Raw genomic sequence first — 72089 nt, 5'->3', positions numbered from 1 at the left:
GTGTGCCATCACACCTGATTGAAGGCCCTTACATGATGTATGTAATTCTTAGTATATGGGGTGGTTCCATAGCAAAATGGTGGAACTGTTATTTTAGGTAATTCTTGTCATCAGAGATCTTTTACTCCTTTTATAGGGTGCGTTGATGGCAAAATGCTGACCCTTGCATACTGTAGGGAATTGTTAGAGGTACACATGACTATGGCTGAAGTATCCATGGCAAATTTCTGACAGTGGCATATTGTATGTACTCCTTGGCATTATGGACACACCCATGCAAAAAAGGCTGACCTAGGTATAGTAGCTTGTATTTCAGACTTATGACATTTGAAAATATGATCTACTCTTAGGAAAGATCGGACTTCCCTTGTGTACCATGATAGTACTGGAATATTTCATGAATGCTCTTTAAGGGTCTGTGGCATTTTAGCAAGTTTGAACCAAAGCTTCAAAACATTCCTAGGCGAGACGCCCACTCTCCCTTAAACCACCACAAGCAATCGGTTTACTAGTTTTGCTTGCTAGAATTTGGGGGAAGTATCACACCACACCACTTAAATAGATCAGTAGCCTGCACTACTGAGCAGAATTTGCAGGGTATGGAGGGGACAGTTGAAGGGTAGAGTGTGCACTGTCTCTGCAGAAAGGACAGGAGCAGAGATTTTGCAATGAAATAACAGTTTTGTCTAATCGCAGAATGGATATAATTGCTAATATTTAAAAAGTGTCTATGCCTGTCGCTCTCTTAACCTACCTGTATTTTTCCAAACGTATAACCTTGTAATTTGGTCTACCCAATAACTGTGAATCTGGCTCCCATAGCTTGGGAGACGTGCATGTATGTGGGCAGCTGCAGTTGGAGAGATCAAACTGAGACATTGCATTGATGCAGCAGGAAGGATCAGCATGTTGCATGTTGGGGCGGAAGCAACAGGCATGTCTGTCGTCATACTGGGATGGAAAGGTATAACCAATTGCTTATTCGTCAGACCATAAACATAATTGGGGAAGAAAAAACTTGCACAGATGCCTATGCAGCATTAATGTGGATGACAGCCATTTTGAATGAGACAACATCCTTATTGAAAACCTCTTTGTGTCAATAGGATTAACCTATCAATAAAAACATGGCCACAGTGCAGCTAATGCACACAGTGAGCATGGCATTACTCTTAAGAAATATTATTAGCCAATACTATTACCACCTGGTAAAGGAATCTTCCCATTGCAAAGTGCCACTTCATCATGTTTTTTAGGTGCCTGAACTCCCCTCAGGATCCAACAGGAGTACGACAAGCACCGTTTCTCAATGGCAGCACACTCCTCCTGCTCAGTCAAACATTGTACTCAAGGTTACCAAAGTATGGGTGGAAACAAAGCCCCTCTCTTAGTTGTGCTTCTTTAAGATCTTTTTCTGTTGTTCACATATGGCCAGGTGACTGCTGCGATGTACAGCCAGACCTAAAATGTAAAACTCTGAATCTTAGAAGTTCTGAAACACACCCATTAACTACGGTGCTTTAAAAGGTCCAACACTATTCAAGTATGTTAACATTTCTAGACTGATGCATGGAATTATGTCAATGGTTGCAGAATATCAGTCATTATCCAGAAGCAATGCAGTGGTTTTATAACAGTTTGCTTTTTTCAAAATCACATTGTTTTTATTTATTGCTAATAATCTTCTACAGTTCCTGTCTGCACCCATTGTGCCTTTGACTCTTTGAATCTTTGTTAAGTGGATGATAGTGACTACAAGGAGCTAGGTAGTGCACAGCTGTCCTGTTGGAATTTATATTCTTTCTAGGATTAAATGTTTCCTAAATAATATGGGCTCTCTTATGGTTTGTTGATTCCGTACATGTTTAGTGGACTCCGTTAAATGTGTCACTGCATCGATACTAAGCTGAAGCGTATTTGTGTCTCAGTGTGTAATCGTTTAACTAAATATATATTCTTTCCACTAATTACCCATGTCTGTATAGCACACACCTAAAGGAATAGCCACTGCTCAACCTTTAATTGGTGAGCAGCATGGATGTTTAATTGTTTTCCTTCTGAAGGACAACCCAGGAGTATGTAGCAGGAAAACCTGACTGAAGCCAGGAAGGGTATGAGACCTGATGCCTGACTTGCTTCAGAGTAACCTGCTCTATGTCTTGGAAAGATGATCTGCAGCCTGAAGAGTAGAAAGTGGTGAAGAGACCATAACATGAGTCCTGCTAGAAAAATTCCCAGGAAAAAGAATCCTTCAAACACAGACCCTGAAGTGACAGTACCTTAGGAAATCCTGATGCCTTGGCAGCATAGTTGAAGGCCTCACCATTTTCCCTTGCTCTGTGTGTGGCACACTTGCATTCCATTCAACCCTCCAAATAATTTTTGACCCCCTGCTTCCCGTTCCATTGGTCAATCATTGCTCAATCACAACTCCGACACTGCTGTGCAGTTTATCAGAAAACAAATCAAGAAAATAACCACAGTCTCAGCTTTAGCCTTGAGAGCACAAAGGACTGCTTTCCTTCCTGAGTCAAAGGGATTTGGGCCTGCACCTGCACCAAGGACTCCCAGAGTAACTCCAACGGCTAGTCTGCTTGCCTTCTGTTCAGAGCCACACAGCCCCTGATCCCCAAGTGCTGCCTCTCAAGGTCTGGACTCTTGACGTGGCCTTATAGAGACTGAATTGAAGTTTTTGGTCTCTTTACAACCATAAATGATCTATCAGCGATGAAGCATTGCCACTTGCACAGCTCACCAATGTGAAGTTCCATCAACATGACTCTTCGTGCTACAGCATCGATGCTCGCAGGCGACGCCACCACGAAGCTCTGGCCCGCCCACTTGCGACAACAGGATCTTTGTGCTACTGCAATGCCAACTGCGACACCAGACCTGCTCTTCGTGATACATCATTGACTGTCTGCAATGCTTCCCTGCTTCTTGCAACCACCTCCACGTGAACCAGACTCTATGCGCTGAACTGTGAAGGTAACTTTTCAGTGGGACTTACATGGTCCCTGTATCTGACCCATGTTCAATCGCAGTCGGCCTGAACTAGTGGCTTTCTCCCGCTCTCGCGTGACCAGATAGCCACAGCTGCATGACAGAACCACGCTTGCCAGAACTACGCATCCCAGAACAACGCAGTCGGAACCATGACTGTGTGATTCTTCCACCAGAAAATCACCACCATCCACGACAGCTTCATCACCGGTCCACCGCCAGACCCCACCCCCGACGTCTCCTCCCGCGACTGCCGCCTCACCGCCTGGACCCACGTGGACGAGGCAGAAACCATAGCAACCATGAACACCATCCACTCAGGCTCCCCCACGGACCCCTGCCCCCATCATGTTTTCAACTCAGCAAACGCCACCATCGCCCCCGAACTCCGCAAGATCATCAACCTCTCCTTCACTTCTGCCACCTTCCCGGACAGCTGGAAACACGCAGAAATCCAACCCCTCCTCAAAAAACCCAAGGCTGACCCCAACGACCTCAAAAACTTCCGTCCGATCTCTCTCCTCCCTTTTCCAGCGAAAGTCATCGAGAAGATCGTCAACACTCAGCTCACCCACTTCCTCGAAGACAATTCCATCCTGGACCCCTCACAATCCGGATTCAGACGAAACCACAGCACTGAGACCGCCCTCCTCGCCGCCACAGATGACATCAGACATCAAATGGACAACGGCGAAACCTCAGCCCTCATCCTCCTCGACCTATCAGCCGCTTTTGACACCGTCTGCCACCGCACCCTACTGACCCGCCTCCAGGAAGCCGGCATCCAAGATAAAGCCCTCCACTGGATCTCATCCTTCCTCTCCGACAGAACGCAGAGAGTCCGTCTCTCCCCTTTCCGCTCCAAAGCCACCAACCTCATCTGCGGCGTCCCCCAAGGATCCTCCCTCAGCCCCACGTTGTTCAACATCTACATGGCCCCCCTCGCTCAACTGGCCCGCCAACATCATCTCAGCATCATCTCCTACGCCGACGATACCCAGCTCGTCCTCTCCCTGACCAAAGACCCGCTCACCGCCAAAACAAACCTCCACGAGGGACTAAAATCCATCGCCGATTGGATGAACAACAGTCGCCTGAAACTCAACTCCGACAAGACGGAAGTCCTCATCCTCGGACGCACTCCCTCGGCCTGGAACGACTCATGGTGGCCCTCCGTCCTCGGACCCCCACCCACCCCTGCCAGCCACGCAAGAAACCTCGGCTTCATCCTGGACTCCGCCCTCACCATGTCCAAACAGGTCAGCGCCGTCTCCTCCTCCTGTTTCAACACCCTCCGAATGCTCCGCAGAATTTTCAAGTGGATTCCGACAGAAACCAGAAAGACGGTGACCCAGGCCCTCGTCAGCAGCAGACTTGACTACGGCAACGCACTCTACACAGGCATCCCAACCAAAGACATCAAACGCCTCCAACGTATCCAAAATGCCTCCGCCCGACTGATCCTCAACATACCCCGCCGAAGTCACATCTCCCCTCACCTAAAGGAACTCCACTGGCTCCCGGTAGACAAGAGGATCACCTTCAAACTCCTGACCCACGCTCACAAGGCACTTCACAACACCGGACCCTCCTACCTCAACACCAGACTTCACTTCTACACCCCAACACGTCAACTCCGATCCGCCAACCTCGCCCTCGCCATCGTACCCCGAATCCAGCGCAAGACATCCGGCGGCAGATCCTTCTCCTTCCTCGCCGCCAAGACCTGGAACTCTCTCCCCACATCCCTTCGCCAGACCCAGGACCTCCTCGCATTCAGAAGGCTCCTCAAGACCTGGCTCTTCGACCGATAAACCAGCAGCGCTCCTCTCCCCCCCCCCCTCAGCGCCTCGAAACCCTGACGGGTACATAGCGCGCTTTATAAATACTATGATTGATTGATTGATTGATTGGTTGATTCCCAGGCATGCCTTTACAACAAATTTCATTGTAAAACCATGCCTAGTAAATGCATATGTGAAAATGGCATACGAAACAGCATGCTTGTTCTGTCATACAAATCCCCCCCACCTGCCCTGAGGCCCAAATAAACCCTCACCCCTAATAGCTAAACTACCCCGGACACTCCACCTGCCCTGAGCCCTAAAAAAAAACCTATCCCAATGACCCCACCCAGCCCCTAAAAACTAGACTACCTCACCCCCCATCTGCCCTGAACTCTAAAAAAAAAACTACCCTGACCCCCCTAGCCCTGCCCCATAAAAGTAAACTACCCCAAGGCATCCCCCACCCCCCTGAACCCTAAAAAAAATCTATCCTTTCCCCCCACCTCCTCCCATAAAAACTAAACTACCTCAACACCCTTCACCCGCCTTGAACCCAAAAACCTTCCCCCATGATAATTAAATTACCCTGAAATACCCCCACCCACCCTAAGCCCTAACAAAAAAAATCTAACCCGCCCTGAGCCTCGAAAAAAAACTACCCTCACTTCCCCACCCCTGCCTCTAAAAACTAAACTAGCCCAATACCCCCCACCCACCCTAAGCCCTATATTGGCTAAATTGGGGTGATAGGGAAGCAGGAGGGAAGGGGCATATAGAGTGAACTTATTAGCCTGGACGCCAAGTGCTCTCCAGGCTCCAGTGGTGCAATCAATGGCATTAAACTCCGCACACAGGTATTGCAGCCATTTGTGGGTGAGGATTGCAGCCAATGGGATTGGCTATGTGTTGTCACTTTCTATTGCCAGGTGCGGTATGTACTTGGGAGGGTGGAACCAATAGTGTGCAAAGTGGGTCTGTGCACCCAAGTAATACAGTTACAGGTCCAGGGCTTCAAACTCCCGCTGGCAGTAGGGAAATGTAAGCGTTTCCCAGCTAATTTGTGGTTGCTTGCACACCCATACTAGGGTAATCAAATATGATTTTAGAGTTTTAAAGAATTGGTGTGTCATTGCAACAGAGCTATTGGAAAAGAGGCAACGAAATTTGGACAATATCACCATTTTCACTAACGCCATTCTATCGGCCAGCGAAAGTGGCATGTGTGCCCATCTGGCAACTTGTTCCTCACGTTTGGAGATTGCCACTCCGTAATTGTGGCCAATCACTACGTCCAGGTCTCTACGCACCCATATCCCAAGATATTTAACGTGGTCGGTGCTCCACTTCAGTGGGAAGTCCAACCTATAGAGCAGGGTGGCTACCGTTATGGAAAGTTCAATGGATTCCGAGAAATTTATATTTAAGCCAGAGTAGTGTTCATATTGGATATATTCTTTTATGACTGTAGCCAGGTGTGTGCACGGGTCACGGACATAAAGCACGATATGGCAAGCGAAAGCGCAATGCAACTGCAACATGCTGCCGTCAGATGATGCACACCAGAGGCTCCAATGCCAACACAAACAATATGGGGGAGAGTGAGCAGCCCTGCCGCGTGCCTCTGTAGACGAGCACTGGACTAGATTTGTGATCGTTAATTCACACTCTTGCCACAGGGTCTGAATAGAGCACTCACTGAAGTATTAGGGTATTCCCATACATTGCAACACTGTGAACATATAAGTCCACTCTATAGAGTCAAAGGCTTTAGCAGCATCCAAAAAGACTGGCGCAGCCTCCAGAGATGGATCCAATTAGTGCAGACTGGTAAACAGGGTGCACAAATTGTGTGACGTTGATCGAGTGGGTATGAATACGGATTGATCTGGAAGGACCATGTTAGGGAGCAATGGCTGGAGGCTAGTGGCCAGAATTTTGGCCAATATCTTAGCATCAGTGTTTACTAAAGAGAGCGGCCCTTAGGATTCACATTTATCGGGCTATTTATCTGGTTTAAGCAGGGTAATAATGAGGGTCTCCCTAAGAGATGGGGGCAGCATCTGCCCTGCATATGCATTCTCTTACAAGGCATGCAGGGCTGGTACAAGAAGCTCTGCAAATTCTTTGTAGAATTCACCTACAAGACCATACACACCGGGGGCCTTCCCATTAGGCAGAGTCCAAATAGCTTCCTTAACTTCCTCAACTGTAATAAGGCACACTATGTACTCCTGTTAGTATGACAGAGCATACAGTCAGAGGTTGTGATTGCTGCTATGTGCGTACGCGTTCAGGGTTTCACCAGCTTGGCCGCCTGAGTGCGTACTGGTAGGCCTCCTTCCCCATAGGAGCGCGCCACATTATGCTTCAAGAGAAAACGCACTTCACATGTTGCTTCCTGTATTCAGTCACCTCTTCTTTAATAGCGGGTAAGATATGTGAATCAAGTGCAGCGTCATATTCAACTGCTAGGTCTTAATGTTGTGCTCTATAAGCTGTAACTGTGTGCGCATGGCCTTCAGCATGCCTGCCTGGGCTCCAATACAGAATCCCCAAATGGTAACCTTGAAGGCTTCCCAGAGAGTACGAGCTCCCTCCACCGAACCCTTGCTGTGCTTGAAGTATTTTATTATGGCGGTACGCAGGTCGTCCCTAAAGACGGGGTTGAGCAGAGCTGTGGGTTGGAACTTCAAGGTGATCGGGGCCGGGACATGAGCAGGCATTTCCACCACCAATTTTACTGTAGCATGGTCTTATAGTGTTTGAGGCATTTAACATATCTCCACCACGCAATTACTAGCCTCCCATGTGCCATGCACTGAGGAGATAAACGTGCCCTCCCTGTCAGCTGGGTCTCTCAGGCGCCACAAGTCTACTACCCTCCCAGAGAAGGACCGCTGGTTGGGCTATATGTATGCAACAGCACACACATGTGTAGAATTTGGGATCATCGACATTCGGCCTATATGTATTCGCAACATTCATGGGTGTGCCACAAAGACTGCCCGGCACCACCACCCAGTGCCCCTGATCGTCCATGTCTGAATGACAGTAAATGGCACCCCTCTCCAAACCAAAAGTAACAATCCTCAGGAGTATTTTGAGTAATAGGAGGCTATCCGAGTGGCCGCCCAGTGCATCCCAATGACTCCCTCAGTGTGTCTAGTGAGGTGTCTCTGCAGTAGGGTGATCTGACCCTGATGCCTATCTAAGTATGTCAGTACCTGCATCGTTTTGCGAAGACTGTTAAGCCCTCCTTCAGTCTATGTCAAGAGTGTAATGTGCCCCATATTAGAAGCCATGGTGGATGAGAAGGACATGGTAGGAAACTGCTAGTCCCAAATATCCTGCCACACAATGCAAATAAGCTGTAAACAAAGTACATGATATAACCACGACAAACAGACACCTCCATACCCCAATCATGCCAAAGACATCTGCAACACCAAACATCAACAGTGGACATATGTCCATGAAAACAACAATGCAGTGCATAATGAATCGCATGACACAGTAAAGAAATAGTAATTGTGGTGCTCCCATGTGGGGTACAGCTCAAGGCACGGACAACCTCTAGGTGAATGCAGGTGGCTGGGAATCACCAGTTATGAAGTCCCATTGCACCGGAAGACACACCCCACCCCGCCCACCAGCAGATCTATACCTCAGTTGGGTCTTCATGTGTTACTCACCAACTCCCATTTGCAAATGGGAGAATGAACCAATGCTTGCACACAGAGGCCCCACATTTATTTACTAACATATAGTAAGTGGCTAGGACAACCAAGGCAGTAGATCGCTAAGCTAGTCATCAGGTTCATCAAGCTCCAACTTGGGTTGCTACCGCCGTTTCAGTGTGAGTGTTTTCACATAATCTAGTGCTGCCTGCTGGGTAGCCAGGATTTTGTGTGATCTTCCGTATTCGATGCACAGTTGTGCCGGGTAGAGCATGGCATATGGGATCTCCATTTGTTTCAATTTCTTTTTGACAGGGAGGTATTCCTTATGTGCCATCTGCACTGCCGCCATGAAGTTCAGAAAGAAAGAAACCTTGTTGCCTTGATATTGGATTGTCTTCCTGTCCCTGCAAGGTGTAGTATTATGGTCATTCTTGGTAGTTAAGTGGCCTCACTATAATGGGATGCGGTGGTACCCCAAGAGGGGGTCGAGCCATCAGCAATCTATGTGCCCCCTCTGCCACCAGCATAGTTGACAGATTTTCCATACCGAACACATCCCAGATCAAGGTTTCCACAAAGAGTTCCATTTTACTGGTGTTGGTGGTCTCAGGCATCCCTGTAATCCTCAGGTCGTTCTGCCAGGACTGCGTTTCCAGGTCCTCATTCTTGGCCTGGATCACTGCCAGGACTTTTTCCATGTTAAGGCACTTCAAGGTTACCGCTTGCAGCTCGTCTTCGGCAGTGACAATACAGTGCTCTGCCTCAGTTATCCTTGTGCTCTGCTTATCCAGCTTAGCTGAAATATGGTCCGTGAGAATGTTGAGGGTATCTATTATCCCAACTATGGATTAAAGACTTTGCTGCATAGCCAGCAGCATGGTCTCCAGCGCTGTCGTCCCCCAGGAAGTCGGATCTGGTTCAGGGTCAGACACAGGGTCAGGTTGAGGTCTGTGGAGATGCCAGGCCTCAAAGGTGAGGCGTGACTGTTCCTTATCAATCTTTCCTATTGCGGTTAGAAGGCACAGGCCAAGTTCAACTAGGAGTAGGTCTGGTACTCCAGCACATATGTGGCACAACAGCGATGGGAGGCCAGCGGCAAGGACGGGCACACGGCCCTCACATTGTGTCCAACACACCACCCAATCGTCTTCACACGACTGCCCACCACCAGGATTTGCAGAAAAGAGGGCCCAGGTGAGGTCAATGCACTTTGCCTACACAGACCTTACTTATGGTTGCTCCCTGGGGGTGCCCCATCTCCACCAAGCACAGGTCCCCCTTATATTGTAGATGTCTCACAGTTCCAACCCATTGAAAATGCCCCCCTGTCGGCAAGTTTGTTTCAGCATGGGGGCTACAGCGCAATTACCCAGGAAGTGGATCCACTCGCAGTCACACCACCAGTCTCACACAGCGTTTCAAGCTGCAGCCCTGCAGGGTTGGATATGAGTACAGCATTTACCTCCTGCCATAAGCGCTACTGGCATCGCAGGCCCAAGTGAGAGATCAGGGCAGGAGGCACTTGGTAATCTTAGAAGTGCAGGCAGCCGACGGAGCCCAGCAAGAGACCGCTTCTGCCCGTCAGGCCCAACACAGCGCAGCATAGATTTCGGCCTCTGTATGCCCTCGTAGTTTGCTGCTCCTCTCCCCCTCGTAGCCGCCATTCAGTTCAGCTCTCAGGTATGGCATGCAGCAGGCACACACTTCCAGGTCAGGGTGTGCACCAGTCTTTCAAGCTGCAGTCAGCGGAGGCCACAGATGTGCAGTGGCATCCAGTACTCTGCACCATGGGGTGTGTCCTGCAGTATCCACCTTCCCGCCATGACCACCGCACGTAGCCCAGCTAAATGCCACCCAGCAGCAGTCCCGAGGGCAGCAGGCCACCGCTTCTCAGTCAGTCTCCGATGCTGCAGCAGGCAGGGCCAAACCAGCTCAGCTGCGTCTCCTGCTGTTCACATGGCTGCCATCTTAGGCCCAGTTCAGCAGAACTGCATGGATCGATTCAGGCACAGCTGCAGCACCCCACACCTCCAATTTTTGGACATAGTTAGGGGTGATCAGGGTCACAGGACCCACCGTGCACCAGGCCAGCAGTTTACAGAGCGGATGTTTACCATTTTTCAGGATATTGGGCAGATTTTGGGTCCCAGCTGGCGGAGCTGCACTAGTGTTGCCAGTTTGCTGTGGGCTCACTAGAGCCCCCCCCAAGAACTAAGAAGTTAGAGCTACACAAAGATCCGAGGGTCTGGTGGGATGTTTACCAGTCATTCCCAGAGGAGCAGGATGATATGGATGAGCAGGATTAGGACCTGGATATCAGCCCTGAAACACAACCTTCAGTGAAGGAGGGTGACCCATCTCCTGATTTGGAATACCCTTAACTGAGCAAGAAGCAGTGTATCCTCCCACGGCATGTCCCCAGATGAGCTAGTGGACAGGAAGTCAGAGAGAGAGAATTCAGGCTACAGATGGCTAAGCTTTAAGTGAAGGAGAAGCTGACCCAGGAGGAGAGAAGGTTGGCTCTTGAGAGGTGCCTCAGAGAGCTGGACCTTAAAGGTAGACAAGCATAGTCCAAAGGCCATGGTGACAGCATACATTCACTGTCTGAAGGAGACAAGGATGTCTGAATACCTAAAGATCTTGTGCCCAATTATGTGGAGGGAGATGATATAGACAAATGGTTTTCTGCTTACTAGGTGACCCTGAGTGTGCACAAGACCCCAGAGGAGCACTAGGGGGTGCTTGTGGAAATGTATGCCTCCAGTAGGGGCTTGGGTGTGCCAGGATGGACCATAACTGGAAGAATGGAAGGGCGGACTGGGCACAGCCATACTTACACTTGAATAGGCTGTGTCTCGTCTCCACACAAAGGGCTGCATAACCCCCTGTAGTTAATCTGTAGCTAGGGCAGGGAAGACATGAAGTTGTGGGCCTCAAAGAGAAACCTCTAGAAACTTCTCCCATTTCTTAGGAAGGACCAGGTATAAATATTAGACCTCAGCCACCAACTCTTCAGAACACTTCTGGACCTGTGGAAACTCTGCCAGGAAGGACTGCTGTGCTGTTGAAAGGAATGCCAATCTGCTGGACTGCTGCCTTCGTCAGTGGGATTTGGACCGGCAATTGAACGCAGGACTCCCACAATGACTCCAAGAGCTAATTTGCTAGCCTCATGTTCAGAGCCACGGGGACATAACAGGCTTCCAATCATCAGAACTAGCACCCAGATCCAGCTGGAGCAAGCCCCTGACCCCAAAGTGGTGCCCTTAGGACGTAGACCCTTAGTGTGGTCTCAGAGAGGCTGAATTGAATTTTTGGGGCCAAAACTTTGCCACATGCACAGCCTGCTAATGAGAAGTTCTGTCAACCCAATTCTTCGTTCTACAGCATTGCCTGTTTGAAGCGAGTGCCGTGGCAAAGATATGGCCCGCCCAATCACAAAACTAGTATCTTCGTGCTGCAGCAATGCCCATCCGCAACACCAGGCCTGCCCTCTGCGCTACATCATCGACAGTATGCAACGCTTCCTTGATCCTCACTGACCTCCTCCACCTTGAACAGGACTCTTTGTGCTGAACTCGGAAAGTAACTTTTCAAAGGAACCAATCTGATCCCTGTATCTGACTCACTCCCCAATCACAGTTGGCATGAACTTGTGGCTTTCTGCCACTCTTACAACCAAATAGCTGCAAGCTCGCTTTAGGCATTTTTTTGGTGCTATTGTCACTTAAATGTTTAAAATTGTATATCTTCAGTTCTACTGATTGGATTTTTGTCATTTTGGACTTGTTTTATTTATTAAAACTACTCTTGTTTTCTAATTTGGTGGGGATTCTTTTTCTGTAGTGTTTTCATGCTATTACTGTTTGAAGTGTTGCACAAATACTTAACATTGCCTCCGAGTTAAGACAGACATCTCTGTGCCAACCTACCAGTGGGTTGAGCACAGGTTAATTTGGGGTTTGCTTGTGACTTCACCCTGACAAGAATTGTGGTTACTACTTGAGTTAGGTTTCACCCCTCTCAAACAGTAGCCAAATGTCTTACACAGTGTACATGGTAACTTTCAATTTGTTGTTCATAGAACATGTTCTTGTTAGCACAATTAATTTAGCTACTAGTGCTGAAGTTACATGACTCAAGTAGGATGTTTCAACAATACCAAATGTGATGTAGACTGCATATGTTGCTCTCAAAGTTTCACAAGGGTCTCTTAAACAAGACCCATACATACATAAAATCATTTTGCCCGATTCAAGTGGCACATCCAGCATGTCTGGTCTTGGCTTTGTACACAATTCTGTTAACAGTCATGCTCGAAATCACATCCTCATCATCTGAAATTGGCAACAGTACTGCATTTGTAACGTTTTAGCCACTAGCATTATTTGCTCATATATGGTTAGTTGGCTGTTTTTCATGTGCTGAGGTCGAGTACGGGTCAGCAAACTTTCAACAGAATGAGGGGCAATCACAATAAGGCCCCTCACCCTGCTGGATTCCAATGCTAAGGGCAGCAAAAGATTTTAGACATTCTGGAAGTGCCATGCCACTGGATCCAATGTGGCTGCAAATTTAGACACTATCCATTTGACCTCGTTACAACATAGACAATGCACACACATCACGTTTGTGACCCAAGAGGAAGAAGTCCCTGTTACAGTAGGGCACCCCTACATCTGGTGTACTGCAGAGGTTGTTTCTCAGGTCTTGGAAGGCACTCATGCATTCTTCATCCCAGGGTACCAGATCACTCACCTTATTGAGTAAGCCTCTGAAGAGGCTTGGCCACTAGGGAAAAGTTTGGAATCCACGGACAACAGTATCCAACGATTCCCAGGAACATCCTGACTTTTCTTTGTGTAATGGGTCGGTCCATTCTCAGGATCCCAACAATGTGTGCTTTGGACACCTTTCTCACTCCCTTCTAAATGTGGTGTCCTAGGTACAGGACTTCCTTCTGATAGTACTGGAGTTTACTTGGAAATACTTTGTGCCCATTTTCTGCTAGGTGATTTAACAGGGCAACTGTGCCTAGTTTGCAGCTGTTTTGTCTATCTAGTGCATGAGCTCTAAGGTACAAGGAAACTGTAAGGCTATTTTAAGGATCATGTCTTCCAGCACAGAGACCGCTTTTTCTATACAGTTTCAATACTTGTGTTATTGAAAATGTAACAAGTGATGAATTGCTATCTCATCAAATGCAAGTTTCTGGCAGGTGCTTCTATTCTGTAAGTGTATAATGAATAGCTGTGCAGCATGGCTGAAAGTAAAGGGAAAAAAGTGCTATGACGCAGCCAGCACTAACCACATCATAGCACTTTTTCTTTACTTTCAGCCATGCTGCACGTGTACAACAAGGCTAAAAAATATGACAAAGCAAATAGCTCTCCCATCGGGGTTCCAGCGTCTGCAAGTCAACACCAAGCGCAGATATGGCATAATTTCACAAACATTAGTGTTGAGTGCCAAAGAGCTTCACATGAAAATGTCAGACAGTCATTTCCAGTTATAAGCAGAGCCCCCAGGCCACTGCAGCTCAGATAAAAAAAAAAAATATGTGGCACACATTTACATTTGTTACATGTTATTTTATTGATTGGTATTACTTATTGCATAGTTGTGTTCTTTCAGTTGCATTATTTTTCTTTCTGTGACAGTTTGGTTTGACACCTGGCCTGTTTTATACCAGCCTCCCCAGTATTTTAATGTCCCAGCCAGGAAAAAAAATAGGAAAATCTCCCAAAGCTGATATTTTTAGATCTCTTCAAGACCATTTCTTTCCTAGCAGCCGGCTTAGAGACCGCCCATTGCTTACCATTGATTGGCTTCAATGTTACCTTCGTTTGCTTCCTTCTTAGTGGTCAGCTACCATAGGTTTCTTTTCTTTTTGAATGTTTATCCCTCCCCTGGAGCATGAATGCATTACTTGTTTCCTTCACCTGCTCATTTGCGCTACTTTTAACTGTGTTTAAACACTTTACTAGAGTGTATTTTTTCAGCTGGTTCCCTCGTGTATTTCTCTCCCGCCTGTCCATCTTGCATCCACCCGCGCTCTCTCACTCCATTGTCTGTGTTACTTGTAAACAGCTGTTGTCCATGGTGCTTTCTCTCACCCTAACTCTCTCCGTTATTGTCCGTACGATTGCAACCTGCCCTCCTTCCTTCTGTTGCTGCCAGTGTTGTTCGCCGACACCTTCTTTCTGCTTTTGCTGCCCAAGTTGCATACGCAAACGTAATTTTTACCTGTCTTTCTTTCCCTACTTCTTTTGATGTCCATGTTGCTTGCACACCCATTGATCCACCTTCCCTCTTAAGTTCATGTTGCTCACCCCACCTGCCATAACAAAAATAAAAGCACTATAATGCAGTCACCTCGCTGCATCATAACTTTTTTTCTCACCCGCTTTTCATGTTGCCTTCACACCGCCCTCCGTGTTGCCTCTAACTCCATCCTCCGTCCCTCCGACAATAACAAAAAATAGTTATGATGTTGCCAGCCATGTGGCAGTGTCATAGTGCTTTTTTAGGTCCTGCCTGAGACAGCAGAGGATGACACTTGAGAGACATTTTGTTGGCTTACAACCCACCCATTGCTTAACATTGGTTGGTTTTATCATAACTAATGTCCTTGCTTCTCTTGGCTCGGCGCATGCAGGCTTCACTTACTCTTCTCTTCATGTGTTTGTCCCTCTCATGGGGCACAGCCCAAGTACTTCTTCCTTGCCCATTGCGTGGTCTTCTGCTGCCTGCGCTTTCAGTCATGGGCAACTTTTTTTGTTTTAACTGCAGCACTTCATTCAATAACAGTGCATGTGCTTGCTGGCCATCTCCCTCCTATCATTTGAGCCCCTCCCACTCCGTGTTGTTGGTTCCCCTCCCACCCACCTCTACCACCAGAAAAAAATAAAGCATTGACAAAGCCAATATTTCTTGCCAATGTGAGAGCTATTGGGTTTGTCAATGATGTATTTAGCCATGTTGTACAGCAAGCAGCTCAGCAGTTGGTTAGCATGGCTGAAAGTAAAGGGGGAAAAAAAGTTCTGACACAGCCAGCATTGACTACTTTTTTTTTTTAATTCAGCCATGCTGCACATTTACAGCATGGCTAAAAATATTGGCAAAGCCAATAGCTCTATCGAAGTGGAGGCCTATTGGCTTTGCCAATGCTTTTCTTTTAAGTGACTGCACGGTTAAGCAGGGGAGCCATATTAAAACTGGCCTGATAACCCATGTCCCTCCACGACTGAGTTCTATTGTGAAGCTTGCTGGCATCTTTGGGTAATGTCCGATGTATATAAAAATGCATAAATAAACAAATAAATATAATTGCACTGTGCACCAGCCACTCTTCATTAAGCCCCAACAGCAGGGCCCTTTCAGGCCTATTTCAATTTTTGTGAACTTTCATAGGAAAACACGTGATTTTTTTAGAAAGTTCTATTTATTCCTTATTGTCCAGGCAGAATCCTAAATCGTGATAAAATATCCTTCATTTTTCTATGGTACAGTTGGCAACTTTAGTGGCAGTCATCTCATTTCACATGGGGATGGTTCACATCAGGGTACTTGTGCATTGCAGAAGAAAAAAGTAAATATTCTCCCGGTGGCGTTTGTTTTCAGGCGTTTTTGATTTCTTCTTCTTGAAAATATGCAGAGTCAAAGCAGAATTTCCAATAAAAGAAAGCAAAAAAAATGGGAGACAGTCTATTTTATTGCGGTAGTTTTACTGGAAATTGCGGGCATCGCAAGCCTTTGCCAGTTTGGCGCTCATTTGGTGATTCGCGAAATCGCTAAGAGCTGGAGGGTCGGTATTATAGAGCTAGTAGCATGATAAACCATAGCTGCAACAGACTATAGTAGTACATGCATAGCAGTTACAGCAAAACGTTGCACTTATGGGTTACAGTAAACAAGCAATAATTTTACTACACAGCATAACTTTCCCAGAGTGAGCAGTATCGCTGTGAGCACAGGAAAGGTGAGTTTGAGTGTAGGGTGAGTTTGACTTGGTGAGTGGAGGCTGCAGCTATTTGGAACGAGACCTATTGGCATTGCCAATGCTTGTATGGCTTCAGTGCTACGGTCAGGGTAGCACTTTCCGTATTGCAAAATTACTACTTTTCAACTCTTAAAATTCATCAGGAGTTTTTGGCTTTTTCCAAGTATTCTAGAACTAGAGTACAAATAGGAAAGTTGACCTCCCAAGTACAAAAAAGTGAACTTCCTGAAGGTGAAGTAAACGCAGCAAAGTAAAACACCGCAATAACCAAACGCAGGTCTGCCTTGGCAATTTTAAATTCGGCATTTTAAGTAAAATGCATGTTTCAGTGCAACTATGTTGCAATGCCACTTCAAACTAGCATATTGCTGATAAAATAAGCATTAGCAAAGGCAGTAAGTATTGCATTTTAGACTTTGGCCCGATTTAGAGTTTTGGCAGACAGATTACTCCGTCACAAACATGACATATCCCATCCGCCGTCTTACGATTTCCATAGGATATAATGGAATCATAGCACACCGGACTGTCTTTGCAGAGCTTTTTGCTGATCCAAAAAATGTGTGATGATGTATGCACATGCATGCGTGCGCCATGGTGCTATGGGGGCCCAGTGTGATGACATTCCTTCGCATGTGTCACATTCATGCATGTACACAGCATGCAGCTGTAACTGTTTTTTTCAATTTACTGTTTCAAGGAGACAGACTCCACTTAGAGCAGTCGATTAATAAAAAAATAAAAAATAAAAATATGAAAAAAGTGTTTAAAAATAAAAAAGTAAAAACTGAGTGGCCCGCTAGCAAGTGGCAGTTGGAGTGGCGGCCTGCAACTTGAGAAAGCAGTGGGGAGGAAACAAAGTTTTTGATTTTGACTGAGCTCGAAAGAGAATGAGCTATGTAGTTAGGTCAAATAAAGGGCGGGCATTACAATAGGTTTCCCTTTCAGTTCACTAATTGCATTGACGGAAGACAGGGAGAGTATATGTTTCCAAGTTGAAGGCTATGATGCCTAGTGGATACAGCTGCCAACCATGCAACGTGAGGAAGCAGTTTTGAACCTCTGCAGATCTCCCTGTGGCAAAAAATTGAATGAGGCCTATGTCTTTGGTGAAGCGCTCTTATGCCTTTGAGCAAGGTTCGCTCTAAGTAAAACTGTTGTTGCATAAGTGCCATATCTACTGGTCTATAATCAGTCGAATGGCCACCGAAAAGCGCGTGGTAGATTAGTGTACTAAAATGAGTAAGGCACAAGCGACAAGATGGTTGATGGCACTAGAGCTGGTGCTATGCTCAAGTGAGTTATGGCAAGAGTGACCTGCTGGTGTATGGTGAGAGGTATCACGTGATGCTATTGACCATGTGCAGTGTTGAGTCATGTGGCAAGGTTTGATGGAGGGTAGTGTTCTAGATGTGGAGTTTGTATATGCTAATAGTCATATGGCATGGAATACATTGGTACTGTAAGACGAGAAGACAAAGTAGAGACCATGGATGAAGGAACTGATGAGTTTTATTTGGTGATTTTTCAGTGGTGATGCGTTGAGTAAGTGGTGGTCAGAAGCAGGTGTGGACAGTGAGCAGAAGGGGTAGAGGCGGGAGAGAACAAGAAAGGTATACACTGTAGAGAGTCTATTATTATTCAAATGCATAAGTATCATATTGTTGTGTGAGGTGAGATTAGAAGAAATGGAATGCTGTAGGGCGTACTGTTGTGTAGAAAGTTGTGATGAGGACCCATTATTTTCAGGACCTCAGATGTGTGGGACTAGATGAGCTGTGAGACTGCGTTAAAGAGCCGAAAAGTACGTCAGGAGCAAATTTAGGGGATAAGGCCAACAAGGAGATAGGATGAGAAAGGTGAAACTACAAAGAGGCGAGAAAGTGGTAGGCATTGTAAGAGGTGGAAGAATTGAGGGTATCTGTTATGTGCAGCTATCAAGTATGCTGTGTGTGGTATGGCTCAGGAATTATGATTTGCTTTCAAACAGCCAGAAGAAAGGAAGAGTAGAAGATTATGCAATCACCAAAGGGAAATGGTAAGCAATTGGTGGCAAAAGCAAGAGTGGAGAACAAAAAAATACAGAAAGAGGAAAAAGCAAGAAAAGAGTGGGGAAATTAATAAATGAGGTGACTGAAGGAGGTAAGACAGCAATGGAGAATATCAGCAAGGAGAAAAGGGGGTCAAGTTGTATAGGCCAGTTGAGGGGAGAGGAGAAAAGGAGAGGGAAAACCGGGAGAGGGGAATTTGTGAGACTGAATAAAAGAATAAGAAAGAAGACAGAAAGAAAGGTAGCAGCACAAGGTTTTCATAGATGAGTGAAAGAAAAGAGAAATGAGGGACAGGATCATTAAAAGTGATGGACTAAATGCGAGAGAGCAGAAAGAGAATGTGAGACTAAGGAAATGGGAAAAGGAAGAAGAGGAAAGAAAAGACTAAGTGCAAGAGAGTAAAGGAAACTAAGAAAAAATGAGGGAAAGCAAATTAGGAAAAGAGACAAAATAGAGAGAAGAGATGAAAAAGAAAGAGGAAGAGAGGAGGAAGAAAGAAAGGTAGACAGCAAAATGAAACCAGTGGGATAGAAGAGGATGGGATGAAAAAGCGAGGTATGGTGAAGAGAGCACAGGAAAGGAGAGGCGAGAAAATTTGAGAAGTATGAGTAGAGATTAACAAAATGTGAATGGTAATGTAATGGGAGAGGGGAAGGCAACAACAAGAGAGCAAACAATCGAAGAAAATAATGTAAGGGGAATACCGAAAGAAAGAAAAGAAAGAGGATGGGGACGAGGTCAAGCAAAAGCAAGGAGGGTATGGAAACATGAGGGGAGAGAAAGAAAGAGGAAACGAGGTGAGGAGAGAAAAAAGTGAAAGGGGGAAGAAAAGAAATCAAGTGTCATGGGAAGGTGAGATGTAAGAAGACAAGAAGAAAGAAGAAAAAAGTAAAGGGGGAGGAAAGCAAGAAAGGGAACAGAAGAACAAAAAGAGCAAGAAAGAAAAAAAGGAAAGGGGGGCACAATGGCACAACAAGGAATATGAAAGAAGAGAACACAAAAAGGGCTAAAACAACATGATGGGGAGAAACGGACTAAGTGGAGAGGGAGCAACAAAGGGAAGGAAAGTTCTGATCAGAGGACATGTGTACAGTTTTTTTGGGATGCCTGAGGCTTTGCAAATATTGTTTAGGACAGGGGTCTCCAACCCTTTCTCTAATAATAGCTACTTGCGTTCATTGAAAATTATCTTGTGCTACCAATATTATTCGTGTTGTAATCCTTTCCACATCAGAAAAGAGTACATTACATTAGTGATCACCGTAGGCGCGTTTATCAGCACTAACCACATCAGTGAACCAGGCAGTATTGCCAGCAGTAATATAAAAAAGGCTTTGTCGGTCTGGAATGCCTTTAAAGGGTAATACATAACAGCTATTGTTGCACTGCATCTGGCATCAAGGCAATAATGTAAATATGTCTCCCCAAAGCCGCATGATTTAGCACTTAAATATCTGCTTCAAATATATTTTGGAATTTCAACCATATTACCCCCAAAAATCCGCTTAGGAGTTCTGAAAAAAACACATTTTCATTGCAAATACAGTTTCAAATTATTTATACATTTATTATTTGGGCAAGAAAATCTAATTTATTAGGCTGGACAGCACACAGAGAGCTACTTGCAGGTGGCTGGAGAGCTACCATTAGCTCAGGAGGTACTTGTTGAGAAGCCTGGTTCAGGAGATGCATTACGTTTCTGAATGAAATAAGAACGTGTGAGCAGCACACTACCCCTAGCATGTCATTCCACTGAAGCCTCCACACCCCATTCCGCTGAGGCCCCTTATCTATGGTACTGTCTGTTCTCTGTTGAGCATTGTCTGAAAAGTTTTGTGGAAGGTTTGAGGAAGGCTTGAAATGTCTTCTGTAGCTTCCTGTGAAGTTCTGATCATTTGGACCTAGACTACACACACCAACGGGGGTAGTGTTGCTGGCAGCGACAGGTAGCATGGCCACAAGGACATTATTTAAATATATATTGATACATTTCAGTACAATTTCACACATGCACACCATTACATATACATACACAGTTGCAGGCTCACTGACAAACAATGTAGACATGCTTTCACTCATACACACAAGGTGATACTTACGTGGGGTAGTCCACAACATGCACTTCACGATTCTCAAGTGGCAATTGCCAATATTCAAGAAACAGGGTGCCAGAGCGAAGCACCCACCCTTATGCCCAATCAGAAGCTCAGTTAGGACGGGAGACTGTCCTTTTCCATTATCGTGACTTCTGATGGATCATAAGGGCGCACGACTGACCTTCCCTAAATTGCCATTATCTGACATGCTGCACTGCCTGACGCTAGTGCTGCATGTCACATATGTATTGTGTCTCTGTAAGAACGGTCTGTACCAGCTCAGATCTGGATCACAATAAAGCCAGGGGAGACATCTTGTGGCACAAGGTGATATTACAGCTTTTGTATGTATGGCTAAGAGCCCATCGCCATTTGCTCCACCGTAGAGGGGGTTGAGGAGGCCTGAATGGGTTTGTGATCAGAAGTGGTCACGGAGTATGAGATGGAGGGGGTAAAGTATGATCCTTAAAAGTGGGCGAGAGTCAGATTGCCCCCTCTTTGTCCCCTGAATTGCTGCTGGTTCACGGAGGTCGCTTACTGAGTCTTGCGGTCTACCAGGTAAGTGAGCAGCACAGGAAGGTGGGGGGGCTTGGCGTAGCACTAGGATTTGCGTTATAATTAACTCATGGGGATTTGGTTTAAAGTTGGGGCGGATTTGCGCTTCATGAGGCCGGTAATTGCTTCAACATATTAGGTTCTCTGGGGTATGGCACGGCACTGTTACAGTTGCTCATGTTCCTATTCCTGCGCAGTTACGGTGTGGGAGCAAACATAAACAAGAGAAGAGTGTTCATATGAAGAACATTCTTTGTTCAAGGTGCTGTATATACAAGAATAATTCAAAATTATTAGCAATGGTGACCAGTTTCTTTAGTTTAAGTGGCGGCGAGTGCCATAACAACTTTTTAGGCTTGTCATCAGCCATCGATTATCTAGCATCGATATTTATTCAAGTGCTGGTATCTTGTATGCTGGTTATATGGTATCTGACTTCGACATTTAAAATTTTGGGTTGAAGGGGCACAGAGAAATGGTATGTTGGCGCCATCTAGTGGCCACAAGCAATGGCCATCTATATTATAGTTAATGGTGGCTTGCTGCTGGCTGTTAATTAGGGTCAGGTTATTACAAAAGACATGCAAAGGGCGAAGCAGGTTATCTTGCTGGAGACAGAGGAGGTGAGGTAGTTTATTTTTACGGGTCCGTGATGATTTTATACAACCTATTAACTGTTCATTGTTGTATTCTAGAAACACCTATAGCATCTAATCTATCTGAAAGATAACATTCTTGAGGGGCCAGGACCATTTTTCTAAGGTAAGGTGTCTAGCTCACTAAGGCTAGGAAAAACGTGCAGCCATGGCTAGGGGTCCAGGTTGGCTGAGTTCAGATTGCATGTGAGTGCCTTTGGAGTTATCGGGGGCCTGGGGGCAATTTAGTGGCACAGATCTGAGGATGGATTTAGATGGATTTCATCTTGGCTTGGACAGGGGGAGTCAGACAGAAGGCCATTAATCATGTTCAGGGTGAGTAGCTATGGGGTAAGATGAGATGTAATGGAACCCACCTCTTTCTCCAAATGCCTTGTACCATCACTCCTAAGGACTCTTTTGCTTGCCCATACTCTCCACCAGGATTAATAAGGGGTTGGTACCTTGTACACACTCTCTGTACCATCAGTAATAATGGTTTTGTTACCTTGTAGGATGGTACAGCGAAACGTCTGACCGAGGCAGCTCAAGGTTTCCAGGATGGGGTCGACTCTACAGCACAGAGGCAGTTCATGCAATTATGGGCAGCAGCACAACATCATGGAATGGACTTGGCTCTCAGGAGAGTCGAAGATGGTCCAGGATCAGCCGAAGGGGCCAACAGTTCCAAGAAGCCACCAAAGAGGGAAAGGCGGGCATCAGCTAGGTTCAGAGAGGCCACTGCAGGCTCAGGAGAGACCATCTTAACAACAACATCCCCAAGTGTAGCAGTAACAAGCGCAGAGGGTGAGTTGCCAGCATCCAGTTTAGGTGGGGGGGGGGGGGGGGGGGGGGTGCAATGTGGGTACACAAGCTTTGATTCCCCAGGGGGTGGGGGAGTAGCAGAATTGGCAACACCAACATAGGGGTGGTAGGACAGCAAACAATGGTTATTTCACCTATTGAACATGCCAAAGCAACTAAGGGGAAGGCGGGGCAACCATCTCAAACGCTTGACCCCAGGGGACAGCTTGCACCACCACCGGTGGGGCAGATTCAGGGGGTAACTAACCTGCAGACAGTTCCCAGGCCAGTACCCTCCCTGCCAGCGGGTTCCCTCGGGCCTCAGCAGCCTATGCTCAGAATTACAAATCCTGCTGATATAGTGAAGGGCCATGACAATCCAGCAGCTATAGTATGGTAGGGGACTACAGTACCCAGTGTGCCAATCCAACCAGGCACACCCAGTGCTTCGCAGGACAGTTGTCTCGGTGGTGGCCAAGATGTTCAGGGGCGGGTCATAGCTCCAGGGAATCCTTCCACCAATTAAGTGCCAGCGCCGTCGAGCACTCAGCGGGTGCTGACATTTGGGCAGGGAAGGGCTTAACAGTCCCGCACGCTGCCCAGATTTCCCATTTGCCAACATTAGTTTTCAGAAGTATTAACCCAACAGTCTGCCCACCTGGGTTCATAGCATGGCATGTATCAGCTGAAATGACAAAAAGAATATGTAAGGGAGAGTGTTGTGACGTTTTTGACCTCATCAATGCAGGGGTGCTGCCAGAGAAGGGGAGTAAGTAGGGATGGAGATTTTCGTCCCAAGAAAATGTGGGTGGAGAGATCACTGAGGAACTGGGTGACAGGCTTTGACACTTATGCAGCTTTCCTTACTGAAAGGTTTCCCTCCATGGCTCCTCATATCATGGGTTAGATTTCCCTCATTAATAGTGCGGCATCAGAGTTCCCTGGGACAGCCAGGATGCAGTACAACATGAAGTTTAGGCAGATGAGGGCTTTCCGCCCCGAAATTGCATGGGATCAGAGGGAAATTAATCTGTGGCATGCCAAATTCAAAGTGGTGCACAATGCAGCTAAGGTGAACCACTCCTTTCAGGCTAGTAGACAAGGGGGTGTAAAGAGAAACGCTTGTTGGCAATTCAATGCAAAAGAATGTGCAAAGGAGGTTGCTTGTAAATTCAAGCACATCTGCTCCTTCCGTGGTGGGCAAAGGCACCCCGAAGCAAAATGCTTCAAAAATTTTGGAAAACCCAGGGACCAGGCAACTAAACCTCATTAGTCTGACTTAAGCAACACAGAAAACCTTGCTTCCCCGTCATGATCACACACAGAACAGCCAGATAAAGTCTTCAGGAGATAGGCCTGTCCCCGAAAATAATCTCCAGAAACCAGATTTTGGTGCAACATTCATTAAACAAAGCAGCATCCCCTATATATTTGCATGTCCTGGCTCACCTACTGGGGAGATAATAGACGGTGGAGGCACGTATTCTTTACGATGGTTTCAGAGATGGGTTCCGCATGCCAACCAGCGTAATTCACAACCCTCTTCCCCCTAAAAAAGTCTATTTTAGAGCAGCCTGATATTGCCAAAGAAAAGATTTGGAAAGAGCTGCAGGAAGGTAGGGTACCTAGCCCTTTCCTCAAGCCACCAATAGAGAATCTAGTCTGCTCCCCACTGGGTCGGGTACATAAGAAAGAATTTGGCAAATACAGACTCATCCACAACCTTTCCCCTCCCACAGGACATTCAGTTAATGATGGGCTAAACGCCAGCATGTGTGCGGGCCGGTACACATCTATTGATGAGGCTCTTAACAAGTCGCGAGCTCTGGGTAGAGGGGCCCTTATGGCCAAGTCAGACATCCAGTCAGCATTGAGGCTGTTGCCAGTGCATCCACAAGATTTTCACCTCTTAGGTTTTACATTTGAGGGTAAGTACTACGTGGACAAGTGCATGCCCATGGGCTGTGCAGTTGCATGTGTACATTTTGAGACCTTTAGTCATTTTCTGGAATGGGCAGGTCAAGATCTGGTAGTATCAGAGAACATTGTTCATTAACTGGATGGGTCCCATGACTAGGCTGACTTTTCTAGGCATTGAGATTGATTCAGAGGAGGGAGTATGCAGGCTCCCACCTAATAAAGTTCAGGAATTTCTGACAATGTTATTCGATAGCCTAAGCAGGCATGATGCATGCATGCCATGGACAAATCTGGACAAGCGATATGAGAGCAACGATGGAACAAGCAAATGGTAAGCTTATGAGCTGGCTGAAGCTCACAGATTGAAATCAACACATCTCTTCTGGACACCGCATGTGCTGCCTAGCCAAGACCTAAAAAGAGCCAGATTGGGAGAAGCAATGTACGAGCTGTGGGTGGGGGCTCATTTGATGGGGGGAAGCAGGACAAGAAGGAGAGAGCAAGAAAATACACACCATCTCATGTGTGCCAAAAGAAAAAGAAAACTTAAATCCCTGAATGGGAGCAGAGAAAGCATACAATCATCTAGTCAAAAAGAGGGTAATGAAGCTAACCTTCAGATTAGGGACAATCACAAGAAAAAGGAGAAAAAAACAATGATAAAGAAGGAAGCAAATGACATGAAAGTAAACCAACACTATGCAATGGTTAATAAAGGCCTGCTCCAAGTTCTGGTAACACCAACACTAGGTTTTTCTACAACAGCTGTAGGTGAAGTGTTAAAAGTGCTATGCATAAACGTCACACAGGATTGAGCTATAGTTTTGCAGGGTTAGGCCTAGAAATGATCAAATCTGGGGGTCAGAGAAAGCGAAAAAACAGACACTGCAAAAGGTTAGATGTCCTGCAATTCATTTATATAATCAAGACCTAACGGCTGAACCAGGTCTTCATTTGGTTTTATCAACACCTGCAATGTTTCATACATTTATCCATGTGCTTTCAGTCAAATGCTGAGGATACAAGGTTGCCCAAGTTACCAATAGGTTACCCATAGCCCATAGTGCAAAGTACAAGGGGCCAGATGTACATAGGTAATCATTTGCGATTACCAAATAGCAGATTTTTGTGCTTGGCTATCTGGTAATCACAAACACCAATGTACAAAGGTGTCTTTGACACATTTTGTGATTCCCGGCGGGTTGCTAATAAACCTAACTCATGAATATTAATGAGGTAGGTCTCAGTTTGCGAACCACTGGGAATCGCAAAAACATTACAAGGATGGAGGCCTGCAGGGGTCAGCAGACCGCCATGTCTGTGACTGGTTTTAAATAAAGCATTTTTGTAAATGCAGCCTATTTTCCTTAAAAGAAAACGAGATGTATTTAAAAAAATGCAAAGTTTTCTTTTCATTTCTGTTTAGGAGTAGGCAGTGGTCTGTGAAACCACTGCCTGCTATTAAAAAACATGTTTTTACAAACATTCACAATGGGGAAGGGTCCCTTGGGGACCCGTTCTCATTTGCCAATGGGTTACCACCAACTTGAAGTGGAATGAATCACAATTTGGCCACTGTACATTTAAAAATGCCTTTTTCGTTTGCAAACTGCCCGATTCTGCAAATTGGGTCATTTGCAATCATAAAAAGAATTTGTACATCTTGCTCAGGATGTAACAGCAAGTTCAATAAATGTAAAGAAACCCATGTGGTGGTGAGGTACGAGACTATGTATAATGAAAAAGGCTGGTAAAATATCTATTGTTCATGCCATTATCAAATAATGTTCTCCTCCATTAACATTTTGAAAGAAGGCAGATAGATTGGTTATACAGGACCATACGTACAATGGTATGCGTTCACCCTCAAGTGCAATGCACTCCTGTGTAAACAAAAAATCTTATGCATATAAATGTTTAAAGTAAATTCAACAAAAAGTTTTTTTTTCTTTTTAAGTTCGAACCACATAGTTTATTTGTACAAACGTTCTGATCACAGAACAATATATTTGTTATTGAACATACTTCGGACATGATCATTTGATATTACTGTCCAAATAAATAAGTGTACAAATAAACAAAAAGATTGAGCAATGCGCCTTGTACCTTAAGCATAAACATGTACAAAAATAAAAAATACACTAAACATCAAACACACTGAATAGGAAATATTTAGCTAGTCACATTAGAAAAAAAGATTAAGTTTCAAATTCTACTTTCAATTAAATTTCCATCGGTCAGTGCATTTATACTGTGGCCAAACCACTTTTACTGCTGTCCAAGTTACTTGATGCCTTCCATTTATGTGCTACAGAAATAAGCAAACCAAGGTAAATGAAGCTTTAATTCCTTTTCATCATCTGGCTGAGTGTGAAGGTTTTTAATAGAAAGCAGAAGAAAAAAACACATAGCATATGCATTTAGGTCAACAACATGAAAGCGTAATTACTACTTCAATAAAATGTGTATTAACATTTTGAAACATCTGAGATCCACGAATACAGGTAACCTTTAATAATGAAGATGTAGTCCTGAACCACATGTCTCGAATTATCACACAAGAATCCACGTTTTTAAATGCAAGCAATAAAATACCACGAGTAAAAAAAGAATATGAAACACAAATCTTTAAATGAGTTATCTTTAAAAGAATAACTAAAGACCTTAATAAATATTTTCAGACAGACTACAACTGTTTCTGGAGACAAGTTGTAAACCATATTCTCATCTATAAGTGCTTTTTTTTTTTGCCATAGTGCCACAGTTTTATGGCTAGCTATACAGGTTCATGTTTATGTCAAAATGTATGGCTAGTCGAATTGAGAGAAGACTATAAAACCAAAATTGGTATAAAAAAAAAACTTGGATACTTATACACAGTATTGGGTAATTAAATAAAATGAAAAATTGACTATGCAATGATAAAGGATTCTACAACACAAAAATTGATAATAATTGGCCCTTTGGTATGCGCTTAAAAAGAAAGTTCACGTATGATGTAGGTTGTTTGTATCACGTAACTAAGGGCCAGATTTAAGGAAACGTGGCGCAGCGCAGTGCTGCGCCAAATTTGGCAGTGCCACGCTGCGTCACTTTAGAAACGCAGGGATGTGCCGTATTTAAGTGAATATGGCGCACCCCTGCATTTCCCCCTGCGCTAGCGCTAAATTTAGCTGCCAACATTGAGGGTTGTGGTTATTTATGTGCAGGAAGGTGTCCCTTCCTGCACATAAACAATCACTAGTGGCGCTTTGGCACTTCAGTGAGTGCTGCAAAATGCAGCACACACAGAAGTGCCAAAGCGTCATTTTCAATTGATTGTTTATGTGCAGGAACGGACACCTTCCCAACATAAACACTCATTTCTGGCATTTTGCTCTTTCTATGGTCCTGCAAAATGCAGCACAAATAGAAAAAGCAAAACATTAGGAGGAATAAAAGTAATCCTCCTTGTTGCGCCCTGCTAACGCCACCCCTGGGGGTGGCATTAGATTTTTGCACTGCCTCAGGTATAAAACAATTTCATAAAACTGAGACAGCATTAAAATGCAATGGGTGTTGCTGTGGCACGCCCAAAGCAACACCCACAGCACGCCCCTTCCACGCGCGTGCTGCCTGGGAAAGGGCAGTATTTACAAGGTGACGTTAAGCTACAAAAAGTGGCTTAATGCCACCTTGTGAATACAGCGCCGTGCTTAGCACCACAGGAGCGTCCCAAAAAGTGACCCTGGGTATCCAAACATAGCACCAGGAAGCCTAAATTTTGGTGAACGTGCATTTACAGGTACTGTCTGCCCAGTGACGTTACAGCGCATTTCAAAGGCCCAGCTGAGTTCAAACAAAGGAACATTTTAGACTGCCTATTGTTGGTGATGGTTTGAGATTCCGAGCTAGACAAACACCACTGTCTTTTCTCTAAAGTGGTTGGTCCTGCAGATTGTAATTTAGAAACTCATTTTATTTGAGCAATAGCGGATTCAAGTTAAAGGCCAGATCTAAGTGCAGGGCAATCTAAAGATCAGGGAGCCCTAGTCAAATATTTTACTCTGACTACTATTGCAATGCTCTTGGATTACTATTGAATTGAAGGAGTAAGTATGGACTACTCTTGGAGTTCAATAGCAAGCACTGAGTACTACAAAAGTAAAGCCTACACCCAGCACAATCTTTGCGCAATGGACCCAATCTCATTTTCAACATACTCTCATGAACAGACTTCTCGTGAAGACGTGCGAGAACTGCAGGTGTTTCACTGTTGGTAATCATCCGTGTGATGTCGCTGACATACTTTTTAATACCTACAGATGACGATTTCCTTAGCATTGCAATTCAAGCACTAGTGAGCACCACTGTTTAGCTTAGGTGAAAAAACCTAATTAAATCCGATGGTGGACCCACTCAACATGAAGGGTACAATGGTAGCACCTCATACATACTGAGCACCTGCTGCCCTACGGTCTGTACAACTATGGCCATGCGAGTTTTGGATGAGACAAGAGGTAAGACCAGTGCATGAAGACGGGGATGAGGTGATTTTGGGAGAGGTACATAATTAGGGCAACATCTCCAAAACGTGTAAATGCATAGTCTGAAGAAGGGAATTCAAAATCGTTTGGATAAAAAAAAAACTGTAAATCTATGAACTCTCTCATATATGAAACGTTTGCAATATACAAAAATAAGGCTCCCTAGTTTTAGGAAATAACTTTCGAGTAAGTCAAAAACAACCAAACCAACTTCTGAGAAACATCAAAGATACATACTTAGCAGAAGACGAAATCCAGCAAAAGGGGTGGATTCAGCCTTTCAGGCACTCAAAGATCATCTCGTTCACCTATGCATCAACAATAAATACAGTAATTCTTTAAAATTCAAGGGCTGCAGTGCAAAAGTATCAAGTTCATCAAAGCCAGAAAAATTACTTCATTCCGCAAGCCCCGATCATGTTGGCCTCTTAAAAAGAAATGTTCACTGCCCTTTTTCATGCTTACAGGGTGCTTATAAATTCCTTGACCTGCAAAAGGAAAAGAGACACATGGATAAGTTTTTCCTGAAAAGAACATCTCTTTCCATCACTAATCCTGTGGCTACCCTAAGGATAACCAAGATCAGCAAACTAATATTTAGTGAACATGCAAAAGCCACCAGGGATTGACAGACTGGGCGCAGCCCAATGAGCAACAAGGCAACCTGATCCACATTACGGAAAATAATTTTACTTGCCCAGGCGCGCAATATATTCAGAATAAAACACCCAGAGCAGCCACTTTAGAAATCAACTTTTTGTGGAATTTTCAAATTACTTTCTGCAGCTCTGCATTGGCCGTTCTTTAAAAGACACCCATTAGGATCCGGGGGGCACTCACTGACCAACGATTCACAATTGCAAAATAAAACGCTGTTTAAAACCCACGAGGTTACATATACACACAGCGTCTGCGGTGTGTGTTTTACCTGCTTCTGTCCAGCAATGAAGAGCACATGTGCAGTGTCCGCTTTGGACGGGCATGTACCTGCAGTTTTCTGGGAAGGTAAGAAATCGCAGGTGAATGGCCGTCGTGTGAGTTGAGTTGAGGCTAAAGGTACTGGGAGAAGGAGGCACAGGGTCTACCGGAAGGAGTAGCGCCTGGTAGCGGGTAGCGCGCCGCTCCAGAGCTCAAAGCTAGTTAAACTGTTGAGGGCAGCTTAGCCGGGGTGATGTTACCACCTGCAGCGTGGTCGCCGCCAACATCGTGGCTGACTGGAGAACAGTGTAGCTTCCTGGGAATGTCAAGCTACGAATGGTCAGAGAATGGGGGGAAAACATTTTTGGGCATTTTGATGATAAGCTCTGTAAAGATTAGTCGTAGTGGAATCGAAGACAAATGCTAAGTGGGGCCATTTTCACATAGCTTGCAATTATGGAAAATATGATGGAAGTATATGTATGCCTCTGTGCCCACCGAGTTAAAATACCTTTTCTATCAAAGTCTCCGATCTCTCTTTGTCCGCTCTGAAATCTTCATTGACATCCAACGTTAGGATGGGCAAGTCTTGCAAATAGTCAAAGTCTGTCCTGCGAGGGGCAAAGAAGAGAAATGTCATTTGGTGATATTTGATATTGAAACCACAACATGTTGGATCTTGTTTTATTACACTCCTGCTGAAAAAAAGACGTCACTAATGAATAAATAGCAAACTTGAGAGGAAATGGAACTAAGATGCACCTGGCGCTTACCTCAGCGTCCTGTGATTCAACCAGCACTCGTGCTTATAGTGCAGCTTCTCCAAGTACTCAATGGGGATTCCCTGCTCCTCATCCCGCCCTCGGGTGTAAATTCTGCTCATGCATGCCTTATAGAAAAGCAAACACAGGTGGTTAGGATATGCATTTAATAATGTATCACAAAAAACCTTATCAAACTTACAAAGTATCTGATTGCCAAAGACACTGGAGGGGGTTCTATAATTTAGCAACAGTGAAATGACAAGGGTGGGGGCGCTGTAAGCTTCTTCTTGTTCTCTTTTTCCTATGGTGTGCCAGTTTGGGACCCAAGAAGGGCACACAACAATCTCTCTACACTTGGTCTCAAAAGCACCGTCCCCATTAATGGCTGTCAACCAGATGTAGAGAGGGACAGTTCTGATCTAAAACTACAGCAGAACTCGTTTCCCGATTTGCAAAGTATTTATTCTGTCATAAGAACCTTTGCAAAATAGGCTTGTAAGCCTGCATTCTCCTCTTAACATTTATGCAGGCTGTAGCCCCATCTACTTGTCTTGGTGGGAACACTAACCTATCTATAAACTAATCACTCACTGCAGGGACAGGAGTGCGCAGGCCAACCACGCCCGTCCGCCTACTCTTCATACATCCAGATTTATCTGTTATCTATGGGATTCTATCAAACCAATTTGGGATTACCATGACAAACTATTGCATCACAATTACGGGGTGGTATTGCTTCATGGGTTGAACATAACGTGGAGTCCTCATCCGGTAAAACAAGGAATAGGGCAAGCAATTGCATCACGATTTTAGTGACTACTGCGACTTAAGGAAGTGAATGAATAATTCTGCCATGCAGTTTGACTTGAAGTAAATATAGCAATGAATACAAAGCACACCGCAGCTTGGCACTTTATTTTTGCTCAATGACTGGACGGCTCAGTCTACCTGCTCTGGGGCGATCTGTTCAACATTTAACAGATGGAATACTCGCCACCAAAAGACCTGTTCAATACACACTGAAGAAATATGTAAGTGGATCACACTGAATCAGCCCAATCCTATACTGCAATCGCTTCACACTTCTCCTTTAATTTGGATTGTAAAAATGAAGAACATTAAAGGGTCCATCTAATGAAGAGGGGGAAAAAAACAGTTTTCTTGCCCACTTCTGCATTGCTGACGATCACCAACAGCAGGCATTCTAAAACAATTCTTTGTTTGATGATGCCTTCAGAAAAAAGATCCTTTTTGCGTGGTCAGTGCCATTTATTTGCTAGATTTTGCTGCTGTTCTTTTTACTCTAAAAACCAAGACACTACTATTCAATGGCCAGTGTTTGTGCTCTGATCCCTAACAACATATCAAATTGGCATACAAATAATTGACATATTTAACTTACTCACAGGTCCCTAATATGTGGTTGAAAATGCACCCATGACCTGTAAGTTAAATGTCACTAGTGGACTGCAACACATATTGGGCCACAACTAAAGTGACAACCAAAGCATGTCTCCAGGCCTGTCCCTCCACTTTAAAACTGTCAATTCGACCTAGCAAAGTAAGCCTTTTGCAAGCCCTAACCTTCCCTTTTGATACTTCTAAGTCACCCCTAGGATAATCCCTAAATGCCCACAGGGAGGAGTGCCAGGTATTTAAAAAGGTAGGACAGTGAAGCACCTCCAAAGCTGTTTTTCACTGTGAAAAGGCTGTCTCTACAATAGAAAAGCACTGCGTTACTTTATAACACCTTACAATACTTAACGTCTGCCAGTAGCTAAAAACATGGTTCAAGGACTCATTTTAATAGTAATTTAAAATCCAACAGTCAAGTCGAATTTTATATTGCTAGCTTGAAAATGACTCTTATAAAAACATTATTTTTTCCTTGAACCTAATGTGCCTTTCTGCCAGTTTTCAGTGTTATCCAGGAGCTGAATGGCTCCTTGATTAGGTGTGAAGTGGCTCCCAGAACTAAGACTAAGTTGGAGGGTTTGCCCTTCCACTGACAAGAGGACCATCTGGGCTGTGCCCACAAACCAAAATAACTTCAATGGATGCCTACCTTGTCACAGGCAGATGTGGCTTACACCTGGGCCTTCCCTCTGCATTGTCCTGCTAGACAGTCAGGCCCCAGTCCCAGTGGGAGAGAAGCCACCCCCCAGAACCGGTTTAGACTGACAACAAGGGATGGTTTGCGCATCATCATAGCCACTAATGTGGGTGGGCATAAGGAGCTCTGCAAAGGGGAAATAAATGTTTTGCCATGTTGGTTTTAGGTAGAGAGGGGTACTGTGGAATAACTTACAGAAAAACACACAGGGGCACAGGAGGTGCTGCAAATGCAGTTAGGGTCAACCCTCTGAATCTTCACCATTGGTTAGGGAGTGGCCAGGAGTTTCTCCACCCTCAGGCTAGCACCCTCTTCAGAACACTGCTGGACGTGATAGGCAGAAGGACTGCACATGCGGTTATAACCTGTGAGGAGAGCTCAAAGGGCTGGGCATTCTTCCCACTTGTACCAAAGACTGAAAAGAGGACTCCAAGGTTCAGTTGGCTGCATTAAGCTTCGCAAGTGGTTGATTATGATGTGCTCTATTCTTAATAATTGTGGAACGGACTCCTATGAATTTAGTATTCCCGAATCAAAAATATTATGATGCTCTTCGGTACAATTACAGGATACTGCTCATCTATGTTAAGAAACCCAATGCAACAGGAAATTAGTTTTATGTGCGAATGCGAGAAGGGTAAATGCTACAGCAGGAAGTAATCTCAAACCACAGTCTATCCTATTATTAAAAAGGATTAGATCGTTCAGTGTTACTTGTGTACATCTCTGTTGTGGGACAGATTTCATGTGATCACTGCCGTGCTGTAGATTCTAGAGACAGTGAGTGCTGAGTTCCGCTGATGTCAGCAACGTAATGTAGTATTGGGGTGAAGGGAAAGTGTCAGTTTAAAGAAGAAATGAAAGATGGACGCTGGAGAATAGAAAAATGCAAGTGTAGGCCACAAGGGGCGAAGGCCATGATATTACAGTATTATGAGTAGCCTGGGTAAAATCCTTACTACAATTTAGCCCCTTAGATGACATACAGTTCACAAATTACCCAGGCTTCTCTTGAACTATTCCTGAAAGAGGCCCCAGGGCTTATGGACTTAAAAAAGACTTTCTGTGAACTTAACTCCCCCTCCATTATTGGGAGCTGTGGATGCAAGTTCCCAAGTTAGCTAGAAATGTGAATGACGCTCTAGGAATTGCAACCATGAACAGCACTGAAGAATTGGATTTACCATAATGAATCTCTTGAATAAGTGAATAAGAAAATGTCAAGTGTGACTGAGAGTATGGAGTGCTAAATGAAAAAAAACAATTCAGAGCATATAGAAAGTGTATGAAATCTGCACTTGAAACAAATACGGTGCCTTCAAAGTCCTCCAGGGAAAATAAATATTTTTGGAGTAATTCATTCACCAAAATAATGGAGAATGAATTAAGTATTTATATAGAAATATTCTATATTTATACTCCCAAAACGAGAACTAGGACTGTTAGACATAGATGTCATTTATAAGGGTGTATTGCGAGGACATACTCTGAGAAGTGTGTGAAAGCAGCAAATTTATCATTTGTAAATAACTGTTTTTGAGGCCAGCAGAACACTTTAGCTGGTACATTTTCAGCTGCCTGGGTAAAAGTGTAATGGGTGAATGTAGCACCCAAATTCGTTAGTGTGGACCACTGTTTAACAAACAATCACCGTATCCATTGGGCTTACATGGACCAGTGCAACACTTGAGGAACAAGGGTTCATGTAATGGCAACGTGGAGACACTAGATTAATACTGAGTTCATCAATTATAAACCACACGCTATTCCAAGTGCACCTTACCTAGTTAATATTATTCAGTCTTTTCCAAAGTGATCAGAGTCATCAAGCCCCAGTTTAAGGGTGAGAGTAAAGCCTTTTCACCTGTTACACTCACATCATCAACTAGCAGTAGAAAAAATAAATGAGTTTGCTTATGTTCATTCACCATGCTCAGTGGAGCGGGTACAGCTTCTAAACAAACCGACCAGGTGAAACAAAAACCAAGTAAAAGTGGAGGTTTCATTTACATAGTATACAAGTGCAAGTCCTACTGTGTGTTTTTTCTTCCATACACTAAAACAAAACCCCTTTGGCAGAAGAACTCATCTGCCGTAAGAAAATTAACCTATGAAATTCAATGAAAGTATTTTTCAGTACAGTTCCCAAACCAATGTCCTGTTCTCAAATCAGCTTGGGTTACAGGCCACAAATAAAGTCAGTATATAGATAAAATTCAGGATTTTAAATGGGAATAAGATGTGCACAAGAATGTGTGTTGCAACTACTAAAGTACCCAAAACCCCACATATATTTAGGCAAAGGCAAGCTCGGGAGGAGCATTATATCCATGCTAAGCAACCCGTTTAACCTGCATTCACCAAACTTATTGTGACTTATAATGTTCTGTTCAAATTTGGTGAGTTTTAGTTTAAGCCAATACGGGATGCAATAATGACATCCTAATGGAGGCCACAATTATGTTTTCAAAATTTCAAGTTGCTGTGTTTAGCTGTTATGTCCCATGACAACATGTTTCTTCACCTCTGGGCTTGCGCGGAGATAAATTATTCCATTCAGTTCAAGGGCTGAACCAAACTGATTGTTCATCCACTCATGCCAGTCTTGATACACTGTCCATTCAGTTTCATTCATGGAGTCACCCTCATACGAATTAGACGCAAAAATGTACCTAAAAGGAGCACAAAATAAATTGCTTTGATTATTTTTGGCTATAGAAAATAAGTGACTTGTTATGGGTATACATAGGTTTCACACACATAATGCCGAATATACAGACCAACAGTACTTACTTACATTATAGAAACATAATTTTCAAGTTTAATCTGCCATTCTTTGCATTGTTAGAGGAAATTCCTGTATTTTCGATGGGCTCTAAACATTTTAACCAAGGTTAACATACACACACACACACACTTCATGTCATGTTGCAGCGTTCACTTAACTATCTTTTCTCTTCTTTTGACATCTATGAGGAAATCACTGGAAATCCATACTTACGTTGCTGCAATTCTTCTGAAAAAGCCTCTATTAGATCATCTTACTTTAAACACAATATATTAACACTTGCAATCCAATATGGATTCTGTTTCCTTCATCCATTGCTTCACATTAACATTCAGCGGGTACAGCATCCATTTACCTTATTCCACGAGTTAGCCAGTGCTTGGCATACGCAGTATGGGTCACACCTTTATGAGCTGTGTAAGAGGTGCTTGTGGCTGGCTGGGAGGTGGGGAGTGGGCGGGCCATCGACGCCTGCTCCGCTATGGCAGAGGAACGTCGAACCCCTCACCCCCCCCCCAAAATGTTGTAAAATAAAACAGATTTATTGCTGTTTTATTTTTCAAGTGCTAAGGGCCAGTCCAAGTCTTGGGGGCAGGGCCACTGCGGTGATGGGGACGGAGGGGGAGTGGTGTGCACTGCTATCAATGCGCATGTGGGTTTGGTTGGCCGTCTCAGGAGCGCCAAACCAACATGAGCACTGAGCTGTCTCCAACCCAAGCTGTGTTGCCGGGTTGGAGACAGCAGACAGACTCCCAGTCTCTCTGGGAGAGCAAAGCCAGAGCACTTAAGCCAAACCCATTGCTACTCTCATGCTGACAGCAGAATCTGGATTGGAATTTGAGAGCTTTTGCTGCAGTGGAGAGGAGCAGAAGAGCGTCGATACAGCAGGTAAGTTCTTTTATGTTGTTTTCTTGTGTTTGTGCTGTCCATCCCTGCCACCCCCATCCCCCTGCCTCACTACTCTGTCCTGACACCATCTGCTACAATGGTGGGCTGCTGCTCAGGAAAGTTCTTCACAAAGCAGCTTGAGGAGCAGGATCGACATTCCCTTTCTGTCAGAGCCTCAGAAATCATAGCAACACCTCTGCCCGAAACAGGCAAGTAGTCACAACAATATTGTGAGTCTATACTTGCAATATACGTATTTAGAGTTGAATTCAGATTATCTGCAAAAATATGTTTGGTATCCGGGGACCTAATAGTGGGAAAGAGACCAGACCCTGGATTTGGTAAACTGGATATATATTCCAGTTCTTCACTTAGAACCTCCCAACAGGAGTTTGCATTTTCCTGTAGGTGAGATTGACTCCCTGAAAACCCCAAACGACAATGCTTACACGTACTATGGGTTATGTGTCAGCGTATAATCTTGGGAAATGCAATTTGACATAAATAATGGGTCTTTAATATTACTGACATAAATATTATATTCTTCATACTATTTACAAAAACATTCTCCCATTCCATGTAGATTTGGTATAATTAGCTTCAAAGAGACAATATTTTTGTAAATGGTATTTAGGATACTATATTGATGTAAGATGAAATTCTGACAACAATATTACACAGTACCATAACCTTCTCAGAAGCCCTCATACCTTTTCTTGATGTTCCCCAATAAAGTGACACTGGCCAGTGAAGTCTAAATTGCCATGCGAGGCCAACTTTGAAGCTTCTCACCAGTCAGCCACACTGGGCTTAAGCAATAACATATACATTAGACATCCGTATATACATATAAACAAACATTAATATATAAAATAAGGTAGAGACATCTACGTTTGTAATTGGAGCTAAATTTGAAAACTATTGTCGAACGAGAATGATTTGGAGTAAGTACATCTGGTTTAAAAATACAAGTTTTATATTTGGATTCCAAATGTTTGTATAGTGTCCCATCACATGCACCGCCCCAGCCATCTGTAACTGTCTCCGCCACTAACAAGGCAGGGAGTCGATGGAACAGATAAATAACAAGTAGCTTTAGAGGTTGGGTCCTTACAGGTGTGGTAGATTACAGAAGCAGTTGATGCACGCTGGCGGGAGCGGGGGCAGCCTTTAGAGCCATCAGCTCCGGCGGAGAGGCCTAGGAAGCCAGGGGTTGCTTCAATGGTAGGGGACGGAAGCAGGTAGTGAATGGGCCAGGGGGCATGTGTTATCCCCGAGATTGTGCCAGTGCGCAACGTAGGTGACATTGAAGGTCAGGGTAGTTTGCCGCAGCGATGGTGCCTGCAGAGAACAGCATTGTTCAGAATAGCAGTAGTTGCATAGGGACTGGGGTCACGCGAGCAGGTGGCGCAGGACAACGGGACTTAGTCACGAACTTAGCTACAATGTTGCCTTGGCTATTGAAGGTGGCCTGCCCTCACATTCAGAGTGAACGTGTTTTAAAAAGTCAAAGGATAGGGGGGTCGCAAAAAGCAGGAATGAACAGCACCTACTGGTCAGTGCCCCTTCCAAGGTTAATTAGCAGGCAATGGTGACACGGATGATTGCTTACAGAGGCGGCACAGTCATTGAACGAGGGTTTTAGAATTAGTTTCAGAATCCCGGCTGGGGGCTAATCCTAGCATTGCCAGGAATAAGATTGAGAAAGAATTCGATTCCATCCTGCGTGTGAATTTTTTGTGTTCCCCCTTAGGTGTAGTCCCAAAGAAAGATCCAGGGGCGTACCACTTGATCTATAACTTGTCAGCCAGTCAATGAGGCTATTGATGGGGCACTTTGCTCAGTCACGTACGCCTCGTTAGATAATACAAACGCAATGCCCCAGGAGCTGGGGCACTGTCAGCAAAAGGGGATAAAGAATCCCCCTTTAGGCTGCTACAGGTGCACCCAGATGATTTCTGTTTACTGGGTTTTCAATTTGGGGGTGCTTTCTATTTTGACATATGGAAGCCAATGGCCCGTTCGGTCTCCTGTGGAAACCTTCGAGAGGCTTACACTTTCTTGGAAAGTGTGTTCTGGCAGAGATCAGGGCACCAGTGGGCAGTGGGTTCTGCATTATCTGGATGAGTTCTTGTTTCTGGGTCTTCAGGCACAACGGAACGTAGAAAGGCTTTAGAAGCTTTCGAGGAACTGTTGGGAATCTTTGGAGTATCGCTAGCACAGGCAAATGTGTGGACTAGCTACAATTGAATTCCTTGGGACAGAATTGGACTCCAAGGCAGACATGTCCACACTTTCCCAGCAGAAAGACAAGGCATTTACAAGGGCATTGGAGGAATGTCTGGGGCCATGAAAGTGACATTGCATCAGTTATTGGTGGTGATGGGGCACTAGAATTTTGCCCTACACGTAATATACTTGGGCCGCCTATTTTCCATGTCAATTACGCAGGCCATGTCTGGCCAGAAGTTGAGACACCATCATACTAGGTTGTCAAGTGAAGTCCGGCAGTACATGAGAATCTGTGAGGCATTTCTGAGGGATTTCAATGGGTCAGTGGTATTGCCAAGCCCCGCAAAGCCCAATAGGGAGTTAGGATTCTTTGCAAATTCTGCAGGCAGCATGGGTTTTGGCACCATCCTGTGTGCATCTTGGTGTGCCCAACGGTGACCCAAGAGAGTGGGTTGAGTCTAGGTTGATGGCAAACATTGGTTTCTTGGAGCTTTTCTCCATTTTGGTGGCCCTCATAATCTGGCCAGAGCAGTTCCACAATCAATCACTGGTCAGATAACATGAGTGTAGAGGGATACATTAACCAGAAAGCCGCCAAGTGGAAGATGTTCTTGAGGCTGTTGAAGGAAATCATACTGCTGTGTTTGAGGCTGTCAGTTTTAAATCCAAACATGTGCCTGGCGTATTGAACAATGCAGCAGATGCTCTGTCTTGTTTTAAGTTGGACCTTCAGGTACCACCACCCAGAAGCAACGGACCTCTCCTCACCATTCCCAGACAAGCTACAGCGGCTTGGTGCCCCAGGCTATCAGACCTTGTGGCTGCCTGCTTAGCACCTAGGATGAGGAATTTTACACATATCGCAGGTTTCTAGAAAGCAAGGGGGAGTTGGAGAATTGTTTTCGTCCAAGTCGGTAATTCCATTTCTGGAAGCCTTGATAGGGGAAGGATGACCGGTGTCATATGCTTGGAGGCACAATGCGGCAATTTCCTTTTTGGCAAAGATGCTAGGACACGCAGATGGGACAAACATTTTCCTGGTACAAAGGGCACTGAAGCACTGCTGGTGGTTGGAGGGATGCAGGTAGGATTCCAGGCACCCCACAGACATGTTCAAACTGGCTAGGATCATGGGCAGCCTTAAGAAGGTGTGCAGGTTACCAGCGGATGTTCTCCTTATCAGGACAGCTTTCTCTGTGGCATTCTATGTGGCACTAAGGTTGGGGGGAACTAGTGACAAAGAGTAAGAAAGGCAGACATCGGGGTTTGCAGTTAGTGGATATTCAATGGCAAAATGACTCCTTGGTGGTCACCATTACCTGCTCTAAGACCAGCAAAATGGATGAGGGGACCACATACTGCTGCACAGGGTCCCAAGGAATGAGTGATGTCCGCCAGGGAATTTGGAGATTTTTATGGCACACCGGGCACAGAAGGATGTAGGTCCCCTTTTGGTTTACGAGGATGAGAAGACACTCACAAAATTCCAATTTGCCTAGGTGCTTAGAAGGACCCTGACATCAGCAGGGTTCGATCCGTCAGAGTATAACTGGTATTCATTTCGGATTGCAGCAGCCACAGCGTCAGCAGGTACAAGGGTGGCAGGCAAGCAGTTCAAACAATGGACAATTGGAAATCTGACTGCTAAAAGCACTAGGTGAGACTGTACAGGTTGTAACCTTTTGGCATTTTTTTCCCCATCCTTTACAGTATCCTCCTGTCAAAGCAGGTGGGGGACACGATAAGTTGATAAGGATGCTGAATATTTTATTGCCTTCTGCCAGGGAGAGAGCAAGTGGTGTTACAGAAGCGCTGGTGTTGCGACTCTTACGTGAGGCGTGCAGAGGTCATTTTGCTCTGCAGGTGACTACACAATGCAGTCAAAGAAGACTGAATATCAGCTGACCTCTTATGGTCAAGGAGGGCTCCACTTGGTCAACTTAAGAACTGGGTTGGACAGAATGCTGTCGCAGGGGCTTCTGCTTCTAGGGGTGGTAAATCCTACATTGGGGAGGCAATGGCTTGGCCAGCTAGCACAAAACACCTTATTTGAACTGATTGTCCCTGAAACAGGTTGGCTCTCAAAGAAGTTCCAGAGGACATAATAGCATGGTCCAACATTGTCCAGCAGTTGAATTGGAAAGGTGGTAAGTCAGTGAGACCATCAATGAGTCAGCAAAATGGCTAAACAGTAAGGTTTGTAAGTTATTGAACACACCCAGTTTATCATCTATGCCTCAAGGATGAGCGTTTTTTCTTACAAGACGGTGTACACTTATTGCTTTGCAAGAAGGTAATTAAATGAACTTGCAGGCCTGGTTAGGTCAAGGCACAAAGCAAGGGGGGGGGGGGGGGGGGGGCGGACAGTAGGGTAACTATGTTGGCCTGTGGCAGGTGAGGTCATGATTGGTGGGGACACTTCGGGTCCCTTTTATAACAAAAACAACATGAGCATCACTGGACCCGCAAAAGGGTACTGGAAGCAAGTTGGAACAAGGTTGCAGTTGTGTGACGACGGTCCCTGACACACGGTCCTTACTTGTCAACCACCCGTGCAGGCGCATTTGGCGAAAACTAACACAGGCCTTTTGGGAGACAAGGAACTTGGGTGTAGGGGTGCCCACGATAGGGATAGTAAGGGCAACTGTCCCCCCTGCACAAGAACTCCTGATACGGGAGAGGGAAGGTGGGGACCTCCCATAAGGAGTGTCCCATCCTTTGGATGGGGGGGTTTAAGAGGAAGGGTTACGGAACCAGTCGTGATCTTACTTAGGGACGGTTATGTTGCTGGTTGCAAGGAACAAACTAGTTATGGTTAGGTGATTCCCACGTACTAGAATCTTTGTTAAGGTTAGGTGTTTTCACTTGTAGACAATATTTAAATGATGTGGTTACTCTGCAAATTTTTGATGTACAAAAAATTGTTTGTGTGTGAAATAAATACAGCTGGGGGGGTCTCACGACCTCTAAGCCAAAGAGTTGGTCTCAGGCCTGGTCAGTGATGGACGTGCTGCGCAGAAAGGTACCAGTTTGATGAGCTGGTGGTTAACCATGGGGCATCTGTGACTTCCTGGTCATAAAAAGAAGCTATTACAGAAGCACACAAAACCACTGGAGTAAGAAGTTAGCCATTTAACTCCGGTGAGTCAAGACAAATGGGTTGGCAACTCAGATTCCTGAAAGTTTATTTTACCAAGGAAGTTCTCAAATAAATTAGAGGGATTGTAACATAGGCTTGGTCAGCCGAGACAGGAGTCTGTAACTTTTGAGATGTATGCATCAATAAAAGGAGTTGAGAGCTCAACAGTGTTGAAATAGGCCAGAGATAAAGCCTACCGATTCCAAACTCTTCAATCTTTCCAGAACTCTGAAAATACGGAAACAGAAAACGATAATACATAACCCTTCAAGTCTCCAAGTGAATAACCACCCACAAAATCAAACGCAACAAACCCAAATGTTAAACTCACCGATCACTATAAACCGATCGTTCAAAGAACAGCACAGGCTTTTCCGCATCTTTAATCTTTCCATTGAAGGCATTGAGCTGAGCCCGGATTCTGCTCAGGCACGCATAAGCCTGAAACGTAAACGACCACCGATCTGGCTTCTCGTACATCATTTGCAACAAATTTCCCCCACTCTTCTGGGAGGTTGTCAACTCCTAGAGGGAAAACCAAAACAAAACAAAATGGGGATAATTAAATGACTACATAAGTAGCATTAAAAACGTATGGGCTGTGCACAGAAAATTAAAAAAGGAAAACTTTGGACTATGTCTGGAACCACATTAGCTTATCAATTACTGTTTGGCGACTTGCAATAGGGTGCTTTACAAAGGAAGTTACACAATCACCAAAGCCAGGATGCAAAAAAAAAATCAAAGTAAAAAAATAGTCAAATAACTACAAATTCCACATAAAGCCTATGTGGAACATTCAGACTTGCACACTTTGAAGTCCCAGATCTGTGCTTCTAACAGAATCTTACCAAGCAGCATCACATTACCAATCAGCTAAAGGTAGAAAATTCTTGTGAGCCAGAGTGAACAGCTGAAAATGTTCTTGCCAGCTTCAGAAATGTGTATGCAGCTGTGGTAGAAACACTGTGTACTGTTAATGCATCTAAATCAAGGTACTAGCCAATTATGGCACCGGTACATCTGTTGCTTCATTGTGATGATCATCTTGGACAGTTGGGAGGACCAGACACTGACTGTGCCTTTGGGACAGGTGGAACCCACCCCTCTAACTAAAAATAGTTCACGGCTTGGCTGGTGTCGGTTTTTTGTATGTTTTTTTCACTGAAAGAGGTGCACTGTTCTGACTGAAAATGTGCTCTTTGGTGAACTATGATTTTGAGCTTGATGAAGGTGTGCCACTTGGGCTTTCCAGGTAGGAGAGGGGGCTCACAGAGCAACATTTCCTCTAATCAACTCATGCATTCATTTGTTAACCGGCAGATGGGAACAGAAGAGTGAGAAAATGTTGCAACCCACCAGGGTAACACAGTAATGCAAAAAATATGAGTGGGGCAACATAAACTATGGTTAGAGGCACTTATAGTCCAGCACCTATGCCTAACAATAAATGTATATAACGTGCATAACTGACTGCCCAATAAATTGTATTTAAAAACTCTATAGTAACAATTGATGTTACGACTTGCAGGCAGTCAGAGGGGCCCGGAAAGACACTATTGTGCTAAGGCCACCTATGTAAGTTGCATAGGGATACTTTAACATAAAAGGTAACTGTAGAGATGGCCTTGTGGCCGCACAACCCAATAAACTTTCTGCAGTGCTTTGTGAGATAATGTTGCTATGGTTTTAGATTGGTGTGGAAATGTTGGAGCCAACTGCACTGCATTCCAAGCGGTAAGCTAGTGTAGAAACCCGTACCATTCTTCTACACCTGGGAGAGCTGCCAGCTTTTAGGTGAAGGTCAGATTTCTGCCCCAAATGTCAACCCTCACTAAGTGAAGTCACGGCTTTCCATCACCCTGTATGGAATCACAGAAGTGGGATACTGGCATGAAGCGTGTATGAAGCGCCAAAAAATTCAATGTATGCTCTTACTACGTAGGACTACTATGCTTACCATTTGCAATTATTACACTACTGGAGAGACAACCTGGCTTCCAAATACATGTTTTAGACCATTAAATAATGTGTATTTACGTGTGTTGGCTTGCAGAGTGGCACATGCAGAGCTCGTAGTGGGTAAGGGGATGATGTTACCAGGCTTTATTAATTTGATCAAAACATTTCCCAATACTTTTATACTAAAAGAAAAGAAAAAAAAAAACAATTCCTGAACCACTTGAGTATCTGATGGTTGAAAGGGGAGGGAGAGAAGGTAGAGGTGGCTGGAGAAGAAACAAGCTGCTTCTCCAATGCGCCTGCTACCTGAAAGAAAGGGAAATGTGCGCAATTGGTTAATCAACAAATCCAAAGGCTGTGTGGGTGCCACTAAAGACTAACTGAAGGAACATGGACTTCGACCTTTTAATGGAAGCCTATAAAATGTCCACACTAGGAACAGTCAGGGTCTCGTCAAAAACATAATTTTTTAAAGCACTGTAAACATTTAAATAGCAACCAACACCTTGGAGAAACACAGAACTTAAAAAGATAAAGCAACAAATCAGAAAGTTGCAGCGGACCTGGCTCAAAACAAACAGTCAAGACAAACTGCAGCTACACAAACTTAACAGGATATACAAATCATCAATCAAAAAAACTAAAAAAAGATACTACTCAGACAGAATTCAAAATGCTCAATCTACAACCAAGGAATTTTATAAAATTCTCAATGAATTTCGAAAACCTACATGCATGGAAGGAAGTCATCCCACCACTCAAGATTTCACAAACAAATTGGCAACTCACTACACAACCAAGGCAGACACATTGGACTCCTATTTAAACAGAAGAAAACCATCAGCACCAACCCCTTTCCTAAAATACCCTTTAAGAATAAACCATCCCAACCTCTACAGTCCTTCAAACAAATATCCCAGGATGAATTTATGGATTTGGTCAAAGCAAGCAGACCTTCTGGTTACCCTTCTGACCCTGGCCCACCACAAATCTTCAAGAACTTCTGCTGCCACACCTGTAAGAAGAATCATCAACAACTTTTTAACTTCAGGAACTTTTCCTGCAGACCTAAAAGGCATACATACGACCTTTATTAAAGAAAACAAACCTAGACCCGCAAGACTCCAACAACTACAGACCAATCACAAATGGACCTTTCCTGGGCAAATTGATAGAAAGAGCAGCATTCGCCCAGATGTCACAATTCATTGAAGACAATTCTATACTTTCAGACTTCCAAACTGGATTCCGCCCAGGAAGAAGCACTGAATCGGCACTCATGGCAATCTGGGACGATCTTAAAACCACAGTCGACCAAAATGGAGTTGCTGCACTACTTCTCTTGGACCTCTCAGCTGCCTTTGATACAGTTGACCATGACACCCTAACTCAAAGACTCCACGAAGCCGGCATACAAGGGATTGCTCTCGACTGGATTACTTCCTATCTTCAAAAGAGAGTGAATATCATCCACTCGCCCCCCTTCTCGTCCGAACCCTACCTCACAAAAGCAGGGGTCCCCCAAGGGTCAATCATCTCACCTTTGCTTTTCAACATCTACATGATATCTTTACCAGAACTGATCAATGATTTCCATCTCACATGCTACAACTATGCAGATGACACACAAATACTACTTAAATTAGAAGGCCACAAAAACATTGAAAACTCACAAATCTTCAGTTGCCTCAGAGCCGTTGATCAGTGGATGACCTGGAGCCATCTCAAACTAAATACCTCCAAAACAGAAATACTCATATGTGGTGACTGGAAAAATTATGACCCTCTGTGCGTCTGGCCTGACGATCTCTGACCACCTCCTCAATTATCCAAGGAAGTTAACAACCTAGGAATCACCATGGATTCCAAGTTAACTATGAATGCCCAAGTAGACAAATTAGCACGCACAAGCTTCATCACCTTAAAGACTTTACGACGCATCTTCCCCCACCTCGGATTTCCACACAAGGTGCAAGCTACTATCTCGCTTGTACTATCCAAACTGGATTATGCCAATAACCTCTACCATGGATCATCTCTATCTGTTATGAAAAAACTACAACATATCCAAAATTCCGCAGCCAGGCTACTACTACATATAAAGCCGCAAGCCCACATCTCCCCTGCCTTGAGAGCACTACACTGGTTACCCGTTGCCAGAAGATGCACTTTCAAGCTGCTTTGTATCACCCACAAAGCTATACATGGAACAGGACTGCTTTTATCAGAAAGAAAATTACCAAATACATCCAACAAAGAACCCTCCGCTCAAGATTGGCACCCCGCCTTAGAACACCACCATACAAGAAAAAGACTATAGGTGGTACATCCTTCTCCGTCCAAGCAGCCAAACTATGGAATTCATTACCCCAACTATAAGAGCCACAGATAACTTTCTTGTCTGCAGAAAACTACTCAAGAGTTGGCTCTTTCCTTCATAACCACCTTTTTCAAACAACTATGAACTGCATATGCCTATGTGGATAAATATTTTTTTTCACATTATATGTATATTTCTATTTATTTATAGTTTATTTGGAAAATATGTATTGCTACTATGTCATAACCATAAAATACACACACACTCTTTAAACCTGTCTGACTAAGTATTTTGTACCCATGATTCTAATTATGTATTGTATGTGCATATGTGTGTGTATTTGTGTGTGTATATATATATATATATATATATATATATATATATATATATATATATATATATATATATATATATATATATATCTGTGTGTGTATGTATGTGTATATGTTGTTTCTGTGCTTGCCATGTTCGTGGATCATTGCATGGCTCCTGGGTGGGTTGTTATACTAGATATCTATGAATTCCTGCTCTCATCTTATCACACTTATCTACTCATCACTCTTATGTCATGTCTCTATCAAACTATCCTCCATTCTCACTCTGACTCATCCCAAATCCCTTCTACCACTTTCATCTCCTAAATATCTCTGCCTAAGCTCTTCCCTCCACTTCCACATCTATCTCACCAAACCTCACTCTACCTCTGTGACCTCCCACACAACCCTACTAAATTCTCCTGCATTCATCTCACCCTGCTACTATGCTCTCCCTAACCCTTCCACATACTCTTCCCCCTCCGCCCCCCTTTACTCATCCCAAGCCTTTGGGTTGAGTAAATGAAGGATATACTCCCAATTAACACTTCTGGATTTCTTTCCTCCTCCACCCCTCCATTACTCCAGTCAATCTTACTAACAAACTCTCATATCCGTGGCTCAAATTAACTCATAATAATACTAAAACTGTACTCATTATTTAACGATACTAATCCGTCACTAATTCTTATTGGGTTCTGGAGTAGCGTGCTACTCATCGAAAAGCGCTTCGACGCCTCGTCAGGGGTAGTAAGGGCTATATAAAATACGATTACAATACAATACAATTTATGTTTGCGACAGTCTGCAAACATATAGTATGTGTAATATATTTTTTAAACTAAAGACACATATTCAAAGTAATTTCTGTTACAGGGTTGGACCTCAGCACCATAAATACATATAGGATTTCCTCAGTGCACTGAGCAGATTGAAATCAGTGGCCGCCCAGTCACATCCAAAGACATCTCTAGTGACAGCATTAACCAACTGAGCTTTCCTATGAGAAAAATGCATTTCCTACAGATAAATTTAAGTTGCATTTTTTTTTATTTAAAGTGCGTGCATTATATTTTATATGGCGTTACCTGTATGTGAAAGGCTAACAAAATAGATATTATTTTTAGCCATGTCTCTGATTCTGCCCCACACTTGCTGACACCGCCCCACTGTACTCAGAATCACAGTTCCAATACTTTTCTTTATTCACTTTGACCACCAGAGACACGCTATAGTCATATTTAGGCTCTATTTGTGATGTAGAATTCACTCATTCACAGTTGGGGTGACCCACTCTGCACAACTTCAATACTATTAACAACCAACAAGAACAATACAACTGCTGACCAGTCAAACGTTTTATCACAAATATCTGACACCATCAGCAACTGTCTTATCTTTGGATGGCCAAGTCAAAGAATTTAATGGCAACTGTTAAAGCACAAAACACGTTGCACTGGGTTGAATAATTAGCTATAAAATGTATGTCTGAACCCCTGATATAGCCATACTGTAATGACGTGTCTACTGTAAAGCGCTGTCACTGACCGGTAATGTTCGCACTATATAAAATTTTTTAAATAAATACTGTGTCCATGGGGGCATGGGTGGACATGTGAAATTCGGCTGTTACTGGAGTTCAATTCAACAGTAGAATCCACTATGGTGCCAGTAGTGGTGTTGCTGACTAACCTATCACCTTGACTAGTTCAGCACAGAAACCGCTCTACTACAGTCTGCTCATGATGCTCTTTGAATTCTAGGCACAGACAACCTTTGCTTCCTGATTCTTCTTGACCTATCATCAGCCTTCGACACGGTTAACCACCACACACTCCTAGACATACTCCAAAATTGAATTGCCATTGAAGGCACGGTCCTGAAATTGTTTGCTTCATTCCTCATGGGCAGGTCGCAGCAAGTAAAAATGTATCACCATCTCTCCTCACCGATTACGGTGGGCTAAAGGGTACCCAATGGGTCCATCATTGTCTCAACCTTATTCACCTTTTAGATTGAGCCATTGGAGTCCTTCTTAAAAAGTGAGGAATCTCCTATTTCCAGTACTTCTTTTGAAGGACAGATGTTTATGAGGGTCTTCTCAATAAGACGGTATCTCCATGCTCGCCACCACCCTAAACTCTGTTCACGACTGGCCGACCTTACTTAATCTACAGTTGAAGCCCTCTAAAACTGAATTTCTTCTCATCTCCCCTTCGAAATCAATACCTCTGCTGCAATCCTGGATGGACATACACAACATCCTCAACAGTAAACCTATCATTGGCAAAAAGTGCCACATCTATGGGAGTCATCCTAGACAAAAGCCTCAACTTACATTCTCAAATCAGCACCATAGCCAAAATAAAAGCTTGCTATCAAATACATCTTCTGTGGGGAATAAGCTGTTACATCCCAAAACAAGAACTTAAATATCTTGCCCATACACTGGTGCCATTTAAAATAGAGCATGTAACTTTGATGGTCTCCCTAAAACCCATCTCACCCCCTTGAAAGCAATTCTACACTCTGCACCGCGATTCATCTATGGGGCCAAAAGAAATAATCACATTACCCCCATGCGGATCACTCTCTGATGGTTTCCACCTGAAGCGATGATTAAGCACAAGACAGCCTGCATCACCCATAAAGCCCTGCACACATCCACTCCCCATTATCTGGCAGACAAACTTCAACTATCAGGAGACTCCAGACCACTTCGAAAAACCGAAGCAATGCTATTGAACACCCCGTCCTTTAAGAGAGAATGACTGGTGGCACAATCCTCAGGAAGTGCAAGCAGAATCTGGAACTCGCTACCCCAGACCCTGCGCACAACTACATCACTGACGACCTTCAAAGGGACCTGAAAGCCTTTCTCTTCAGATGCGTATTTTAGCTGAAACACTGTAATCAACTTCAGGACTCCGTTTGACCTCTACCTTTCTACGACTGTGTACTACCTCATATTTACCTTTTGTAAACTCTGCACATAACCTCAACCCTTTAGGGACATATATATACTTTTTGAACACTAGTGTAAACTACCTCTTACGACTTTTGCACATTCTGTTTTTATGTAATGATCTAGCTAGTTGTATTCTTAACCGTTTAATTGTTTAGTTTAAATGAGCTGTAACTTCCATGCAACTAAATATCTGTCCTGTAGAGCGCTTTAGCACCTCTGTGTAATGTCCGCAATTTATAAATAAGCACAAATAAATAGATGATGTGCAAGCTACGAAAAAATAAACTGGAAGACGAAAGTGTGTACTTCATAAGACGTTCCGTCCTCCTACCTCAAACTCATCTTCGTGTGTTTTCACGTTGCACCACCTGGCGATGGGCTCCGGAACGACATCCCAGTCGTCGCAGGCTTGCTTCAAGAGGTGCACGAAGGACGACTTCCCCGCGGCTGCAATAATGGAGCAAGAGAAAATGAAGACAAGCTTTTTGAAGAGGTAAATCACCGAGGGGCTGGAAGGCCACATACGGTTGAGAGCCTCCCTGCTCAGGCTGACATGTATCACAGTCTCAGTCTTAGAGCTTGGGAGCTAGACAACAACGGATGCATTAGTGTTGCCAAAGCTTCCCCTCCTCCGGGCACCCGCCCATGAATAATGCAACAATGAAACGAGGCGTCGCACACCAGGTGCCAGGGACTGCGACAGGTGCGGGATTACATTACATCACATCAATGTAGGCGCCAAACCCCTAAAAGGAGGCTGCCAAAGCGAGTATCTGGGCGTAAAACTCCTAAAAGGACAGAGACCCAAAGGCTATGAAAGCATCATTAATAATATGTGGCACTGAGGACAACTGTCTTCAGCAGCAGTGCATACACACAAGCCTTAAAGGATTTGTACAAGGTGCTGTCCAGGGCCGTTTGAGGACGGGGTGGTCACTGGTACACGTAACGCTTGGGAACGTGTACGAAGTTCTGCTGTGAAGAGGGTGGTGGAGTGTACTTACATCAATAGAATCGTTGGGTTTTAAGAAACGGTATGGAATAAAACAGAAGCTCTATGCACACTGCAATATGTTTAAATTGATAGTACAAGTTCAGTCGGCATCACTGTGTCAGAGCACCTATTCATTAAAACTACAAGAAAGATATACAAGGGTCGTCAGTGAAATGATCTGAGGGGAAAGTAGTAAATATAAGTAAGTAATGCAAAAATATGTGCACATATGGTGCCGTCAGTCTCTTGCCCTAACAGACGGGTGGAAATGCAAGATGTGTGCGAAATGAAGACAGTGCATGAGAGCAGAATGCGAACTGAGGTACAGTGTATTGTAGCACTTATACAACGCTTGATAAACCCCTACACACCCCCAAGTGTACAAATGCAACGATCTTTCATTCTCACCAATATTGCCTTCCACGGAGATCCTCTTGGGCTCCACTGTGTCCCTGCATCTTCTTTTGGGAGGGGTGGCCATGGCTCGGGCTGCAACTGTCACTGTCAGCTTGCTGCTGGTCCTACTGCTGAGCTCGGTTTGATTTAGGCGCGCACCGGCCCCGCTTCCTGCCGCGGTGTGACGTCACGCAAAAACCCCGCGCGCGCCACCACCTCTTCCTGGATTTGCAACAATATACCAGTGTCACCGATCAAGACCGAGGGCTCCCTGAGGCTGCGAGTGCCTGGTTCGCTTCTCTCTGGAAGTGTCACGAACAGACCAAAGACAGGGGAAGCTTCCTGTCTCCGTTTCTGTCACCGTCGATGTGCCTCTGTACTGCGTCTGGGTGCCTCTAAGCTTTACCTCCATTCGACGGGACTCTGTTCCGGTGTTCTCTTAAATCTAGCACGTCTCCATGAAATCGGCTTTGTTCTCACGTTGGGGTGTTTTGCTGTACCCCGAGCATTTTAGAATTAAGATAGATCGTCCAGAGCCTGCCCTTCATGCTGGAAAAAGGGACACGAAATCAAACACTAAGCTGTGTCCGACTGCTCCTGGCGCCCAGCAACGAGTTAAGGTTCAAAAGCTGACGTAGACCAGCGCCTGCAAGATCGTTGGAGAAAGCAATAATTATTTAGATGATGTCAGGAAGCGGAGACCTAGCAGCTTTTACAGTGCAATGTACACATTACATAATGGGATAAAGTGCTCCCTGCCGGGCACTATATGCAAGGCTCGCAGTATTGTTTTTTTTTTTTAAACAGATAACTACAAATAGAAAACAATGTTTTTCTGGATGAAATGTTTTTTTAAACCTTTAAAATACTTTTAAAAATGTACTTCTTGGAGAGATTTTGAAGTTTCAAGTTTATTTACTTAATGATTCGGAACTCCTAGGAGGTCCACATAAAACATAACATTTTCCGACAATGTACTAAAATTTCAACAATTAAAATAAAGTGCATCACTATACAGTCAAACTAACTAATTTGGTTAAGAACAAAGTGCCACATACCTCTATTTCATATAAAACCATCAATATAAATTTAAGAACGCCTTAAAAAAATTAAAAATTCAAAAGCAAAACATTACATTTGAGGGATTAAACAGTAGGTCAAGGGCTTCTTTTTTATGAGCATACCATAAATTTCATAAAGTGGGGTTTCAACCATTTTTGCCTCACGTCAACAAACTGGGATATGCAATTAAAGCGCACTCTAAATCTTGCACATCGGTTTGACACAAGTCACAAATTTCCGAAGTGCCATACCATTTGTGAGTTAAATCTTTTAACTGCATTATGTTCAATCTTAATATACAAACGCCTCACGCCAAGGAGAAAATCCCAGGTTAAATAATGTTTTAGCTTTCTTAAAATTACAGTATTACTTAAAATATCATACCACCTCTTTCTGCTACAATGCTCTAAGTCTAGCTGAAAGCTTTTGCGCCATGTAATATCCTTTCAACACGTTTTCAACTGAAGGCAAGATAAAACAAGAATTGTATCAAGATCTAATTCCAACAATTCTAAAGCATTTTTAAATTTTCTAAAAAACTGTACTTTTTCAGAGTGACAAAAATCTCTTTATTAAATAAGATGCCTTAATGACAATTCATCACTGTGAAATAAAAAGATAGCCCTCTGGATTACTACTGCTAAACCTTGATCAAAAGAGCTCCTAATACCAAGCTGTAATCCAGGCCAAGGCCGCAGCAGAGGCCAAAGTATTATTAGAAACCAAACATTTTAAAATTTGTCCTTCAGTCCTGTCTAAAAAACCTCCAATCTGCTACATTTATAACTTCTATCACATATAACAGGGTAGCAGGAATCTTCGCTTGATAAATTGTAAGGAGGTGTGCAAAATGATGCCTGTCTACTGCCTTATAATATGCACCTAGCCCTGAGGCTTGAAAACAAGCTTTGCCTGTAATTTTAGATATATGCTCAGTATCACTGAGGGAGCTAGAGATAATTTTCCCCAAGAAACAGTAGGATTTTACTCGCTCTAACTTCTGAGAGCCCATGCACCAACACAATGTTACTTTTTACAGGTTTTGTTCCCTAAAAAACACACCACTTGTGATTTTGCAACATTTATCTTCAAATAATGTTGTTCAACGTAGTAATTAAGAGCAGCCAAACGATTATTCAGCCCTTTAGGAGTAAGGTCAAGTACTACAATGTCATCTGCATACAATAAACAGATCACTGGGCGTCCCCCGATACTTGGTGCAAAACCATGGCTTTTTGCTATGGCGGTAGGCAGATTACGAATATACAACGAAAAAAGTAACAGTGCCAATAAACACCCCTGCTTTAATCCAATTTTTGTCTGCATTTCAGATGGCAAACCTCGGACACAGCCTATCAATACTTTGCACCATGTTGAAGAGTGTAAAGCTCTAATCAGATGTAACAAATTAGCAGGGATGCCTGGATTGAATAGCTTCTCCCACAGAATCAAACGATCCACCTTATCAAAGGCTGTCAAGAAATCTATGAAAGCAGTGTAAACAGCACCGCCCCTAAACTTAATATATTTTTTGTTTATTAGCTGTAATGCTGAGATGTTATCTAGAGTATTATGACTTTTTCTAAATCCAGACTGTTCTAACTGAAGGATCATATTACTTTCTGCCCAGGTGGGAAGAGGCTCCAACAAACTTTTCACAAAGACCTTACCAGTGGCGTCCTGTAGGGTAATTTGCTGATAGTTTTCAGGGAAAGACTTATCTCCCCTCTTATATAAGGGAATTATTACACTCCCAACCCATGATGACGGCACTATGCCATTTAGATAACAGTATAGGAAGATAGGATATAAGATCTTTGCCCAAAGCAATGGTTCCTGCTTAATCACCGAGATTGGCACCTCATCAGGGCCCATTGCACCAGAAGTTTGCAAGTCCCCGATAAAGACCTCAATCTAGGCTGCTGAGCGGGGTCCATAGCAATCTACATCATAGTTTTGAATAGACGCAGAGTCCATATCTCTAGAATCAGTATTACAATTTTCTGCATATAGGGAGAGAATATAATCTCTCTACATTGCCTCTGCTATAAGGGGGGCGAAGGAGGCCTTGCAAGCTCCTCAACACTCTGAAACAATCACCCAATACTTGCAAGAGTTTTTTGAGAGTGCAGCTTTTTTCAAGTTGATCTATTGCCACTCGGCAGCCTCCCTTTTTAAGCCTTCCTTTAATTTTGCTCTCCTCCTCTTTAAAAGTGAGATCATTCTACCCCTTTCCTTCGAGTATATGATAAACTGTAAATTAATCTCTTAATTTCCTTATTTAGGTACAACACTGAGGGGCGGATCTTCTTATGGGGAAGTCTTGGACGCAGGGCCGGCTTTTGGGCGGTGCGAGCGGTGCAACCGCACCAGGTGCTGACCTCAAGGGGGGCGATATGTTTTTCCGAAACTTGAGATATAAAAGCACCTGCTGGAAAGTTCCTTGTGGGCTTAGCCTTCAAGAAACAATTAAAATGCCAAGATTCCTCTTGTGAATAATGTTCCTGCTAAAGAGAGAGAGGGGAGTTTTGTCTAGGGCAGCTTTGACTCAACATAAAGTAGCACAGAGGGTTAATATGCCTGCTGCAAAAAAATAGAACTATTGGGCATATTTAAGAAAGGTGGCACTGCACATAATGTAGTGCCACTTTTCTTGCACCCCTTATCGCCCCCCCTAACGCCACAATGTGTGCGTCATTTAAAAGATGGCGCACCATGGATGCAGTTAGGGGACTAGTCTCTGAATTTTTTACGCTAATCTTGCAAAGCACCCAGAGGCTAATGGTCATTGTAACCAATGGAAGCCTCCTTTTAATGCCAGCTCTGAGCAGGCGCTAAAAGTGGCGGAAAAAAATATGCGTCTTTTTTTGGACCCCCGAATGGGGGGTGCCCCCCTTGCATACATTATGCCTGGCGCAAGCAAAATGTAGCGCAAAGGGTTACAAAGTGATGCAATGCATGCATTGCGCCTCTTTGTAAATATAGCGCAGCGTTTTTGGTCTTCTAATGCCACATTAGTGTAAAAAAATGACCCTAATGTGGCATTAATATGGCACTAGGGGCTCTTAAATATGCCCCTATGGCAGTGCTTAATTTGTGCTTAATGGTTCCGGTGCGGAGCACCAGCACTTATTTTTGAGGGCCGGTACTTATTTTTCTGCCTCAAGCATTTACTGCGTGAAAAAGACACATATGGGAAAGATGGAGAAAGAGAAAAACGAAAAAGCGTCACAATGGGAAAAAGGAAAAATCTGCAACAGTGAGCTTAAGGGGCAGGGAGTGCCTGTAAATGGATTGAAGGGGCCCGAGATGGCTTCAGGACTACGCAATCTGTCAGATTTCTTGGCGCCATTTTTTCACCCCCCCCCCCAACAGGGTAATGCCCCCTTTGCCTTCATTATACCTGGCGCAGGCATAATGTTGCGCAAAGGGATATAAAGTGGCACCACTTTGTAAATATGGCATGGAGTTTTTGGCCTTCTAATGCCACATTAGCGTAAAACCAAATGACGCTAATATGGCGTTAGAATGGCACTAGAGGCTCTTAAATATGCCACTATATCTTATGTGGCTAGCTGAGTGGATTAGTAAAGCCAGCCTTTACAAGTGCTTTAAAACACATGAATGTATTTGAAAGGGGAGCAATGGAGAGATGAGGGGCACAGTTGCCGGGTGGTGTTGAGTGAGACCGATGGGGAGGTCATGGGATGGGGGTGCCACAATAAACTGTCGCACAGGGCACTATCAGTCCTAAAGCCAGCCCTGCTTGGACGTACTGACTGATCTCCTTTTACTATTACACCCATAAACTCAGAAAAACAGTGAAGAGTGTCCCCACTCCAGTCATCAAGAGTCTGAATAGCCCTTTAAAGAAATTCTCCTGAATAAATTATATTTGAAGGAAACCATCAGGTTCTTCCTGTATAGTCATTAAAGTTAATTCCTTGGCCATCAAATTTCCAGGTTTCTACAGCCAACAGACTTCACTTTAATGTAAGGGCCAAAATCTTATGATCACTAAATGAGGAATTTAACATTATCAGATCCTCAACAGTTTGGACTATACCATAAGAAGCAACAAAATAATCGATAATGGAACCACCCTGCTCAGAATTACGAGTGAATTAGGCTGGTAGATCTGACTTAAATCTCCTGTTTAAGATCAAATAACCACATTCTCTCATATGCTTTAATAGGATATAACCCCTTTTATCTGTTTTAGCGTTTGATGGGAACAGTAAAGGCAGGATATTAAAAAACGATTCCCTCTTTGTGTCGCAAAATAAAGCAACAGAGCGGTTAGATATTTTGAAGTTTAGATCGCCCATTAACAATACTTCACATTCACCCTCGTTCCTCTCAATCCATGAGATGAAGTCAAACACCTCAATCAAAATGTTATTATAACGCTTGTTCGGGGGAATGTATACGTTCACCATTAACAGAGGAATTCTTCTGCCATCTTCAGAACAGGGATTAATTTTCACCACCTGAAAATAATTAGACTGGACCTTTAGCTTTTCATATTCCTATTTTAGCAAGTTACGCAAAAGAATGTCAATTCCCCCTTTTGCGTGTCCCCTCTTAGAAGGCAATGCATTGCAACATAAAACAGTGTAGACCGGACACAAGAAATCAGCTGTACACTATGTTTCCTGAATGGAAATTAGATCAGAGTGCAAAGTTCTTAAAAAATCTAGCTTTTCGATTGCATTCCCAATTCCTGCTGCATTCCAGGAAACCACTGTAAAATTAATGCTAGTTACCACAGTATGGAGCATGCCCGATCCCCAAGAGCCATTTAATGTGTCTGCTAACCAGCTCCATTTCTCCCTATCATCTTCCACCCACAGGGCAAAAGGAGCTGTATCATTCGGCCCAACACAATTTACCAGCCTCTCACCATTTAAAACTGAAGCATTCCAGTTTTTCAAATTAGAGAACAATAACTCAGTCAAGGGGCTCAACTTGCTCTCCCATGTTGACAGAGCTGGGGTGGCCATATTGCCGCTAATAGAATGCTTTTCCTTCCATACCAGGATTACAGCTATACCACTACATAGCATCTTTTCCTTCCATACCAGGATTACATCTATACCTCTACAGTGCAATAAATTACACATTTGTAAAATTAGATTCAAAACAATTGTTTTTTTACCTTTTCCCTTACCCTTACTACAAATATTTCCATAATTACTATTGTTGACCAAAACAGTGGGGCCTGCAGGTTGCAGAGTTCTACCTCTAAATATGGGAAACAGCACCACGTCATGGTCCACTGAAACCCCCTCATGGACAACATCTTTCAACAGATCTTCTGCTACAAAAGAAGAGAAAGGGGTTGAGAAAATACTTTTTAAAGAATATGTCGAACTGTCTTAGCATGAAAAAGTCATATCATAAGCACCCTTGTGGGATACTTGGGGTTTGCCATCCTGAGCTCCCTTTTTACAGGATGAAGATTGTTTTGAAGGCACTTCATCAGAAGTACGTGCTGAGGCCCCTAATGCTGAACAAATTGCTTCCCATCCCAGTTTCCTACAGACCTTCTGTGTAGCAGATACTTGCCCAATACAGACTCCTCTCTTGGGCCCAACAGCACTTTTAATATTACTAATAAATGTCCTGCATTTGATCAAAGTTGTTCACCGATTTTTTTTAATAAAGACAAAATAGAGGATAAGATTCTCTCCAAACATTTTAAAGACTCAAATAATATTACATATTGGCCAGGAGGTTCACCACACAAGTTTTCAGGAATGTCAAGATCAGGTGTAACTGATGTCTATAAGACCAAGGATACTCAATCTAAAGGAGTGCTGCCAAAAAGCTTTATCCCAGGAGTCTGCATCAATGAATGTGTTAAGCCCGCCGGATACTGCGCTATATGACAGTCAGGAGAACTCCTAAGATTCAGAACCATTTTGACTTCAATATCTGGCAGAGTAAAGTCCTCAATAATATGATCACCTGCACCCTTAGAGCCTATAATTATGCTATTCTCCTTTGTAGCACTCTTGACCACCGGAGCGACTGCTGAGGCACACTTCCCGCCTGGTTCCATGGCTCTGGATAGGTCCAGGACCAGAGCAGGTCCTTCTGCCCTGGAGGTGGTATCAGCTGACTTTCCTTTTTGTTTGAAAGATAGTGTTTAAGCTTTTTACCTCGGGCCTACTAATCTCTTTATATCTCAATGGGTTTGATTTTGTTTTTTTACATGGTCTCATGGAGACAACCCTCCGTGAGCGTAAACACCGAGCTGTCATATTTGACTGAACAAAGTACCCAGCGGGCTCCAGGTCGCCAGACAGCACCTTCTGGGAAGGATTCAATAAGACAGGCTGCTTCAAGAACCTCAGAGCCTTCAAGACACTCATTCAATGCTAAGTACCAAGGACCAGGCACCAAGAGTAGCCAGGTAAGATGAAAGTAGGGCTCAAACAAGTGACAGTAACAACCCCCCAACAGCGCACCTACATTTCTTACGGTATACCTGCAGCCCCAGAGCTTGGAAACTCCTCATGGATTGCGACCTCGACCCCCAGGACCCTAACATGACTCCAGCTTCACAGTTCCGAGTCGAATGCAGCCCAATACAGTCCAATGGAGCCCATTCTCCTCATCGGAGGACACAGGCCCTTGGGGGTTTGGAGACTTGGAAGCTGCCCTCAGTAGCCACAACTGATGGATACCGTCTCAGTTGTTGCAACAGTACTGTGTCTCCACTTGCAGCACTGCAACACTGTGGCTCCATAAGGTCTGATGCAATCCCCTCTCTTCGTCGCAGCACTCCAACAATACAAGAGCATGTGGTTAGGGCCACTGGTTAATTCAATTTACAGTGCAAATCCCTGCACTGCCCCATCTCCACCCACAGCAGTGTGATAGTGCAGTCAGATATGCCGTCTGCTATAAACTGAGACAGACACTCCGTCGGATCCCTACTGCTCTACGCTTTTCAGCACTCCAGTTTGCCGTGTCTCGTGCGGCGGTGTAGCAATGTTCTGCTTAACTGTGGCTTTCCTGTTAGCCGTATCTCCACCCGCAGCTCTTCCTCTCACTGTGGTTCTACATACAGGCGCGGTTCTGCTTGCCGCAGCTGTTCCTTGGCTTAACGCAGCTTATTGTGGCCCTCCGACTGCCCTGCCTCCACCCGCAGCTCTTCCTCTAGCTGCCCACAACTCCTGCAGCGGCAGTGGATCAGCATCAGCGTTCAACTGCCCTGCTTCCTACCTGCGCATGCGTTGTTGCTCAGTCTAGAGAATTAGGAACCTCTGATCTTGAGGGGGTGAAGAGCCTTTATAGCGCCTTCTGCCTCAGGTCACGATGTGTGCACTGCAGCAGAGCAGGAGACTTTCTCTAACGTGAATGCGCGACGCTCTGTGAACTTTACAGTCTGTGTCCAGGACCCTCTTCTTGTATCTCCTCATACTGAGAGACTCTTTATGCCGTTTCTTGTGAATTCCATATCAATCTCCTCTGTAACAACTCCCCCTCTCTCCCCACCTCTATCTCTATATGTCTTTTTACTTCACCTCCATAAGTCCACCTCACCCCTTTCTGTTCTCTTTACATAAAAGCCAGCAGAAGTCACTTAACTCCTCATGCTGTCTGGTAGACTGCACGGGGAGTTAAACAACCATTAGTAAAGCAAATAGGTTTTGGAAATGCAAGACTTTGGCATTGACAATGTTTTTTAAAGATGTTGCAATTACAGTTACCTAAAGCCATGTTGCACAGCAGCCCGTGCTTCTGTGCAACATCTTTAATAAACATTAACAAAGCCAAATAGCACGACACAAGCCTATTATAATGAAATAAGGGACAGAGGTTTTTTTTAGACAGGAATTGCAGAATCCCATGTATTATACAAGTGGTTTTTAGGCCGAGCAGGTCTATTGTGTGGTGAATTGTGGATAACCAAAAACATAAAGGGGCTTGGAGCCCCCCCATTGCTTACCACTGGTTGGCTTTCCTTACCACTCTTATTTAGCTGCTTATTTGTATCTCAGCTTGTCAATCTTGTGATTGTCTCTCCCATGAAACATGAGCTTTTTACAGTCTCTCTGATTCCCTGGCATCATTGCTTCCACTGGTTGCTTTACAGGCACTACTTTTTTCTTTTGAGTGAAGCACTTCATTAAAGTTATTGTGTTTTCACACTGTCTCTCTTATGTATGTTGCTCCCCGTGTATGTTGTACTGCTTTCTGCTGGGATCATCACCTTATCTTGTGCCCATTTTGGAAGTACAAAGGTTTTCTTGATACCTATTTTCCACTTTTTATATTTCAGCAAATTAATTGCTGTATACCCGGTATAGAATGAAAACCCATTGCAAGGTGCAGCTCATTTATTGGCTCTGGGTAACTAGGGTTCTTGATGAACCTATAAGCGCTATATATCCCCGCAACCAGAAGAGTCCAGCAGATGTAACAGTATATTGCTTTCTAAAATCAGACATCGCAGGAAAAAGTTACAGAGTAAAACGTGGAGAACAATGGCTGTTTTTTTCACCTCAGTTTCAATATATTTTTATTTCAGCTGTTATTTTCTGTAGGAAACACTTGTAGTATCTACACAAATTACCCGTTGCCGAATTCTGAATTTTGTTTACTTTTCAGAAATGTTTGGCTTTCTCAGGATCCAGCATTGTTTTCACACCCATTTCTGTCACTAAGTGGAAGGAGGCTGAAAGCACAAAAAATAGTAAAAATGGGGTATGTCCCAGTAAAATGCCAAAACTGTGTTGAAAAACTGGGTTTTCTGATTCAAGTCTGCCTGTTCCTGAAAGCTGGGAGGGAAGATGGTGATTTTAGCACTGCAAATCCTTTGTTGATGCCATTTTCAGGGAAACAACTACAAGCCTTCTTCTGCAGCCCTTTTTCCCATTTAAAAAAAGAAAATGATTTTTTCGATGTATTTTGGCTAATTTCTTGGTCTCCTTCGGGGGAACCCACAAAGTCTGGGTACCTCTAAAATCCCTAGGATGTTGGTAAAAAAGGACGCAAATTTGGCATGGGCAGCTTAAGTGGACAAAAAGTTATGAGGGCCTAAGCGCGAACTGCCCCAAATAGCCAAAAAGGCTTGGCACCTGAGGGGAAAAAGGCCTGGCAGCGAAGGGGTTAATAGACTGAAATGTACTCCACATATAATATGGAATGTTATTGAAGTATTTTTTCAATTTTTGTCTATTGTCTTGCTCGTGCTGGGCTGACTCTTCATGTTACATTTTCGTTATCTATGAATGTTGTTTACACAGTGAGGATTGGTGGGATGTAATCACGTGTGAGTGTAAAGGGGAGAGGCAATATGGCGTCTCTCAGGTTGAGGTAGGTACTCTGTGCTGAAACAAGTTCCTGTGGATTACGCTCAATAAAAAATGGATTTTTTGCAGTCGTAGTGCTGTACTCTTTGATATTACACAAGGAGAAAGTGGAGAAATAGACGTCACAGTGGCGAGGCGACATGACAGCACCACCGGTGTTTTGGCTCTACAAGGCATCGCTGCTAAGTAGCAGTTTGGGGATATATATACATATATATATATTACCTAATTACCTACTGGCAGTTGCCAGTAGGTAGTTTTATTTACGGCCTAGTTTTCATAGAATTTTTTTTTTTTGACTTATCTATATCTTTGGCACCATTTGACGAATCTTGACAAAACTTTCCAAAACAAATGCTCTCTAGAGTCATGTTGTGCATGGGAAGTTTTGAAATGATCTGTCAAGCAGAAGCCAAGAAAAAGGGGGTGGTAAAAAAAGTATGTTTCCCAAGTTAATTCCCATAGACTCTTTAGACATGCCTTCACTCCGAACTGCTAGATGGAATTACACCAAATGTGGCAGACAGGTAGCATTTGGTCCTCAGACAAGACTTTTTTTTTTAATTTGGTGTAAATCCATTCAGAATTTAGGAGAAATGAAAGGAAATGCAAATTTGTATATATAAGGTTGCAACGAATTTGAGAATACGGTCAATCTTTTGCAGAGATCTGATTGACTGCCAACACTTCAACTAGGAAGTGTTGGTGCCATTTTGAGACTAGACTGTAGCTGAGTAAAAAAAAAAAAAAAAGAAAAGGGAGCAGGTACCATTACCCTAATCCCCTAGCCTTGGTCCAAGGGTTCTCCGGGGACCCCTCAGTGCTAATAAGCATTTTCTTTTTAATTCACTGTGAAAATCAAGTATATTCGCGATTTTCACTGTGTTTAAAAAACAAGTGCGGTCTCCCATGCTTGCTTTTATTTTTACACAAAGGTGGCCAGGTCCCAGGGCCATATTATTTTAAGGAGGGAGGGCGCACTGGTCCCCCTCCTAAGGCTTACTAAAGCCCCGGGACCACCACCTCCCCAGGGCTAATTAGATAAAGTATGAGGGGTGTGTGTGGCCCCCACATCCCAGGGACTACCACCTCCTGTCAGATATCAACAATGCAGAGCTTACCTGAGAACCTTGCACTGCTTGGTTTGCAGGGACGTTATGGACCCAACTCCATGCACCCTAGCTTACTACCGGTGTTTGTTGATCATCACAAGGAAGCGTGGTAGCGCTTCGGGAAGAGGGCCTGGATGGTGGACTTCATCGTTAATGCCCCTGATGCAGTTGTTGACCTTTAAAAAATATGAAGTAGAACCGTGATTCTATTAAAATGATGCATGCTTGTTCCCTTCCTTGTTCTACGTCAGTGGTTCCCCACCTGTGGTCCAGGGATCCTTGTGGTCCACGAAGCCTCCTCAGGGGGTCCATGGCTGCTTTGAAAATTAAATAATATTAACTGATTAATAAAGTGTACATAAAGTGGATGAATGTACAACAACAGATTTAAAAACATACTCTAAATTTCAAGGAATTTGAAATTAGAATCTTCAAATTGATTTGTGGGAGCAGTGCAGGTGCGTCAAACAGAATATAGTATGGGCAATGTGTAGCTTCAATTCAATATAGGAAAGCTCAAACCTTCCTACTAACATTTTTTTAAACATTTATATTTGTTTGTAAATAAAAAAAAATGAGTTAGCATTTGATGAATGCTTTTCTGTATTTTGCGTGTATTGTTTTGCATTTCAAATCATTGACAATGTATAGGCCGGGGACCCAGGCTTCCAGTAATGACCTAGTGGGGGGGTCCCGGATTCCAATAATGATTCAGTGGGGGTCCCCGCGTTCCAGTAGTGATAAAGTAGGGGTCCACAGAAGTCAAAATGTTTGGAACAACTGGTCTACGTTATACCCCTGAATACACAATGTTAACCCTTCGTACCTGCGAGTCAACTGCTCATGTCTGGACCTCCTTATGTGGTGTGGTGTTGGTTTTTGATGGTAGTCTCCCCTTATGTTTCCAGATTCGTTGCTGAGCTGCAGCCAAGATGGTCTGGTGTACTGGATCTATGGATAATTAAAATAAACTCAGTTATTCACAAAGCTTTTTGAACTTTATTACCCCTTGAGCTTATCTGCACACAAATAATGTCTTTAACAACAACAACAATGCGTACTGTTTTTACATGCGCCACACTGAGGTATTATTCTCTGAGTTTGTAAGCAACCAATTACTAGTTGTATTCACTAACAATTCTCTTTCCTTTCCAGCTCAGGTAAGTAGTTCTAATGCGCAATACACCTTTTGCGCTTTTCACTCTTTCTTTTATAGCACAGGTAAGTAGTTCCAGTGCACTATAAATTTTCTTTCAGCCACTCTTGGTATAAATGAGCTTTGGGGATTTAGTCAAATGTTTTGAAAAGGAAACAAAAGGCAACATAAATGTATCTTACATGCTCTAGGTACCTTGATGTCTCTGTCTGACATGGAAGTAATGAATACTCACAAGTATTTTTTCTTTTGCTTTTATCCTTACAGGAAACTGGATGCTGAAAAAGCCGAGCGGAGCTGGAGTTAAATGGTAGGAAAAAGAAGCCCCAAGGTTTTCCAGAAGTCGTGCAGGACTGAAGGTGAGTTTTTCTGTTTTTCTTCTTTAAACGAGTTGGTTGGAAAGAATAGGCAAGAGACACATAAGACACAATGCTGCCTTGAGAATCCCTCGAGGCAAAGTGGAGCTCCGGTGTTGGGGCGTGGCTTAAGTATCGAAGCTGTGCACCCTGCTGGACGCTGCTGCATGTGTATGGGAGCCTGCAGTGTAGACACTACGGGACAGCGTGCAATAGGCATGTGTGTGTCTGTACAAGTTGGCAGACTGATAAGGATTTCACCTGTACACCTGAGTATAATGTAAACATCACAGGTGTTTTACTCAGTGACAGGAAAGCAAGGTATGCAGTGCCAAAACCGATAGTTCCAATACTGTAAACATGACAAAAATATTCCATAGTTTCAAATTCACAACCTACACAACATACTATTGTAATAAAACTCCATACATATGTGTGCTGGTTGCACGGGTTAGTGAGTGGGGTTAAAAAACAGATTCCTGGGAGTCATGAGAGAACACCCCCCTGCAAAATCCCTCCAAGGACTGTAGGAACGGGTCGTGGATTGTTGTGGGTACCTAGAATGAAAATAACGTAACAATCGTGCTACGTGGTGGAGGTGAATTAGAGGTTCCCAAAACCAGTTCTCTGATCCATACCCTTTACTATTCACTAAATAATATAGTTTACCACAAGCCCTTTTGGAAACCAATATGGTAGGAACTTCGTATTCTTGTTCACCCTCAAGTTCTATCGGGCGAAAAGGGGTACAAACCACAGAAGCTTGTCTTAGGGGTAATAGGCCGCTTTAATAGAACAGGTCTTGTATAAACAATAACCTTGGCTTTAAGCCTCACAAAACTAAAAACCTCACTAAACAATATTTTCTCCTAACCCCTCCCCCACCCTCTAAACTTGCCCCTTCCCAATAGCCCTTGATCAATCCCTTCCCCATCTGTCCTGCTGCCCACCGTCTGTAGTTCCCCTTGCCTTTCCTCCCTTGTGATCCTTGCTAAAACCTCTCTGCCCTCAAATCTTTCCGCATCATCCCCTTCCCCCCAAAGCCTTTATGTGCAAATCCCCCACCCCACCAGACCTGCCTACCAGTGGCATGAAAGATATCTAAGCAACATAACAAAGATGAACTAAAAAATTACCCAACCACAGACCTGTCTTATTAGAGCCTAATTAAGCCGACGAACAAGAAAAGGACCTTACCCTCACCCACTACAAACAAACCAAACCAAGGAACTAAAAACCAACAAAGCCTCCAAAGAAAAAACAAGGGAGGGCAGGTGGGCCCAAAAAACTGTACAGCCTCCTGGGTGTGAACAACGGCCAAAGAGGCCGCCCACACCCAGCCCTCCTCTTATAAGCCCACCCCAAGACCCACCCCATCCTGTAAAATGAGCCAATGACAACCCAACCCCCTTGTGGCTCGTCCCATCGCCCGATCAGTCTGAGGGGAGACAGGGCAAGCCCTCTGCTCCCCCCAAACCCTCATCGGGCGAAAAGGGGTACAAACCACAGAAGCTCATCTTATGGGTAAAAGGCCACTTTAATAGAACACGTCTGGTATAAACAATAACCTTGGCTTTAAGCCTCACAAAACTAAAAACCTCACTAAACAATATTTCTTCCTAACTCCTCCCCCACCCTCTAAATTTGCCCCTCCCCAATAGCCCTTGATCAATCTCTTCCGCGTCTGTCCTGCTGCCCACCTTCTGTAGTTCCCGTTGCCTTTCCTTCCTTGTGATCCTTGCTAAAACCTCCCTGCCCTCAAATCTTTACGCATCATCCCCTTCCCCCCCAAAGTCTTTATGTGCAAATCCCCTGCAACACAGGAAAACCCACCAGGCGTTTTCCTGCCCCCCCGCAAGGTTACTCTAACGATCCCAAAGCTTCTCCCCCAACAAATCTGCAATCATAATCCTGAGATCCAATAAGTAGTGCTCATTATCCATAAAAGACAAATGCACACCATCCTGCCGAAACAACTCCACATCTGACGCAACTAAATTCTCATGAAACAAAAAGGAAAACCCTTGAACCTGACAAAAATTCCTCATTTCCCTATTCACCTTTTTCCTTTGCTTCTCTATTCCAGAAAACGAATAAGCTCCTCTCCAAACCCTCCGGGAAACCAAACCTGTCCAGACTATGGTGGTCATTACAACCCTGGCGGTCGGTGTTAAAGCGGCGGTAAAAATTTAGCAATTACGACCGTGGCAGAAACCGCCAACAAAGACAGCCACTTTAACACTCCGACCGCCACGGCGGTACAAACAAACAGCGCGGCGATCACCGCCAACAGACAGGCGGAGGACAATGTACCGCCCACAGTATCACAACCTACCAATCCACCACCTTTTCCGGGGCTTATTCACCGCAGATAAAAACACGGCGGAAACAGGATTCCGAAGGGAAAATGCTCACCACACCCCATGAGGAACTAGGACACCATGGACCCGGAACTCCAAATTCTCCCTGTGATAGTCTTCCTGCTCCTCTACCAGGAGCACGAACACCGGCGGCGAAGACCACAGTGAGTACTGCACCTACGACACAGGGGAGGGGGGAGGGAAAAAAACAGGGACACGCAATACGCAACACCCCCACCCTCACCCACGACAACACACACACTAATACATATTGATACATCACAGTTACACCCCCAAACTCCCCTGGAAGAATGCAAAGACAATAGAAAATGAGTGTAACCATTGTAATATATTAAAATCAAGTAGGCAAAAATATATATATACACCATTAACAAAATAAACACCAAGCATGGTAGTCCAGGTACTGCTCCAATTAAGTCAGTGGAACTCTGGGCCCACACAGTATGGGCGAGGCCCACACAAGATCCCCGACCATGACGGAGAGAACACTGCAGGGGCATCAGAGAGCAAGAAAACAGGCACCTCAGGGGGAGGGAAAGGGGGGGCACCTCACTGCTTGAGTACACAACGCCAAATCCACGAGAGGGCCACATGCCCACTGTTCAATCCTGGGGAGTGCAAAGCCACAGTCTCTCAAGTCTCACAAGTGGGTGGTCTGCCCACTGCCATATCCTGGGGAGTGCAAAGCCACAGTCTCTCAAGTCTTTCCAGTGGGTGGGTTGCCCACTGCCATATCCTGGGGAGTGCAAAGCCACAGTCTCTCAAGTCTCTACAGTGGGTGGGTTGCCCACTGCCATATCCTGGGGAGTGCAAAGCCACAGTCTCTCAAGTCTCTACAGTGGGTGAGTTACCCACTGCTTTATCCTGGGGAGTGCAAAGCTACAGTCTCTCAAGTCTCTACAGTGGATGGGTTGCCCACTGTTCCATCCTGGGGAGTGCAAAGCCACAGTCTCTCAAGTCTCTACAGTGGGTGGGTTGCCCACTGTTCCATCCTGGGGAGTGCAAAGCCACAGTCTCTCAAGTGGATAACAGTCTCCACTGGTTCTGGAGGGGGCCTTGTGCCCAGAGTGCTTCATCCTGCTAAGGTCAGAGGTAGTGGATGGATCTCTCCACTGGTTCTGGAGGGGGCCTGGTGCCCAGAGTGCTTCATCCTGCTAAGGACAGAGGTAGTGGATGGATCTCTCCACTGGTTCTGGAGGGGGCATGGTGCCCAGAGTGCTTCATTCTGCCCGTGACGGACTCAGTAGCGTCAGTGCCCTTGGTGCTCATGGGCCAGCGGTGCTTGAGATGGCGGTGCCCTGTTCAGCGGTGCTTGAGACGGCGGTGCCCTGTTCAGCGGTGCGTGAGACGGCGGTGCCCTGTTCAGCGGTGCTTGGAGCGGCGGGCTCCTTTGCAGTGACTCAGCTGCTGGCGGTCATTCATGGCCCAGCAGGGCTTGTGCTGGCGGTCCTCTCTAGCCCAGCGGGGCTTGTGCTGGCGGTCCTCTCTGTCCCAGCGGGGCTTGTGCTGGTGGTCCTCTCTAGCCCAGCGGGGCTTGTGCTGGCGGTGGCCTCCTGGGCAGCAGGGCTGGTGCTGGCCTCCTGGGCAGCAGGGCTGGTGCTGGCGGTGGCCTCCTGGGCAGCAGGGCTGGTGGTGGCCTCCTGGGCTGCAGGGCTGGTGCTGGCGGTGGCCTCCTGGGCAGCGGGGATGATGGCAGTCTTCTCCGCCGTGCTGCTCTTCCCAGACTTGCTGACTTTCTTGTGCCCCTTCCCCACCTTGGAAGGTGTTGCTGCTGACTCCACACTCCCACCTGTACCCCTGGGAGTGGCTTTGGTGGCTGGAGACTTCCCCCTCTCCCGCCGGGCACCGGCCAACTTCTGATGCTTGACAGGTGGGGGACTGTCTGTGCTGTGGCTCCGTGCCACACTGGCTGCCCTGGTGGCCGGTGCACTCCAGATTCCGGTGACTACAGGCACCACTGGTCCCGGAGATGTTGTGGCTGAGGTGCTAGTTTGGGACCTAGGAGACGGACGGGGTGGGGGAGGTGTGGGAAAGAGGTCAAGGTTGGATAGGAAACGTTTTTTGGAGACACGGGGATGGGTAGCTGGAGAGGGTTTGGGAGTGGAGGAAGAGGTTGTGGTTGTAGGAGGTGTTCGTTTGCTGACTTTGGGTGAAGGTGCATGCGCTGGAGGCTGTCGTGAGGTGGATGGCTGTTGGGTGGGTATGTGCCTGCGTTTGTGTATCTTGGGAGGGGGCGTCACAGACAGACTGGGAGAGGACACAGGGGACGTGTGAATGATAGTGGGGGTGGTGACTGCACGTGAGCAGGGTGTGGTGGTGGGTGTGCTGGTGATGGCAGTAGTAGCTGGAGAGGTAGTGCATGCAGGTGTGGGTGTAGATGAGACTGGGAGGGAGGAGGGAGATGAGGAGGAGGGGGACACAGTGGAGGCAGTGGATGTTGGTGCGTCTGCATGGGTATGATGCTTGGTGAGTGCCTGTGGGATGTGTTGTGCTTATGTTTGCCTGAACTCACCCTTGTGTGTTGATGTGTGTGCATGCTGGTCTAGAGGTGTGCTTGGGATAGGATGGGGTACAGAGGATTGGGTCTGGGTGGAGGAAGATGGAGGGGGGAGTCTAGAGACAGGGACAATGGCTGTCATCAGTGCTGAGGCCAGAGTCTGAAAAGCTCGCTGAAGGGCCGCCTGACCAGAATGAATGCCCTCCAGGAATGCATTGGTTTGTTGCAACTGCCTTTCTACACCCTGGATGGCATTCAAAATGGTAGACTGCCCAACAGTGAGGGACCTGAGGAGATCAATGGCCTCCTCACTGAGGGCAGCAGGGGTGACTGGGGCAGGGCCTGAGGTGCCTAGGGCGAAGGTGATGTCCACCCTCCCGGGTGAGCAGGCACGGGGCAAAGGCTGAGGGGCTGCTGGGAGGGCGGTGCTGGAAGGGGGGGTCGCGGCTGTATCTGTAGATGGGGGTGGCACAGATGTTGCCGCCACCACAAGGGAGCTCCCATCAGAGGACGAGTCCGTGTCACTGGTCTCAGCTCCTGTCCCCGCCGTGGAGCTCCCCTCACCCTCCGTCCCACTGGTGAAGTCCGATTCCATAGTGTGGCCCTCTGTGGCCATGTGGGATGCTAATGCACACAAGAACAGGGATACCACAAAGAGGGGGGGGGTGACAAAGAAAGACATGTTGAGTGCATGCATTACCGCTACGGTTGGCGGACACGACAGACACAGAAACCCCCTGCACTACGCCGTGCTCTTGGGCTCCTATGTTCAATTCCTGGGAAATGGCCTACTAGGCTATGGGCGATATCTGCACACATGGATGACACAGGGGCATGACTAGGTGTAGTTGGCACTCTACAGAGGTGTGGTGGGGTGCCAAATGGCCTGCCTTACGGAGGGACCTTGCCTACCGAACTCGCCCTGGCCTAGGGAAACCCACAGCCCACCTCCCCACCCAGACCACTCCACGGCGCGCTAAATCAGCAGAATGAGAGTGTACTCACCCCCTTGTGGCTGCTGTGATGCCCTCAAGCGCCCATCCAACTCCTGGTATGCCACCGCCAGGATCCTGAACATCAGGGGGGGCCATGGTGCGACGGGCACCCCTCCCACATTGAGAGGCCATCCCCAGCTGAGCCTCCGCCGTCTTCTTGCTCCAGCGGCGAATGTCCTCCCATCTTTTCCAGCAGTGGGTGCTCCGTCTGTGGTAGACCCCCAGGGTCCGTACATCCTTGGCGATGGCACGCCAAATATATATTTTCTGGTGGGCGCTGACCTACATGAGTTGTACAGGGGGAAGAGAAACTTATTACCAACTGCACCGTCAAAGTGATTGGCCCCCATCCCTACCCTTGCCATGTGGCACATGCACTCACCGTCGTTTCATGCATGCCGCACTCTCCCCCCTTCCTTCTTACATCCACCCCTCTCCACACAGGCATAGCCCATACAGCATGCTCCCAGTGTACTTACCTGTTTGTCTGGAGGACCGTTGAGTAGCGATTACTGGGGGAGGACCCCATCCACGAGTTTCTCCAACTCCCCCGATGTGAAGGCAGGGGCCATTTCCCCAGACACTCGAGCCATTGTCTCTTCCAGACTGAGGTCACAGCAGCACTTGCAGTGTAAGTCCTCCCCTGTCGAAGATCAGGTATCGAGTGATTGAACAGATAGAAAATGGCGGTCACGTCCACGGCGGTGTGTACCGTCACCGCCGGCGTACATCGTCATTCGCTCCTGGGACCCATAGGGTCCAATGTTAACCAATGCAGCATTGCGCCGCGGTCTTCGACAGCCTACGGCGACGGTGTACAACGGCAGCGCAGTTACCTCACATCCCATCGTCCCACTTTACAGGTCAGGCAGCTGCCATTTCAGGGGCCCACATGGCTTCCATTTCAACTGCGTCACACATACCTAGGCCTAGACTCAACACACATACAGGCCACTTTTTAGATTATGATTGGTGTTCTGTGTAAGCTGTGGGTACGTACCTCTGAGTTGTTTGACTCTGTGCTCGCTGTTGTCCTTCATAGGCACCGTCCGCTGGGACATGTGAGGAGATGGCGGCATCCTCCGGTGTACCGACCATTGGCAAACCTGTCAACAATGGAGGAAAGACATGTGATAATCACATACAGGCTTGACCGTGCCACAATCCAGGAACTGTGTACCCAGTTGGAGCCAGACCTGATGTCAGCTATCCGCCATCCCACAGGAATCCCCCCTCAAGTGCAGGTGTTGTCAGTACTCCATTTCCTTGCAAGTGGGTCATTTTAAACAACAGTGGCCATAGCATCAGGGATGTCCCAGCCCATGCTTTCCAACGTGTTGTCCAGAGTGTTGTCTGCCCTGCTGAAACACATGCAGAACCACATCGTTTTCCCTCAGGTGGAGGATTTGCCTACAGTGAAAGGAGACTTCTATGCCCTGGGACATATCCCCAACATCATAGGTGCCACTGATGGGACACATGTGGCTTTGGTACCCCCCCCACAGGAGTGAACAGGTGTACAGAAACCAGAAGAGTTATCATTCGATGAATGTACAGAGGGTATGTTTGGCCGACCAGTACATCTCCCATGTGAAAGCCAAGTTCCCTGGCTCAGTGCATGACGCCTACATCCTGCGGAATAGCAGCATCCCTTATGTGATGGGTCAACTCCAGAGGCACTGTGTGTGGCTATTAGGTGAGCACCTGGAAGCTAGTCAGTGGGAATGGTTGTGTAGGTCTGGGGATATCCCTCCAGGTTAGTGTGTATCTAACAGTTGTCCCTCGCCATTTGCAGGTGACTCTGGTTACCCCAACCTGTCATGGCTACTGAGTCCAGTGAGGAATCCCAGGACAAGGGCAGAGGAACGCTACAAAGAGGCCCATGGGCGAACTAGGAGGGGGATCGAGCAGACCTTCGGCCTCCTGAAGGCCAGGTTCAGGTGCCTCCATATGACAGGTGGATCCCTATTCTACTCACCAAAGAAGGTGTGCCAGATCATCGTGGCCTGCTGTGTCCTTCACAACTTGGCTTTGCGACGACAGGTGCCTTTTCTGCAGGAGGATGGTCCAGATGGCGGTGTTGTTGCAGCTGTGGAGCCTGTGGACAGTGAAGACGAGGAAGCAGAGGAAGAAGACATGGACAACAGGGACTCAGTGATCCAGCAATATTTCCAGTGAAACACAGGTAAGAATACAAACCTGCCTACTACATTTCCTTAAACACTACTACCTCTCTACTGTCTGTCATTTTCACCCAGTGTATGGTCACTGAGTTGTCACTTTCCCTTACGATTTCACAGATCTGGGTCCCACAGTGTGACATCTGCTTTGATTCCTCATTGACTAGAG

The 72089-nt window shown here is 45.0% G+C and overlaps 1 protein-coding gene across 1 annotated transcript; it reads right to left on the bottom strand.

The window, feature by feature from the left end:
- Positions 1–26868: 26868 nt before the first annotated feature.
- DCK (deoxycytidine kinase) lies at positions 26869–51595 on the bottom strand. The gene is made up of 7 exons (XM_069236868.1): positions 50868–51595; positions 49797–49912; positions 42233–42426; positions 35379–35526; positions 30751–30866; positions 30489–30588; positions 26869–29547 (listed from the first exon to the last, which is right to left on the bottom strand). Exons 1-7 carry the CDS (start codon positions 50938–50940, stop codon positions 29521–29523), a joined length of 774 nt encoding a protein of 257 aa, XP_069092969.1. The 5' UTR covers positions 50941–51595; the 3' UTR covers positions 26869–29520.
- Positions 51596–72089: the final 20494 nt, after the last annotated feature.

This window comes from Pleurodeles waltl, chromosome 1_2, assembly GCF_031143425.1.
Source record: "Pleurodeles waltl isolate 20211129_DDA chromosome 1_2, aPleWal1.hap1.20221129, whole genome shotgun sequence".
Lineage (NCBI taxonomy): Eukaryota > Metazoa > Chordata > Amphibia > Caudata > Salamandridae > Pleurodeles > Pleurodeles waltl.
This window is presented reverse-complemented; position numbering and strand designations above follow the sequence as displayed.

Coding starts and splice junctions, on each gene's coding strand:
- DCK (XM_069236868.1), bottom strand. CDS start 50,940: ATGGCCACCCCTCCCAAAAGAAGATGCAGGGACACAGTGGAGCCCAAG. Junction 49,913..50,867: donor CTCCGTGGAAGGCAATATTG/GTGAGAATGAAA, acceptor CCATTATTGCAG/CCGCGGGGAAGTCGTCCTTC. Junction 30,589..30,750: donor TTGAATCACAGGACGCTGAG/GTAAGCGCCAGG, acceptor TGCCCCTCGCAG/GACAGACTTTGACTATTTGC.